Raw genomic sequence first — 72,089 nt, 5'->3', positions numbered from 1 at the left:
AATGGTATAGTCGTCAAGGAACAAGCGCGAGGCCAGTGTCAAAAAGATATCCCCAGCAAAAGGGAATTGACAAAAGATTGACAAGTGTCAAGAGGGATACCATTGCCTTTATCAAAAGTTATAAACCTCAAGGCCAAGGCCCATGAACAAAGCAAGGAAAGCAGTGAGCATGATTTGGGGAAATTCATGCTAGACTAAAAGGTCGGGGAAATGCCAGTTTCCGAGCTATGCCACAAAAGAAGAGGGATAGCCCCAGCAGAAAGGGATTATCCCCAGCAAATAATATCATCCCCAACAAGTTGTGGAGCACAGAGCAAGGAAGAGAGAAAGGGAAAGTCATCCCAGTAGGAGTATCACAACCAACCACCGCGTTTTAAACTAACAAAATTTTGTTTGATTTGAAGCAGGTAACGGAAATGGCATTGATGCCAGAACTGCATGCCACAAGGGATATTATCAAACTGGGGCAGAAAATTTTCCTTCCATTTAGAAAAATTTTCTGGAAGTCAGGTACCCCCAGCTGATAACATTTTACCCCCAACAGGTAAGTAAGTAATCCCCACCAAGTTTTCCAGGTAAGACATTTTCAAGTCTTAAGGATATTTTGGGTTCATCTGCCCTCGAATAGGATATTTTGGGTTCATCCGCCCTCGAATAGGATATTTTGGGTTCATCCGCCCTCGAATAGGATATTTTGGGTTCATCCGCCCTCGAATAGGATATTTTGGGTTCATCCGCCCTCGAATAGGATACTTTGGGTTCATCCGCCCTCGAATAGGATACTTTGGGTTCATCCGCCCTCGAATAGGATACTTTGGGTTCATCCGCCCTCGAATAGGATACTTTGGGTTCATCCGCCCTCGAATAGGATACTTTGGGTTCATCCGCCCTCGAATAGGATACTTTGGGTTCATCCGCCCTCGAATAGGATACTTTGGGTTCATCCGCCCTCGAATAGGATACTTTGGGTTCATCCGCCCTCGAATAGGATATTTTGGGTTCATTCGCCCTCGAATAGGATTCTATTTTCAAAGTTGTTGTTCTTGCCAGGCGCCCACCTGTATAACGAGAGGAATACATTTCAGTCTTTAAAGTTCTTGACAGGCGCCCACCTGAATAACGAGAGGAATACTTTTCTTGTCTGTCCATTGCATATTTTAGGCGCCCCACCTGTATAACAAGGGAATACATTCCACGCCTTCACCAATAGGAGACGCACTTCCTAAGTAAGTTTCACCAACAGGAGACGCACTTCCTAAGTAAGTTTCACCAACAGGAGACGCGCATTCTAAGTTAGTTTCACCAATAGGAGACGCACTTCCTAAGAATAATCTCACCAATAGGAGACGCACTTCCTAAGTTTATTTTACCCATAGGAGACGCATTTCCTCCTAAGTTTAGTTTTATCCATAGGAGACGTATTTCCTCCTAAGTTAGTTTTTACCCATAGGAGATGCATTTCCTCCTAAGTTAATTTTAGAGTTCTACCCATAGGAGATGCATTTCCTCCTAAGTTTGTTTTAGTTTTACCCATAGGAGAGACATTTCCTCCTAAGTTGTTGTTAAAATCAGGAGCCCGCCTGAAGAGAGGAATGGCGTTTATTTTCATCAAGAGTTGTTGAAATCAGGAGCCCGCCTGAAGAGAGGAGTGGCGTTTATTTTTAAAGTTGTTTAAATCTCGCCAACCTAAAGAAAGGAATGGCATTTTATTTTCAAAGTTGTTGAAATCAGGAGCCCGCCTGAAGAGAGGAGTGGCGTTTATTTTAAAAGTTGTTGTTGAAATCAGGAGCCCGCCTGAAGAGAGGAGTGGCGTTTATTTTAAAAGTTGTTGTTGAAATCAGGAGCCCGCCTGAAGAGAGGAGTGGCATTTATTTTAAAAGTTGTTGTTGAAATCAGGAGCCCGCCTGAAGAGAGGAGTGGCGTTTATTTTAAAAGTTGTTGAAATCAGGAGCCCGCCTGAAGAGAGGAGTAGCGTTTATTTTTAAAGTTGTTTAAATCTCGCCAACCTAAAGAAAGGAATGGCATTTTATTTTCAAAGTTGTTGAAATCAGGAGCCCGCCTGAAGAGAGGAGTGGCGTTTATTTTAAAAGTTGTTGTTGAAATCAGGAGCCCGCCTGAAGAGAGGAGTGACGTTTATTTTAAAAGTTGTTGTTGAAGTTGGGAGTCCGCCCATAATAACAGAGGCATACATTCAGTCTTTACTTTCAAGTGTTGAAATTGGGAGCCCGCCCATAATAACATAGGAATACATTCAGTCTTTACTTTCAAGCATTGAAGTTGGGAGCCCGCCCAGATAACAGAGGCATACATTCCAGTCTTTACTTTTCAAGCGTTGAAGTTGGGAGTCCGCCCATAATAACAGAGGAATACATTCAGTCTTTATATTTCAAGCGTTGAAGTTGGGAGCCCGCCCAGATAACAGAGGCATACATTCCAGTCTTTACTTTTCAAGTGTTGAAGTTGGGAGCCCGCCCAGATAACAGAGGCATACATTCCAGTCTTTACTTTTCAAGTGTTGAAGTTGGGAGCCCGCCCATAATAACAGAGGCATACATTTCAAGATCAAGTTAGAAGACAATAAAACAGAGGGTTACAACAAGAATCTCCAACAGGAAACAATAAAATCTCAGCACCGGAAACAGTAGTATCGGCGGGTTACGATTTTGTTAACGACTCACAAACCTTCCTAGTACAAACCGGGTTAGGAAATTTCATTTGTGTTGTTTGTTTTGGTTGTCAGGAGCCTGCCTGTAGAGCGGAGGTTGTTATATGTCAAAGATTGAAGAAGTTAGGGGTCCGTCTGTAGAATAGAGGAACATCGTTCAAGGTCAAGCCGTAACCCATTGGAGGCAGAAGGTTACAACAAAATCCCCAGCATTCAATCCAAGTTAGGAACAATAGGAAGCTCGCCTCAAAAATGCGAGTCAACAGTCTGAGATAGTCAACAAAAGCTAGTCACAAAAACAAAAAGAAAAAAAAAGAAGAGAAAAAAAAGAGAAAAAATGAATGAATCCGAAGCACGGATGTGGAGAACAGATGTGATCTGCTCAAGAACTAGCACCTACAACTAGCAAGTATCAAGGTTCAAATCCAAAGTCTGTATGAAGCACCATTCAAGACTCAAGATCAAGTTTCAGAAGACTTAAAGATAGGAATCCTTGTAACTAGTAGCTGATAGGTTTAGTTAGTCTTTTTCAGTTATCATTTTGATGTAGTGACAGGACCGCGGACCGGAACCTCAACGGAACGGCACCTCGATCGGCTCTTCACCTCGGTACACTCTACCATCTCTCTCTCATTTCCGAACTACACGTGGCCTGATTCCTGTAAAACCAAGGATATGTGGGCAGCTCAGATACCAGGGCTCGGTCACATTCCCTTCCTCTCCTTAGTGTAGTCCGTCCAAGTAATGGTCGGGTCAAAAACATGTCTAGTCGTTCTTTGTCGGAAAACTCTTCGTGTTTCCAGTCAAAGAGGGGCAGCTGTAGACACCTGATTTTTGACCCTCCCCGAGAATTTTCACATTTTTAGCGTGAAAATGTGAAATTGGGTCTAATATAGCCATTTTAACTATTTTTACTTTATTTCGTTGCAAAAAGAAAAATTACAAAAAATATATATATAAATTTTAGTTTATGTATTTCTCATAAACTTGAAAAAATACAAAAATTGCACTTTATTTTTGTACTTTGTATAATTTCGAAAATAACCAAAAATATAGTTCTAATTAATGTTTTGTAGTCATTTTAATTTTTGAAAAATACAAAAAATATTACTTTGTATTTTATCTTTATATAAAAAACGAAAATTACAAAAAATAGTTTTGTTAATATTTTGTAGCTATTTTAAATCTTGAAAAAAATATTAAAAAAAGATATAGTTTTGTTTTAAATATTAGTCTTATTTTTGTAGTTATTTTGCTTACATAGGATTAGTCGAACAAAGTCGTGTTCTTAATCGGGTCCGGGCAAAAGAATAATATTCGGGTTCAAATTACCCGCTTTTAGGCCTAATTTCGGACTTAGCCCATAATAATTCGAGTCCACCACACATGAGGGGACACGCGTGGGGAACACGGACGGAATCCCGTACACGGGGAACCCCACCACGCATGGGGGACACAAGTCTCGAACCCCACCACGTGTGGGGCTCATTTCCCTGGGCAAAACCATTACAAAGGCACGGTCAAAAACATTTTAAAAGGGGGATTTTGAAAAAATTAAAAAAGGGACGGGACTTTTGAAAAATTGAGAAACAGACAGGATTTTGAGGGATTGGTTTTTTTTTTCCACTGTTGATCATCTTCTTCCTCAAGATAGGAAGAACAAAAACCCTAGCAGAGAAAACCTACTGTAAAAAAAACGAACAAACCACCCAAGCACCAACTCCACCACCCGTCACCTTCCCCGGCACCCCTACAGTCGCAACCCCCCCCCCCCCGACGCCGGAACTCCAGCTCCCTCCGTCGTTCACCATCCTCGCACCCCCGTCACCAAAACCACCATCACCAGGCATCACCAAACGGACCACCTCCAAACGACCACCTCCCTCGTCTGCCCCACCAACAAAACCACCAGTTCCATCGCCCACCTCCATCCAGCTCCCTCCGTCGACCTCGTCCAAAAACTCACGTCCGAAACAGCCCAGCTACCCCATGAAACCACCTGCACCACGACCCATCCACCCCCGTTAATGACCCTGACGCCATCTCCCCCCATCGCCTACTTCCTCACCAAAAAAAACCTAGCAAAAAAACCTAGGAGCCCTCCCCGTCAACCACCAGAAAAACCAGCAGTTTGCATCGCTACCTGCTGCATCGTCACTGTCCCTCAGCTCCAGCTCCACCAAACAGTCCGTCAACCACCCCAAAGCCACCATCAACGACCAAAACCCAGTCGCACCCCTCGTCGCAACCAACTCCACCCATCCTGTCCAGCTTCTCCGTCGTTACTGTCCGTCGTCACCCCCACGTCCAAACAACTACTTGCAGAGTTCAGCCATGAACGACCCTTCCCCCTTGCCATGACTGACCAAGAAAACACACATACGCACAAGCTGAAACCTAACGAAAACGTTCAAAAAACAGCCCAGAAGTTCTGTCCGGGATGAGTTCCATCGAGGTCCGGTACGTCGAGGTTGTTGCTGTCCATTTTTGGCGAGTTCGAGATGTTGAAACTCGACGTTGCTGTTAAATGTGAGTATTCATGTTATTTTTGTTGCCTCGGTGTGTTCTTTGCTTCCATGTCTTGTCTCGGTAAATTTGAGTAGTAGTAATATATTCACCGTATTTTAAAGTTTATCTCGTCATGTTAGTTTATCACTGATTGTTAATGTTATGTTCTGTTATTAATTTTATATTTTTGTTTATCACTAATTGTTAGATGTTTGTCATTTATTGTTAGATTATCAGCTTATATTTCATTAAACAAGATTAAGAGGAAAAAGAATGATAGTTTATAAATAGCGTCAAATCAGTGATTTGTGGAAATATTGTTGTTTGTATTTAATTAGATTAAAGGAACCGGGGGTGCATCTCATGTGACCCGGCTCCAATTTGGAACATAGTTAAATAGAACTTGTCGTAAACCACTAGTGTGTTACGTACAACATGGCTTGCAATATATTTTAATAACTTTGAATTAACTCTTTAAATAGATAAAAATAAAAATGTAGTAACTTTAAGTTTACCCTTTTAAAAATAAAAAAAATAAAAAAAAAATATAATAATAATAAAAATGAGACGAGCCTCGCCAAATGAAAACGCACAGATTGCGGGGCCCTCCCAAAAATATACGTATTAAATACTTAGATTCCGGGACGGGCCGTTTAGCAAATTTCACGGCCCTACCCAAAATAGTAATGCGCTAGTTGTTTTAGGCGCGCCTGTAATAATATTATCTCCTTAAGCTCGGGTGCACATTTATGTGACCCAAATCCAAATCTCAACGGAATCGAAATGTGTCTCAAATCACGGGTATATTGATTATGGCGTGGCCCTAGATGCATTTCCATGACGTTGCAAATTCTTTAATAATAAATGAGACGAGCCTCGACAAACAAATGTACAAGTCGCGGGGCCCTCTGAATGTATATATATTAAAACACTTAGAATTCGGGACATGCCGTTTAGCGAATTTTACGGCCTTCCCCAAAATAACAATACGCTAGTTGCGTTAGGCACGTCTTTAATAATTTATCTTCCGTAATTCGGGTGCACATTTATGTGACCCAAATTCAAATCTCAACCGAGTCGAGATATGTCAATAACCACGGATGCATTGATGTAACGTGGTTCGAGATATATTTTCACGACGTTGCAATTCTCGTAAAAAATAATAATAAAAGCGGTCAAGAGTTTAAAATTTGCGCATAGGTCTAACATGTATAAAATCAGATAATCAAGCCAAATATAACAGTTGAGCGACCGTTCTAGAACCACGGAACTCGGGAATGCCTAACACCTTCTCCCGGGTTAACTGAATTCCTTATCCGGATTTTCTGGTACGCATACTGTAATATGGAGTCATTCTTTTCCTCGATTCGGGATTAAAATTGGTGACTTGGGACACCCTAAATCTCCCAAGTGGCGACTCTGAAATAAATAAACCAATCCCGTTTCGATTGTCCTTTAATTGGAAAAAACTCCCCTGCGCCCTCGCGGGTGCGGAAAAAGGAGGTGTGACAGGTGCCATACGATATGGACGAATAGAAATGGGCTGAGTGCCCGGCACCAGGTCAATACCAAAATCAATATCCCTGTTCGGTGGCATGCCCGGCAGGTCTGCAGAAAAAATATCGGGAAAATCCCTCACAACTAGGACAGAATCAATACTAGGAGTCTCAGCTCCAACATCCCTCACAAATGCTAGATATGAAAGGCAACCCTTCCCAACCATACACTGGGCCTTCAAGAAAGAGATCACTCTACTAGGGATATAATCAGTCACACCACGCCACTCGATCCGTGGTACACCCGGCATAGCCAAAGTTACTGCTTAGCATGGCAGTCTAGAATAGCACAACACGGAGATAGCTAATCCATGCCCAAAATGACATAAAAATCCACCATTCTCAATAGCAATAGATCCACTCAGGTCTCCAGACCCCCAATAGTCACCACATATGACCGGTACACACGGTCTACAACAACAGTATCGCCCACTGGGTAGATACATGAACAGGTAAAGCAAGAAACTCACGGGGCGTACCCAAATAACGAGCAAAGTATGATGACACAGAAGAAAAGGTGGAACCGGGATCAAATAATATAGAGGCATCTCTATGGCAGACTGAAACAATACCTGTAATGACAACATCTGAAGCAATAGCATCTGGCCTGCCAGAAAGTGCATAGAAACGGGCCTGACCGCCCCCTGATCGACCTCCCCCTCTGGGGTGACCCCTAGCTGCATGACCTCCACCCCTAGCTGGTTGGGCGGGTGGTGAGGTAACTAGAGTAGTAGTCGAGGGCTGACTCCTCTGCTGAGATGAACTAGCCATACGACGAGGACCTGCCTCCACACATGTCCAAACTCTCCACACTCATAACAACTCCCAGGTGCTGGAGAAGGGGACTGAAGGGAACCCCTCACACCGGAGTGACCAGCTGATGCACTCGGCATAAAAGAACCCTGAGCTGACGGGGCACAAGATGAACTCTGGACTGGAAGGGCACTGAGTGATGACTGGCCCCACTGAGATCCATGATGACCATGACCCAAAGATGCCCCGCGATACTCTGGGCGGGCTGACTGAGCATGCCTGAAAGAACGACCTCTACCATGCTAAAACTGGCCCCTCGAAGAAGCACCACTATAACTGCCAGATCTTCGAGGCTTCTTGGCCTCCCTCTCCTCTCGATCCTGACGGCGAACCGTCTGAATCTCACGAGCGATATCGACCACCTCCTCGAACGTAGCACCCAACACCCTCTCTCGGGTCATAAGAATACGGAGGTGATAGTTAAGGCCATCAACAAATCTCCTGATCCTCTCACGTTCTGTCGGAACCATCCAAATGGCATGACGAGCCAACTCAAAAAACCTCGACTCATACTGTGACACAGTCATATCCCCCTGTCGCAACCACTCAAACTATCTACGCAGCTCCTCTATGTGGGACTGTGGCACATACTTCTCCAAGAAGAGAGTAGAGAACTGCTGCCAAGTAAGGGGCGCTGCTCCAACCGGCCTATGCCTCTCATACGCCTCCCACCATGTGAAGGCAGCCCCAGTAAACTGAAAGGTGGTAAATGCCACACCACTAGTCTCAAGAATCCCTGCTGTACGGAGCATTCACTGACACTTATCAAGAAAACCCTAGGCATCCTCGCCCTCGGTACCACTAAATGATGGAGGCTGGAGTCTACCAAACCTCTCAAGATGACGCTGCTCATCATCCAGCATAACTGGCACAATAAACACCTGAGTTGGTGCAACCGGCTGAGCTGGAGGTGCCCCCGGTGTCTGTAGTCCCTGCACTACTTGCTCAGGTGTGCGAGCAGCAGGGGTCTAATTGCCTCCCCCGGCCTGTGAAGTAGCTGCTTCTATAGTAGCTGAAACTGCCTGAGCCAGGCTAGTACAAACTGATAAAATATGTGCCAAGGCCTCCTGAAGACCCGGAACCACGATAGGCACAACTAGTGCCTGAACTGGTGCTGCTGGAGCATCCATAGAGGGAGCTTGATCCGGAGTCGGGGCAGCCAGTGCATCAACAGGTGTTGCTCGCTGCTCTGCCTCTGCCACGTCCACGACCGCGTCCACGGCCTCTGGTGGCCTCAGTGGGTGGCACTGGTGGTCGTCCACCTCGTCCGGTAGCTCGCGTCCTCACCATCTGTGAGAGAATGGAATATTAGAAGTTTAGTACTCGAACCAACAAGTTCGCACGACAAGAGTTTCAAGAATATGAAATTTTTCCTAAAGGTTTTGCAGCCTCTCGAGGATAAATACAGACGTCTTTGTACCGATCCGCGAGACTCTACTAAACCTGCTCATGACTCGTGAGACCTAAGTAACCTAGGCTCTGATACCAACTTGTCACGACCCAATCCCCGAACCCAGTTATGATGGCGCCTCTCGCGGAGACAAGGCCAGCCAGACCAAAACACAACACATCTTTTAAACAGTTAATCATCATCAACAATAGTAACATATAATATAATATTCATAAATTGCAGAATTTAACGATAATAACAGCAGGAACCATCCCGACACAGCCCAAATCGGGGTGTCACAAGTCATGAGCTACTACCGAATCTGCTATAGGTCTACAAAGTACGGAATCCGATACAACAGTCTGAAGAAAACATAAATGATAGAGGATAAGAGAGACAAGGGGCTGCGGACGTCAACAGGTACCTCGTAACTCCAAATCACTACCTAGCCTGGAAGGAATCAGCGCTCAGGTGCGGACTCTGCTATACCTGAATCTACACACACGGTGCAGGGAGTGATGTGAGTACTCCGACTCAGTGAGTAATAATTACAAATAATGGATGAAAGTATGAAAACACGTAAAGGCACAAAGCAATTCCATATCAAGCAGTAAAATCAGTGAAGAAATCAAATGATATTCCTTTTTAAAACAAGTAAAACAGGTAATTTAACAAGTAATTAACAAGTAGAAATCCGCCCCTCGGGCACAGTATCAATCGCTCAGCATAGTATCAGCCCCTCGGGCTACCTCACAATCACTCAGCATAATGGTCAGCCATTGTTACCTGACCAAATTGCATCAGACAGTGTCATTGTTACCACTATTTCAAATCACATGGGTACCCGCGCTCACTGTGGGTGTGCAGACTCCGGAGGGGCCCCTTACGGCCCAAGCATTATATCAAGCAACCTCGTGGCATCATCACTCAGCATATCCTCACATCACTCAAGCCACCGCATGGCATAAATAGTATCTCAGGCCCTCGGCCTCATATCACTCAGCATATCCTCACATATGGCCCTTGGCCTCACTCAGTCCAGAAATCATCATAAGCCCCTTGGGCATTAGTAAAACAGTAGTTCTCAGCCCAAAACATGATGTAGAAATATCATTTAAGTTTCAAATCTGAGTAAAAGTGGTTGAGTTTGTAAAACAGTAGATATCAACAGGACTGAGTTCAAATAATAAGTCAAGTAGTAAGGAAACAGTGATAAAAATCCTCAGAGGGTTCAAATAGTTGGCACGAAGCCCAAATATGGCAATCAGCCCAAATCATGATGATAACAAATGAATTTCGGTCAAATATTCAGTAAAGTCATCAATCGAGATGGACCAAGTCATAATCCCCAGTAGTAAAAGACCCCATGATCATCATCCAGCGCGTATCTTGCCTCAATATAGCACTACGATGTGCAATCCGGGGTTTCAAACCCTCAGGACAGATGTCCAAATTGTGATATCTTCACTTTTTTGGATATTAGACACGAAGGGCTACAACATTCGTTTTTGAATCACCTCAAAATTCCTTGTAGATCAAAAGATATGAGCTTCCGAAATAGGACCAGCAGATCGTTCCCCACCGCGGCCGCACACCATTTTGTGCGGTCTGCACAGCACTCAACGCGGGCGCACCTATTTTTGTGCAGATCGCATGGGTGAGTTCTGGGGCCTGCAACCCCTGTAGACCTACTACAACTATGATTTTTGCACTAAAACATCCCGAAACCTACCCGGAACTCCCAGAACTTCAAACCAATTGTACCAACACATCTCATGACATCGTTCAAACTTGCTCAAAACTTCGTAACGCTCACCACAACATCAAATCACCAATTTAACATAGGATTCAGGCCTAAGAACTCCAAGAACTCTTAAATTATACTTTCGATCAAAAGGTATATCAAATCTCATCCGAATGACCTGAAATTTTGCACACACATCCCAAATGACACAATGAAGCTACTGCAACTCTCGGAATTCCATTCCGACCCCTATATCAAAATCTCGCCTATCAACTGGAATTGCCAAAATATCAATTTTGCCAATTCAAGCCTAAATCTTCTCTACAACTCCAAAACCCATTCCGATCGAACTTCTAAGTCACAAATCACCTCCCGAAGCTAACCGAACCATCGGAACTCACTTCCGAGCCTTCTAACACATAAGTCAACATCCGGTTTACTTTTTCCAACTTAAGCCTTCTTAAAAGAGACTAAGTGTCTCATTTCTTACCAAATCCTCTCCGAACTCGAACTAATAAACTCGATCACATAAAACACGGATAACAAAGCGTAAAGAAGCTGAAATGGGGAAAATGGAGCGGTAACTCATGAGACGACTGGCCGGGTTGTCACAAGAATATTATGCAAGCACGATGACGGGAAGAAGCAGTAAGGGTTCCCGACCAGGATGTTATTGATAAATAATTGTGAATGGGCATTTGATACATTAGGAGCCAATGCGAAAGGTAAGTTAAGGAAAAAGACATAACCCAAGAGAGGTCACGCAAAATATAAATATGAGAATGGACCAATGAATTGTTAGTAATTGATTTAGAAAGAGACTAATTATGGCTAGACAAGAGGATATAGATAAATCAGCGGATCATGCAAGATAAATATAGTGAACCCCAACATAGGGAATTCACTCTCGCAAATATGACATTGTAATCCTTGAAGAAATATTCAGATAGGAGTTGGGGTAGTTAAAGGTACCGTATAGGTGTTACAGAATAAAAGAGAATGCCACCGGGCAGACAATTAAAATTCCAGTTCATAAGCAACCCTACGAGCATAAGGGCGCGGAGGCAAGTAACTGAGGATAATTATAGGCGAGTAAGAACATCAGAAATTTTGTGGGGTATACAATGTAATAAACTCGCAGCTTTACAAGAGTCAGAGGGTCTTCCCTAAGCACTGCAACGAGAGACTAGCTGAGAAAATAAGGAACAAGGCTTCAAGCTAAGCATAGTGACCTGAAGAAGAAATGGTCTTGTAACAACAGTCTCACTACAACATTGTATACCCTCCATAAGAAAGTGGCATCTATTGTAGCTAATGAATGGGAAAAAAGTAATATTCGAGATCATATGAGTTGCACGAAATTCCAATAGGTGTGGGCACTAAGATAAGCCAAGTACTCATGCAACAAGTGGCAGAATGACTGGGAATGGAATTATTCAATAAATGACCCAAATTTAGTTACATTATGAACCCACTTAAGATTTCAAAGTATTATCCATGCAGTATATATGTTGACATTCCTACATCTATAAGAGACTTCGGTATAAGTTAAAAGAAATAATTGAGTCCACCTTACAGACAAAGAGTTGAATTGTTAGAAGATTATATTATGGATGTCTATAGTGTCCACCAAAGGCAAAAGTAATAACTAATACCCTGAGCCACATATTGGAAGATAGCTTAAGCTTACTTAAAGTCTGAGAGAGAAGAGGAAACTAAAGAGTTACATTAGCTAAGTGAATCAGGAGTCTTATTATTAGACCTAGATAAATATAGAAATCGTGATTCAAAACACTACAAAATCACTCTTAATATCAGAGGTACAAGAGAGATAGTACAATGGCCATATTCTATAACGACTCTACGATAAAGCTAGTTAGAAAAGTGCCAGCCTCATAAGGAGTAAGTATGAAGCTCCTACCGAATTGTATATGCACTAGAGGTGCAAGTATTATAGTAGAGCTTTAAGGTGTGGATGTAAATTTCACAAATATGGAAGGGAGGTTATGAAAGCCATAGAAGATACCAAGCAAGATTTAAAGGTAAGAAAGGTAAATGTAAAGGAGGTACGAGATACTCAAGTGTAGAAGGTTGTGAATAGTCAAGACTTCAGATAGAGGGCTAGAAGCGCCTTGATTCAGTATCCATAAATGATACTAGTGTTGTCAGTAGCATATCTTCCACCCAATGGTTTCTACGTACCGAGAGGTCTAGTTAAGAGAGTAAAGAAGAGTTAAAGACGATGTGATATCTCACTTGAGGTTCCAGAATAACATAAGGAAATATGTGGTGCTATCTAGTTAAAGGAAGGTTACGAGTAGTATAAATAGATATGTGTAGGTCGCAAGCTAAGGTATGGTAGAGAGACAAGGTTTTAGGTAGACGGGAGTAAGGATAAGAAAAGGTAAGTGAGAAGGTGATGAGAATAGGTAAGCCCTCGGGATTAAACATATCAAAGCAACAGAGCTGATCGCTTCCATAAGTTATAAAAAACTCAACCTTGAATGAACTCAGAGGAGTTTAATACTAGGAGCATTTAGAAAAGCGAGAATGCTGCCCTGGTAGTAGAATTAGGGTGTAATTGTGATAAATGTTAAGAGGATGACATTTAGGCTTTCGATTGATTAGTTATTCAAAGAGAAGGGATTTCATGAATTGCATGAGATTAGAATACCCCCATAAGATGAATCACACTGGGATGCGATGAAGTATGGTTATTGGAGTATATTTTTGTCCCTAGGTGGATCAGGAAAATAACTTCAGATTTTCCTCTATGAGACATGATCCCTAGTGATAATGTATTACGTAAGAGGTTTCAAGTTATCAGTGGTAGATTATTGATCAATATTAAGATGAATCAACAATAGGCGGATAAAAGTTTCAAAGTATGAGATGAGATTAGGATGTCATTCTTAAGATGAACAGTAATGAGAAAGGATTAAGGACTTAGATTTATGCACATAGGATAAGCAGCGAGAGAGTAACCTGGATTTGGGTAGCAAACCTCGGTAATAATAAACCGAAGTAAGTGTTATGGTATAGAATAACCTACCTAGATGTAGTAAATTTAATAACCGAGGCTGTTAAACAAGATATAGCAATAGTCGTAAGTTCGACAAAGTACCAAGCAAAGAACTTCAGTACACCTATAGATGCCTAGAGAGACAGCTGGCCATAGTTCTGTATATGTTCACAAAGTGAGGCCTAGAGATTAGATAATAGCTGGAGGAATAATGAGAGAAGAGTCTCATAGGCGCACATACATGGATAGAGTCGTACAGGCTACATGACAGAAGGTCGCAACAGTTACGAGATTGGAAGAATTCCGATAACAAGTCGTGGTGTGAGAAAGAGGCATAAAGGGGGGATGCCCTAGTCTTCGGATTTATTCACAGAATAGTTTTCTATAAGGCAAGGACAGTATTAAAATACTCATAACAGCTATGGTTTATGAGACTGATAAGTGCATCAGCCAACATTCGGGGACGAATGTTCCAAAGGGGAAATGATGTTAAACCCCATATTTTTGTATGTAAAAGTGCATCGTAAGTAAACTACTATAAGATAAAAAATGAGATTATCTTTGGAAGTGTATAAAGTAATTTATCATGTTACCTCGGATGTTACATATATTGAAGATCATGAACAACAAGTACAAAGAAGGTTGGAAGGTTTAGAAGCTAAGGAATTGAAGAAAATAATGTTTCATCGAAAGTCGGCAAGTTGGGAATGTTATAACATGTACTTTTGGGGTGAGACTAGTGTGCTTAACATGATAAGGAGGTTATGTTACGAGTTATGTTAGTCATATGATAGTCGTGTGTTATGTTTTGAAGTCAAGCGAGTTGTGGAACAAAAGTCGATGAAAGTCATCACAAGTTACGTTCATAGGTTTTACTGAAATTTGGGTCAAATGTAACTGCAATTTTCTCCCAATACACTTAGATTTACGGGGTTCCTCCCATAAAATTGAAGATATATGAGTCTATTTCTAACGCATTAAACCGTTTTTCAATAAGACACCAGAGTAGATAGATATATATATTTTTGCGAGACTGCGCAGACTGCTAGGTGACAAGTACGTGTGTCACCTACTTGCCTAAATGAGAGTCCAAAAAGTCAGTTAGGGTCATCCAAAGAGACCTTTTAAAGTCCTATTTCGTTCATATAATAAACTGATAAGAGGGAATAATAACCAGACCTAAACCCCTGTAAGCATCCTCCCAAACATTAAACACAAACCCTAACTGAATTTCTCTCCTTTCCAAGTTCGAGTTGGAGGAAAAACCTTGAGTTTGAAGAACCAAGATAGGAGCTGAGTTATTCAATAAATAAGGCAAGTTTACTGCTCTCTTTCATCTATTTTTTCAGTTGGATATGTGTGGAAAGTCATTCTATAATTGTAAGAACTCATGGGACGGTGATCGGAAGCCGTGAGTTCGAGATATTCACTTGTAGCGGACTGTTTTGTGTTGTTGTTGGATTGTGTGTTTTACTACTATTTTATGGAGTTTTGGAGGAGTAAGAGCATGGAGAAACACCACATAAATGCAGGGTGATGGGCTGATCGTTCGTCATAATATTTTCGGGTCGTTTGTGTATGAAGAGATTGGGTTGTGTTGGGTTGTTTTGTAGTATTTTATGGTGTGTATAAAGTTGGAAAATAAGAAAATGATGTATATATGTTGTTATTGTTCTGTTCTTGTATTGTTGGTGTTATCTTCAATTTGGAGGAAGTAAGGATTATAGGGGAGATGCTGCCCGTTTTAATACAAAATAAGCTTGTTGTTCGTTGTGCGATAGTTGTATCTTTCGTAACTTAATGATAGTATTATTATCGTTGTTGTAGATTAAGGTGAAAAGAGAAGTTCAACTTGGTGATTGGAAAGATTGTGATAAGGTATGTTAAGTCTAAACCTTTCTTGATTTTGGCATGTTCCCGTAACTACATGAGTTTGATAACAAGGCATAAAGAGAAGTTCGTATTCCTGAACTTATGCACATTATCCTAGTCTCATAAGTTACAGTATTCTCCCTTATTGGGACTTTCTATTCAGTTAAGTATTGTCTTCTTTCAGTTAAGAGAGTAGAGGGTCTATATATACAGTATTACATTATTTTTACCATTACCGAGCTATAATCGGTGGGCAGGCCTATATTGGGCAACCTTTAATAAAATGGTAAGTTATATACCAAGCTTACTATGACCGAGCGCCTATGAGCGAGCCCAGAATGGCTGAGATACAGAGCCTAGTATGGTCGAGCGCCTATGAGCGAGTCTACTATGGCAGAGGAGTTACACATACCGAGCCTTATAAGGTCGGACAACTATTTTACTTACTTTATTGAGAGAGTTGAGTCAGTATCAGCAAGTAAGCATATCTCCAGATTATTTTTGACTTCCAGTTACTTTTAGTTATTCAGTTGTTTTACATACTCGGTACATTATTTCGTACTGACATCCCTTTTGCTGGGGGTGCTGCATTTCATACCTACAGGTCCTCCTAGACAGCTGGATAGACCTTCCCAGTATATAGAGTCAAACATCAGCTTGGTTGGTAAGATCCACTTCCTCGGAGTTACCAGGTCTAGACCTTGGAGTCCATTTTATATATGCAGGTTTGATGGGTAGTTCGAGGCCCTGTCCTGACCATGATACAATTCAGTTATCACGCGTCCAATTCCTATCAAATCAACTCGGAATCACGCCAAATTATGCGTGCAAGTAATAAATCACCACATGAAATTATTCCCAGGCTTGGAATCCCAAACGTACCTCGTTAACACCATAGCCTACTCCAAGCCGAATTTAAGGAACTAGAAAGACCTTCAATGAACCAACTTCCCACATTGGGCAACGAAACACTCCCGGATTACCCGAAACCCGATCTGAACACACGCTTAGGTCCGAATTCATCATACAAACCTATTGAGACCCTCAAATCCCGGTTTCGAGATCGTTTACCTAAAATGTTGACTCAAGTTAAACTTGGTCACATTAGGCCACTATTTAGGAACTAAGTGTTCTGATTTCAACCTGAAACCTTCCAAAGCTAAATCAACTACCCCCGCAAGTCATAAAGTAGTAAAAGCACATATGAAGATTCTTAATTAGGAAAACAGGGATCTAGAAAATAAAATGACTGGTCATGTCATTACAATATAAGATACAAATATGTTATGTTGTTATAGGTGTTAGTGATATCTTATTATATAAGATACAAATATGTTATGTTGTTATACCTCACTTTTTTTTTCTTTACGAATCGGAGCGACAAAGGGCTGAATTTCAGTGGATTGTGGCAGCAAGGTCACTCTGTCACTTACAATACCCCGTCACATATTTAAGTCGTCTGCAAAGGTTATACCTCACTTAATATCTCTTTATTGACTCATATTATGTGTGGTTTAACATGTGTAATTTGTTCCATGCAACTTAGGTGTTCTTATAAGTTCATTAAAAGTTCATCAAAATAATAGTTTATATGTTAACGAGGCCTTTTCTTGTGTAATTTTTCTCCCTATTCATATTAGTTTAAGTCTAAATTTCCTTTTTGACACGTTCAAGAGTTCTAATGACGATTTTAAAATTTCTTTATTTCAAAGTTTTACATATATTAGTTTATCTAAAGTTTAAAATATTAATTGTATTACAATTTTATATAGTATTGTTGTAGCTTAATTTATTTTTCGAATTAATATTGCCATGTTAGTTGAAACTTCTAGAAATTTATACTTCAAATTAGATCAATGACTTTTAAAAGACAAAGAAAAATCAAATGTGCATTACTGATGTGTCGTGATTATTGGTAATATTTGGAGAGAAAGATACTACCCTCAAAGGCTAAGAATTAATATTTGGAGAGAAAGATACTATCATACACCTCAAAGGCTAAGAATAAAAAAATATTAACTGCCACGTATTAAACTCCAAAAGCACTTTGAAAGTTCATATAAAAGTTGGTCAAATAAGGTTTAAAAAATAATATAAAATAAAATTTTAGTTAAATTTAGGGTCCTAAATATTGGGCCTTATGCATAGTGAAAATAAGGAAGAGAAACTAATAAGCAAAATTTTTAATTAATGTTGAAGTTCTAAATATTGTGAAAATAATTGAATTACTAGTTTGTCTAGTGTGAAACCTATTTCTAAAGGTCAAAAAAGATAACAACATTTCGTTAAGGGCTTCATACTTTTAATATAGTGTAGATATAAATAAGTTTGTTATGATAAATATCATATTATGGTGGATGTCTACTCTTCCTTCATGATCTTCATGTCAAATGCTTAATGACATATTCAATGACATATTTTCTACGTTCAATGACATATTCCATGACATATTTTCTTCACTTTTCATGTCTATATAAAGGCCTTGTAATAGATAGGAAAATACACACAATTAAAGAAAAAAATCTCTTCCTTCTCTCTATCTCCATTTCTTGTTCATATTTTACTAAATTGATTTTATTTCCTTATTCCATATTGCTACTTTGAGTTATATTTCATAACGCGTTATCAGCACGAGTCTCTACCCAATTGTATATATATATATCTATAAAAAATTTCCTACATTCGGAAAGATTACAATTAGAAGCCATACATATCATCACATGGTTAAATGTAAAGAGAAACTACATATGGTAAGTAATGAAATGTAAGAAGGTACGATTATCTTATACTTGTCATTCCTTTAAAATCTCATATGCATACAACTTCATACTACATCTGTATTGCATAAGCATATATTAATATTACATCTTTTATATCACATGAATGGAATAAAATTTTCGAAGTTCTATATGTGAAAATCATAGTAGCAGTTAATTGTTGATATGATGCATGTCATGGTAACCAAGGATATTTTATATAAATTGTCTTATGCATATTTATGTGTTAACTATCTTCAATCTGTCCTGCCGCTTTAAACATTTTCTTTTACTTGGATGAATATTTTTTTTTCCTTTTGGATTTTTACACTTGCATATAGTACCAAAAAAAAAGGAATAAAAAATAAAATAAAATAAAATTGATCGTACTGATTAAAAGCATAAATCATCTTGAAGAAAATAAGAAATACTTTACGTCTTTATCTAGGTTAATTAATTACTTCTTTGAAATTTGGAAAACAAACAAACTATTGAAAAAGTATACTTCATAATTTATGGTCGTATCATTTGAAAGCCAACAATGATTAGTATGACTACTAGAAGAGGTATTTTTGAGTATCCATGACCTACTTGATGCTTGCTACTGACTTACCATTTTTAAGTATTTTATATGAATGATGCACAAGCTACAACTGGTAAGTTGTTACCTATAATGTCACTTTTCAGGTAATATAAATGCTGAATTTATGTATTAGTACTATATATGTGTTGTTACCTATATGGTGTACTTTTGATAAATTTATTCACTAATTGCTTGGTTGAATTGAGTGAAGGAAAGTCATGGCGTTAAATCAAATCCAATAGGTAGGGTATACCCCGAAAACAACAATATTTTTGAGAGAGACTCAATAAATATTATGACAATGATTTTATGATCCTTTTAAACTCTAATAGAATTTAGAAGAAATATTCTGACTACAAACGGTTGTATTTCATATAGATGTTACAAATAATTAATAAAGCTTTACGCTGATTTGAGATTTGTATACTTATTTAAGAAAGCAAATTTGATTTGCTAAGTTGCAAATTAGTTGTGTATAACTTTCTTGGCATGTGATTGAAATTAAGGCTTGAGAATGAATCTCAATATTGTTTAGCCTATTATGCCATTGATTGAGGGTAAGACATCGGGATCAAGTCCTGATGCTACATAATGATAAGAGTTGGGTTTGAGTCCCAATTTATTATGGCCTAACATGCCTTTATATTAATAAGACATTGGGTTTGAATCCCAATGTACCATATTGATGATATAATGATGACTAAAGAAAAATAATATATTTTTTATGAAAAGGCATGAAAATTGTCCCACTTGATTTGCTCCATTCTTGAAGTGAATGTGATAGCAGTGCATAATAAGTTTCAGTGAAGACAAGTGGTTGAACAATGAACATGGGCGATCCAAATATCAAAATAATAATAATCATCACTATGATTATAAAAGGAGAACAATAAGGGTTCTCAAAATAGTCCTTCAAAATGTGAAGGCAATGCTTACCATCAAATTGGTATGAAAATAATAAAGCACGTCGCTGATTATGATCCATTTCTTGAAGAGAATGTGACTTGTGATAAGCATTGAGAATGCAAACCCATTCCTAAAGTTGAATGTGGCAATATATGATAAAAGCAATGAATAAAGACATGCAATTCATGATTATATGAATACCACACAACTCACCTCTAAGGGAGGTTTGAGTAAAATAAAGAGAATAAATATTATTGTGTGGTTACATGAATATGTCATTGGTCGCGTACATGTGATACGCCAAATATTATTTTGTCATGCCTTATAAAAGTTATTAAAGGCAAAATTAAAGCAAGAAATGATTTTGCTTATGATGATTTTGACCATGACAATTTATTATGATATAATTTTATCCGTGAAGGAGACATTTACCATATGAATGGTATGATAAAAGATCTTGTAGTACAAAAGTTGTTAAGAACTCCGAAAAAACTAATTTGTTACTACCCGGATGAATAAACTTATTCATGACATTGATATTGTAAAGTCTCAAAAGAAACTTTTTGAGTTTCAAATATATAAGTCAAAGTGATTGGCATATTGAGACTATAAATGAAAGGAATATTGAATATCTTCATATTTCTATAATCATACCGGGTAAATATGAAAGGTTACCCGATCTTCTTTCTATTTGTACTACACAAATATAAGCATGATGTTGGAATCATATGCCACAAGTAAACTAGAGGTTTACTAAAATAAATATTAATTGGCATGACCGGTTGACCATCTCGGTTCAATTATGATGCGAAAAATTAATTAAGAATTACATTGACATATATTGAAGAATAGAAGATTCTTCAAGAATTCTCTTATGCTGCTTATTCTCATGATATACTAGTTAAAGGTTGGGATTGAGTCCCTTGATTTCTGGAAGGAATAAAAGGTTATATATATATGGGCCCAGTCACCTGCCAAGTGGACCGTTTACTATTATATGATTTTAATAGATGCATCTATTTTATGGTCACATGTGCATTTGTTATCAACTTGCAGTTTGGTTTTTGCAAGATTGCTTACTCAAATTATTAGAGCACAATTCCAGAATATAAATTATGATAATTTATCTTGATAATAGTGGTTTAAATCCAAGTTGGTTTAGCGGAAATTGTATGCCTCCAATTATAGCTAAATCATTGGTTATGAGAACAAAACTCCCAAAAATAAAATTTGGTATGAGATGTATTATTTAATATACACCAACACTTGTACGCATCTACCCAAGTTATGAAAATTTCTCCCTATCACAATCGGTTCAGGGTCAGGAACTAAATAATTTCTATATAGAAATATGAATGTGCTATATGATTTAATTATGCCACCACAATACCAAAGATGGGTTCCCAAAGAAGGTTGGGAAATGTGTTGGTGATCTCAACATTAGGGGGAGAAAATGGATAACTGAGAAAGTGATACGTGAAATGAATTATTATGAATACATATAGATCCCCGTACAAGAAAATATGAACTTGAAGTTCAAGTGATAATTAATTTATAAATTATTGCCAGACGCATTTGCTGACCCAAAGCTAAATGTCATATTCCAGTTGTTAATGCTCCAAATAGAATAAAATCCATAAGGGACAGAGTATATGGCACGCATGAAGCGTAACAGACCAATCGGTTCCAAATATAAAACTCCTTGAAGAAGGAGAGGGGCAAAATGGTCATAATAAGGAGGCAAGTGCTCTAGAAGAGAACCACGACATAACACTTCGTAAGACCTCATGTGAGAGGCTCAGGTACCTGAAAATAATGAGATAAAGAGATATCAATAAATTATGTCTTTATTGTGTAATAATTGAACTGATATAAAATGATCGTCGACGATATTGTTAACATAGTGTAGCGCTCAATATTATTAATATTGACGAGGATCTTGAGCTCAAATCTGTCATAAAATTTGGACAAATAAATGATTGGCCAAATGAAAAATACGCAATGTAAATTGACTTCACTTGAAAAAATGTGAAGTTGGCCGGATAGTCCCAACACCTGAAAATATAAAGCCAATGGAGGTATAAATGTGTTCTTGTGCAAAAAGTTCATGTCGATAGACATAAAGACGACTTGTGACACAAGAAAATTAGTAAATATCCTCACATTGATTATATGGAGACATGTTCTCTTATGGTGGATATAATTATTTCAAGTTTTAATCTAGCAATACATGAAAACTTGATATGCATATAATGGAAATCATTGAAGGATTAAAATTGTTCTGAAGCATATTAATGTTTCCAAGAAATCTATTAAATAAAACTTCAAAAATCCTTATACGGATTGAAACAATCAAGGCGCATGTGGTATAATCGCCTGTGTGAGTACCTATTGAAAGAAGAGTACAAGAATGATTCAATTTGTCCTTGTATCTTTATAAAAAGATCTGGATTTGAATTTGTTATAATCTTTGTGTATGTTGATTCAAATATCATTACAACTCCCAGGCAACTTCCTAAAGCAGTAAACTGTTTAAAGAAAGAATTTGAAATGAAAGATCTTGGAAAGACAAAATTTGTCTTGGTCTACAAATTGAGTATATGAAAGATGAAATTTTTATCAATCAATCAGCATACACTGAAAAGATTTTAAAGCGATTTTATATGGATAAAGCACATCCATTTAGTACCCCGATGGTTGTGAGATCACTCGATATAAATAAAGATCCATTCCGACCTCATGAAAATAATGAAGAACTTGTTGGTCCTGAAGTACCATATCTTAGTGCAATTGATGCACTAATGTATCTTGCTAACACTAAAAGGCGTGACATAACATTTTCAGTTAATGTCTTAACAAGATATAGCTCTGCTCCTACAAGGAGACATTGGAGTGAAATCAAACACATATTGTGTTATCTAAAAGGGACTACCAATATGGGCTTATTTTATGGCAATGACTGCAATCCCGATCTTGTTGGTTATACCTATGTAGAGTATTTATCTGACACACAAGGCTTGATCTCAAACATGCTATGTGTTTACATGTGGAGGCATTGTCATATCTTGGCGATCGACTAAGCAACCAATCGTGGCTACTTCTTCTAATCATGCTGAGATAATTTCTATTCATGAAGCAAATCGAGAATGTATTTGGTTGAGGTCTATAATATATCTTATCCAAGACAAATGTGGTTTGAAGTGTGACAAACTACCCATAATTTTGTATGAAGACAATGCAGCATGCATAGCCCAATTGAAGGGATGATTCATAAAAGGAGATAAGACAAAGCATATTATACCAAAGTTATTTTTCACACATGATCTTCAAAATAATGGTGATATCAATGTGCAACAGATTCGTTCAAGTGATAATATGGTTGATTCGTTCACCAAATTTCTACTGACGTCAACCTTCAAGAAACCGGTGTACAAGATTGGGATGCGAAGGCTGAAGGATGTGAACTGATGCTCTCATCAGGGGGAGTTAATACGCGGTGTACTCTTTTTTCCTTACAAGGTTTTGTCCCACCGAGTTTTCCTTGCAAGGTTTTTAACGAGACAACTAAAAGGCGTATTTCTAAATATGTGTACTCTTTTTCCTTCATTAGGATTTTTTTCCTATAGGGTTTTTTCCTAATAAGGTTTTAATGAGCCACATTATTTATGGACATCCAAGGGGGAGTGTTATGATAAATATCATATTATGGTGGATGTCTACTCTTCCTCCATGATCTTCATGTCAAATGCTTAATGACATATTCAATGACATATTTTCTATGTTCAATGACATATTCCATGACATATTTTCTATGTTCAATGACATATTCCATGACATATTTTCTTCACTTTTCATGTCTATATAAAGGCCTTGTAATATATAGAAAAATACACACAATTAAAGAAAAAAATCTCTTTCTTCTCTCTATCTCCATTTCTTGTTCATGTTTTACTAAATTGATTTTATTTCCTTGTTCCATATTGCTACTTTGAGTTATATTTCATAACAAAGTTAACTATATTTAAATGTTGAAGAAATACTAATTTTTAAATATTTAGTATTTTGATTTATATATAATATTTCTATATTCAGGTGTATATATTCAGATTCACACGTTTTATTAATAAAGCAAACAAGGCCTTAGATGACGAAGGAATTTGGTTGTTGACAACTCCATTTTGCTCGAGTAAATTAACAATACCAAAGCCATTTTCTCTCGACCCAATCAAAATTATTGGATCAACAATAAGTGGCTCTATATGTATAATTTATTATTTTTTTTAGCTTTATCTAGGTCTATTTTTACCTACATTACTTAGTTTAATCGGAAAAGGGTCATATTTATCCCTGTACTCTTTAAAAATGGTTATATTTGTCCTTCGTTATACTTTTTTGATATATTTATCCTTACCGTTATACTTTAGGATCATATTTGTCCCTGTACTCTTCAAAGAGGGTTACATTTGTCCTTCGTCATACTTTTTTGACATATTTATCCTTACACTTATACTTTAGGATCATATTTGCCCCCATCCATTAAATCTCCATGTCCCACCTTTCTTTTCCTACATGGTGCATATGTGGATTTCTTTTTCCTCCAATTTAAATATGCTCAACTATTTAAGATAATTTAATTTAACCATAAACCATAAACCATAATTTGGTTGTCTGCACTTATTTGTGTCTTTGGGCAGCCAATATATAAAATATAGTGGTTTCATTCTGATAATTCACATTACTCTAATATTATTCGTCATTGTAGGTTTATGTTAAACCCGGTCGAAGATAAGGGGTGAAGCTAGAGTATTAGGTATGGTTTGAATGAACTCTATAGCTTTTGTTTAGATTTGTGTTCTATTAGGAAATACATTAAATATGTATAAATATTTAATTACGAACTTAATAACTAAAATGAGCTATGAGCAAGATCAGAAACCATAAACTTTAAATCATGACTCTGCCATCCAAAAAGTTGAATTATTTAGATATACTTTTTTAAATATGTAATTTTATTTTATTTTTGAAAAACATGAAAATTATATACCCAAATCACAAAAAAAAAACTAGATGTTTTGACCCTTGTAATCGAATTCTTTCATATAAAATGAGAGGAGGGAGCAATATTTTCTTTTCGAGAAAAAATATGTTTGAGGAAACTAGACAATATTAGGCTTCTGACAATGCTCTATTTTAAGCACGGACATTTGTCATTAATTCCATTGTTGTGCAACTTCTCGTAATTTAATTTGGTTACTGCAATAATTGTAAGTTGCATCAGATTAGTGATTTTGAGTTCAAAGTTCTTGTTTGCCAATATGTTGTCGCTGCTATTCGAAAAATATGGAGCTGAAAAAGAACATTATCTTAAATAGGTGACCATATTTAAATTGGGTGGGCGGATTAAATTATCTTAAATAGTTGACCATATTTAAATTGGAGGAAAAAGAAATCCACATAGGCACCATGTAGGAAAACAAAGGTGGGACATGGGGATTTAATGGATGAGCGACAAATATGATCCTAAAGTATAAGTGTAAGGATAAATATGTCAAAAAGTACGACGAAGGACAAATGTAACCCTCTTTGAAGAGTACAGGGATAAATATGATCATAAAGTATAATGATAAGGATAAATATATCAAAAAAGTATAACGAAGGACAAATATAACCATTTTTAAAGAGTATAGCGATAAATATGACCCTTTTTCCGTAGTTTAATTTGTATCTAGTTTCTATTTTGTCATAGGTCCAATGTCATCGTTTTTCATACCTTATTTCCTTCTTTTTGTAAATAGTATAAAAAATTAAAAAGGCACTTATACTAACATTCACATTTCCCTGCATTTACAACTCAGCCAGACTCCAACACCCAACTCCGTCTTCCCCCGTCTCCGATCACACTTTTCCCCATTCCCCACTCCATTGCCTGAATCTGTTGCATTTCTCCTCTCAGAATCTGCAAATCTGACAAAAAATGTCACAAGGAGACACAATACCTCTTAACTCGACGTCCCAATCGGACATTGATGAAATCGAAAACCTCATCTATTCCCATCCTTCTACTGTCCTTCCAGCTCGCCCTCCTTCTCCTCCTCGTGCTGCCATCCCTGTTTCTTCTTCTCCTTTCATGCCTTCCAATCTCCGCCCTCCACCCCCCCCTACTACCAAAACCGACAATCAGAAGCCGACCGTTCCCGCTCCGCCTCCGCTTCCTTCATCAGCAGGACAGTCCAATATAGCCGCTACGGGATTCGGATCTCCGCCCAATACGCTTACCGAGCCCGTTTGGGACACCGTCAAAAGAGATCTCTCCAGAATTGTTAGCAATTTGAAGTTGGTGGTTTTCCCTAACCCCTATAGAGAAGATCCGGGGAAAGCGCTTCGGGATTGGGATCTCTGGGGTCCTTTCTTCTTCATTGTCTTCCTTGGTCTCACTTTGTCCTGGTCTGCTTCTGTTAAAAAGGTAACTGAACTGCATTCTCAATTCTCTTATATATAAATACGGTTTAGGGTTAAATTCCGTGTTAACTCCAACTTACATGTGTGTTGTGCTAGAGAGTATTGAATTGTGTAAATGTCGTAAATAGAATCAATAAATTTTGATCAACAACTACATTCTCAATCGCAAGCTAGTTGGGTCGGTTATGTAATTCTTTGGTTCCATTTTGACTCGTTTCTATCATTTTGCTTCTCTAACTCTGGAAGCAGTTGCAAAATGTCTATTAGTATAACACTCCGACTAATGTAAGCTTGCCAACATGACTATGCCCCAAATATGACTATGCCAATCCCAATTAGTTGGTATCGCCTATACGGATCTTTTTCTTCCACAATGTCTACTTGTCATTAAAAGTCTGCATGGATTACAAGATATCATTAAATTTCTATAAGAGATGGAAAAGTTAGGCTAACAACACTACCTCCTTTCGAGTGCTTGATTATTAAGAATATGATGTTTGATTAGATATTATTTTTAATTGGGAGAAGGACCAAAAGCTCCCCTGAACTATGCGAAAGGTGCAAATTTTCCCTTTATTTAAAAAAAAAAATTATGACTTAATTGTGGGACACGAGGCATCATGAGGTGCTACGCTTCCTCCATTTGAAAGTAAGGGCAAACATAGCCCATTTTGTTAGCGGGAAGGGTACATTTGACCCCAACTATTAACGGGGGCAAATCTGTTCTATTTCGCATAGTTGGAAATTTTGACCCTTTGCCCATTGTAGTAAAGAGAGTATTACTTTATGTTATAGCATGTTTAGCCATGCTTCTAAAATCAGCTAAATTTAAAAAGTGCTTTTCAAAAAAAGTATTTTTGGTGAGAAGCAGTTTTCGTTTCGCTAATCAATCTGAAAAACACTTTTGAGCAACAATTAGTGTTTGGCCAAGCTTTTAGAAAATGCTTCTAAGTATATTTTTTTTTTTGAGAAGTGCTTTTCAAAAAGTACTTTCGGGGAGAAACTACTTTTTTTTGTTTCTCAAAAACTGTTTCTACTTCTACTCAAAGCATTTTTTTTTTCTTCTAAAAGCTTGGTCAAACTTTGAAAAAAAATTCTTTCAGCTAAAAAAAAACACTTTTGGCCAAAGAAAAGAGTTTGGCCAAATAGGCTATTTGTCTGCACTAAGATTTAAATTTTTATTTCTTCACATTTCAAACTATTATTGGACACACTATTCCACAAAATTCAAAAGGGAGGAGGGTCAACTTTGGCCCTAATCTATGCGAAAGATTCAAATTTGTCCTTCGTTTAAAACAATTCTGACTTAATGTGAGACATGTGGCATCACGATGTCCTAAGCTTCCGCTGTTTGAAATCAAGGCAAATCTAGCCCATTTTGAAACAGCGTAGGCACATTTGACTCTAACTATTAATGGAGGGAAGATTTGTTCTATTTCGCATAGTTCGAGGGCAAATTTGACCCTTCTCCCTAATTTATATGACCGTGATTGAGTAGACTCAGAGTGTATGATGTTATTAACTCTATGTATAACATTAGCGATAAAAAATATTAATATTATGGTTGAAAACTTATTTTTTTGGTGAAACTTACATCAAAGTTCTACATTTTGCATAGTCAAATGAATTTTAAACTCTTTTAAAGCTGTAAAAATAATGTTACCATTGGAATGGTTACTAGATTTAGAAAAGTCCAAAAGTAGAAACAGTGACATAAATTAGAACTAAAGGAGTATTAAAATTTATTAGATTGATGTATAGGTTTTTCGTCTTTATTTACTTGCGTTACAGTTGTCTTGGTGAGCATTTCTGGGGAAACCTTCCATAGAGATGTTAAAAGTTAAATGGAAACCTACCAACAGACATGTAGGTAAAATATATTTGTTTCCGCATTATGGATGATCTATCTAGACGCCTGAACTTTTATTTTTCCTTTGTGAAAGTAAAGTAGAGGGGGATCACTGGAAGATGTTTGTGCTATTTTGCAATATTGCTATTTTCCATTCTCAATAATCAATGTTTTGTACTTCCTTTTGGTTCTTCTTTCTTTCGTCTTCCTATTGTTGTTTTTACTTTGGTGTCTGTTAAGTATGTGTTGTATAGTCTAGAAGCAAACGTAAGTGCTATGGATTTCCTTACGAACTTTTATGCAAGTAAAAGCATGATATCTGGATTTGGCATGTTTGTTGGACGTGTTTTAGATGGATTTCTTTTTGTGACCATGCACGTGCATTCTTATATTTCTGATGTATAATATGTGCAATTCTCATTTACTCTGGCACCAACGAAGTACCTTTAGACTCAACCAATCATGTCTGAAGTACAAAATAATGCTTTGAAGATTACAAGTGCTGGAGGAACAAAAGGAAAAGTGTCATCCATTTGCAAACAGCTCGAAAGACTTGTTAGGCAAAATGGTCCATCAAAAACTTCCATACCACCAAACAAAAGGGTTGTGCATGTCTGAAGTAACTAAATTTCTCTAGCGCCATCCATATGTCATGCTGAATATCTGAAGTCTGCCGCCACAACTAAAAATTCACATCAATGGAAGTTCTTTAGCGCTCTGTGCATCACCTTGACAAGAACCCCACTCACATTGAATAAATGAGTATCAACTATCTCTTCATTTTCTTGTGGAAGACCTAGCCTGAGAAAAGTGAGGCCTATGTGTTGCCCTCTCTCACATAGAAGTCTCATAAGATGATCTTAGCCAAAAATAGTTGTTGTTTGAGGTATTACAGACTAGTGTATTATTATTCGAAGCCTAATTCCTTTTTAATAAGTTGACGAAATGCTCTGGCGGATTCGTTTTTTCAATCACGAACTGCCCACATGAGCACAGTCCCCACTACCAACCTCAAACGAATATTTGAAATGTTTGTCTATCAACGTTCGAAATTGTTAACCACAAATTATAATGATGCAACATAACATCCTTGTATCATTTCTCCTGCCAGATGCGTCCATCACCAACTTGATAAAAAATTTATTAGTAAAGACATAGTTCCTATAGCTGTAAATCTCCTTGATTCCTTTTTGAATTTGTGAAATTTTTGATTCCACGATCCAAAATAAAAATGGGAACATATAAATTTATAGTGTTGGTGTGCTTGGATCTATAGTTCGGACTTCGGATAGTAACCAATCATGTAGAGTTTGTTGTAGCTTTCTTTCATCTAAGGTCTAGAGGTTTTTTCGCTTTCTATTTTTCAATAAAGAGTTTTTTGGATGTAACACAAAAGTTAAACATAGCTAAATAAGATATGCTGGGATGAAGCTGATCCGTCCACCTTTCATCAACAATTTCAAAAACTTTTCCGTATTTCCTCTGGTCATGATCAAATGCCTTCTCAATAGCTTCTTTAGCCCTTCCATGGCTTCATAAATGTATCCCATTGGTGGTTTTCTCTCCCCATCCACCAAACGAAGTACAGTAACCAAAGGATTACCAACTTTAAGTGCTTGAACAGTGTCACTCCAAAAATATGGACCAACGATATATCTCGCAACTTCTTTCCCAAGAGCTTCCTTTGCATAGATACTCTCACTCCATTAGGTTGACATGAACACGGTTCGCAAATTTTTCGTTTGCAAGTAAAAACTATGAAAAGTCATAATAGCTGTTGCAAATCTTGTCTTAGCCAGTTTCACCAAATTTCTTTGGTTTGTGTATCTCCTCATCATGTTCAACAACAACGGCCTCCGACTATGTAAGAATGTATCTTGACTGCCTTAGCAAAAACTGTAGGAAATCAAATTTCATAATAAGTATAAACAATTAACATGAAGGTTAAAATAGAAAATTAAAACCACTTGTTCACTTGCAGAATGTGGGGCTAACTTGAAATGTCACCAAACATTAAGTTGATACAATGTGCAGCACAAGGAGTCCAAAAAATATTGGGGAAAACTCCTTTCAACATATCACCCGCTTTTTTATTCTCACTTGCGTTATCAGCAACAACTTGAACAACATTTTCCTTTCCAACTTTCAATATTGTCTTCTCAAACAAGTTGTACATTTTATTGGAATCGGTTGAAGAGTCACTAGCATCATAAGATTCAAGAAACACACTACCTTTCGGAGAATTCACCAAAACATTAATGATCATTCTTTCATTTTTTGCTGTCCATTTATCCATTATAATGGAACATCCATAAGTTTTTCATTGCACCTTATGCTCCTCGGCAATCTTGTTTTTCTTCTCCGCCTCCTTTTTTAGATAAGGAACTCTTACTTCGTGATAGGTAGAGGGCTTCATTCCTAGGCCATATTGGCCTACGGCCTCAATGAATTCACCAAAAATATAGGAGTAATTTACACAATTAAAAGGGAGCCCCGCATCATACATCTACCTAGCAAAAGCATCTACAACGTGCTCCTTTAAACTCTTCCTACAAGAATTTAAGTCAACAACTTCACCTTTTCTCTTTTCATTTGGTTTTTGCGAGAAATTAAGATTAAGAGGACCTTTCACATTGCTACCGGTGGATGATCCACTTCCACTTGTTGATTTCTTTCTTTGAGATTTTGAGGGAGGTGGCCTCATTGATATATCATTGACTTCAAGGTCATCCTCATCCATTTGACTATCTTCATCAAGAAGATTAATCGATGCTCCATGGTTCATTGGATTTTTTAACTCATTTTTTTCGCAGCATACTCTCTAATCTCTTCCTTAACAGAATCCGGAACACTTGAACATTCTTTGACATCTCTAAAACCATCAATTAGATGTCTCTTGTGATGATGTATTCCACCGTTATATATATTTTGACAAAAGATACATTGCACTCTTGTGCTACTGCCAATTGCAACTCCATACGCCCAAGCTGGATCTTTTTTTTGGCTGCATGCCATTGAATAATAAGATTGAATTTACTACAATCAACAACGAAAAAAAAAAACGAACTGTTAAACAGTGAACAGTGGGCTGATCAGAGAACAGAGGAAAATAGCAGAAATTTTAAAAAAATAGAGCACAAGCATAAATTAGAAAACAGGGCTAAACAGAGAAATGTGTTCTAAAAAAAATAGAAAAGAAGAAGAGAACAGAGGAGAGGAGTCGAATAGTGAACAGTGAGCAGCAGAAATAAAAAAATAGAACACGAGCATAAAATAGGGCAGAACAGAGAAATAAAAACGAAAAAATTAGAAAAGAAGAAGAGAAAAAGGAGTCGAACAGTGAACAAGCAGAGAAAATCAGAAGAGGAAGAGAAGAGAAGAAAGAACTGAAGGAAAAGAAGAGAAGAAGAGAAACTTACTCGAAGAGCAGAAGAGAAGTCGTCGAAGGTGTAGCCGTCGCTTGCATCAGAGAAGCAGATGTGTGGAAGTAGTGTGCGTAAGTGTATTTGCAATTTTCTTTTTTAAAAACCCTAGGCTGCCGCTGGACCTCGCTTAAGCGAGCTTTTCTGCGGGTTTTTTTATTGCCTCGCTTCTCGCTTTTTAGGGTGAAGCATACGCTTATTTAGTAGCATCGCGCTTTAGGGCAGAAAAGCGCAGGTCCCTCGACTTGCCTCGCTTCTGCGCTTTAAGCGAGAAGTGTGTGCTTTTAATAACACTGCGATGCGCTAAACTCCCGTTATGTGGGGGGTTAGGGAAAGGGCCTGTCCACATTGGGTCTCATGTACACTGCCTTAGTTATTCCGCATGTCAATGTTGATAGTTCTTAGTCATGTCTAAGTGAACCTTCAGTTGTTTTTGCCTTTCATTTTTTCTGCTGTTACTAGTCGTCTGTTATATGACATGGTGAGAAGTTACCTATCTAGCTTGACAACAATGCTTCTGTGGGCCCAAGGATAAACCATTAAGAGGTTGTCAAGTGTCAAGAGGAAAGACTTTTTGTCTATATACTTTAGTTATCTTATACACATTTAATTGAATGTATAATCTGAGATCATTTTGTGTAACTGTTAATAATTGGGTCAGTCTGAATCTTGCCCAAACATGACACAGCTGTCTTGTTCTGGGCGCGCCTTCTATTTTTCTAGTTCTTTTATACTTCATGTAGGTGCATGTAGTTATGTAGCTGACTGGAAATAGCTTGCATTATTATATAACTGAACCAAGTTAGCTTGGACAGAGGCTTGTATGATTGATGAATTGATATTTAGTTGCCCATTGTTTTGAGTGATTTACAGACTCGCTATGATTGACAGGTGGAGTCCTGACTAACAGATTCATTTTTCCTTAAATTTTCTTCCAGTCTGAAGTTTTTGCTGTTGCATTCGCTCTGCTGGCCGCTGGTGCTGTCGTTCTGACATTGAATGTCCTGTTGCTGGTAATGACTCTTTCTCAACCCATCCATCTATAAGAATAAGGGCAAAAAGAGAATAACAAAAGAAAATGAAACACCCTAAAGTTGGGTATGTTTAATGATTTTTAGGCAGTTAGTAGACATGATAACGATGCAAAGAGATATGACATATTTAATGGATAGGGGAAAGGATAGCTAATTAGTCCCAAGGAACACAAGTCCGTAGGCACCTGTCAGAAAAGGAAAACCATTCTATAGGCACTTGTGAGAAAAGGAACCCAGTTCGTAGTCTTATACAACAAGTAGCAGTTTTTTTTTTTAAAACAATTCTAAAGGATATGGAGTTATGGAAATAATGTAAATGATGTTTCTTTACTTCAGATGGATTAACGATTTTGATCTGCAGGGCGGTCATATAATCTTTTTCCAAAGTCTCAGTCTGCTGGGTTACTGTCTATTCCCACTTGATGTTGGTGCCCTTATTTGCATGCTAAAGGACAATGTGATCTTGAAGGTGGTTGTGGTATGTGTTGCACTAGCTTGGAGCTCTTGGGCTGCATACCCCTTCATGAGTACAGCTGTGAACCCTAGGAGGAAAGCTCTTGCCCTGTATCCTGTAGTTCTCATGTATGTATCTGTTGGATTTCTCATTATTGCCATTGATTGATGTCAGTCATACCTATTATATTAAAGTTGTATCCAGCTTAATAGAAGTACATTGAAGTGGGGATATAATGTGTTGGATATTTTGATTACCTCAAGAAATTTTGTTGATATTTTTGGGACTGCCTCTGATATTTCACACTTTGTACTGCTGTCCGAGAAATGTCATATACATCTTGCTATGTCTGGTGTTATCTTGTAAGCATGAAATACAGTCTTCACTGTAAAAGAGAGATGTTATCGGTATGCCTTGACAAAGAGATGTATTAATGGTCTCTGTATTTCATGGATGTTAATGCCTTTGAGCACTATGGTTATGTACTAGTGTCGTTAGTGCAATGTGTCAACTTCTTTTTTCCCTAGTTGATTATCTCCAGGCAGTCATGATTAAAGAGGTAAAGGGAAGCATTTTCTACTTTTTTCATTGAATAATAGAAGGGTATCAAAGTCTATATAGAATCATAAACCAGTATTTATAGTTGCAACACTTCAACGAATACAAGCGTGCAGCATAATTTCTCGATATTTCTATCTCTTTTGTTTCTAATTTCATTTTTTGCTTCTCCAATGATTTTTGTTCGGATCATGATTTTTATTTAGAGTTTTCGTGTGCTTGCAAATTTGAACTGGGTTTGGATCTAGTTGCTCACTCATCGTCGTTGTCGTTGTCGTTGTCGTGAGCAAGCTTCTCTTTTGAACAAAAATAAAGCTACTTGCTTGTGAAAAGAAGTTGGTGCTCGATGGATTTACAACGCCCGGTACTTATTCTTTCTACATTCCACTTACTTGAACACGCTGATAACTGCGAGGAATTCCACCTGCCATCCTGAAAACCATAGATATTGCTTTAACAGTAAATATTGAGTTTTTCTCCATCGCTATGCTTTTTTTAGACAACGAAGAAACCCGTTTCTTGCCCTAGTTATAAAACTCAATGGATGATAAGCATGTTCCTCTAGGGTTCACAGGTAAAGATTCAAACTCACAACTTATGCCTACCACACACCTAGCTATACTAAATTATTAATTTATTTACCCCTAGATGTTACTACTTAATTATATTCTCATGTAAAAATAATAAATTATATACAAATTAGTGAGAATCTGCTTTCTTCCCCACTAGAATCTTAATATATATTGTATCAAACTCGCAAACCAGTACCAGTCTCCTTATTCAGCCTCCTTATGGACCTCAAAACAATGTTGTAAAGGATAGAGGGGTTCTGGGAGCCATGTATAGAAGGAACATTAGATTGCGAAGAGACTAGCTGTACAGGAAACGAAGAGGTTGTGCTTCTCATAGGAAAAATCTGGTCTCGGATTTTCTGCAGGACGCTAGTTCTACTGCCAAAAACTTTCCTTTAACTTCCAAAGCAAAAGCGATCAAATTGAATTAGAAACCCTGTTAACTCATTAAAAATTTCACTGACAGCCACTAAAAAATTCGAAGCTTTGAATTTGAAAATCAAATTTTGCGAAATTATTATTTGTTTGGATTGAGTGTTGTTGCCAATGCTTGAAAATATCCTTTGGAGTTTATAACTCAATTTTGAGAGAATTTGGTGAATATTCGAGTAGGTTTTGGTTGGAATTTCAAATTGAAACTCGAAAAAGAACATACATAAAGGGATAAATTTACCCTCACAACCTAAAATATTTACCCGCTTCTACCTATTTCAAACCATTTAACGAACCTTACTCATCCCCAATTCCACTTAACTTAAACACTTCTTTGCAAAAAGAATGTTCAGCATTACTATCAAAAAGACGAATCAAGCTTTACATGGCCAATGACTCTTCGAAATCGCAACCTAATTGTTGAGAGGCTCGACAATTATCTATTTGATCAAGGTTATTAATTTTTTAAATTTTGTGGAACCACCAAGCCACTTCAAAACAATTCCAAATGAACTTAAACTTCAATATTAATCCTTACAAGCATTTTTAACAAGCTTAAATAATACTCATCCAAATTCAAAATCCAAATAATTATATTAAGCTTTTAATTCTCAAATCAAAGCTTCTTCATTGGTGGACAATTTTAATTTTTTTTAATTATCAGCAATAAAATACGTACTATCACTGTGATTTTAGCTTTCCACAATAGTATCCAGGTGATTTAATAAATAGCAGCCGAAGTATACTATTGTAGTATATTGTATAATATTCCAGTATATTTTTACAGTATATTGCATATTATTATGGTATACCAGTACAGTATATTATATATTAGTACGATATACTGTTGCAGTATAACTGTATACTCTTATAGTATATTGTATACTGTAATAGTATACTATTGGGTAACTATATTCTTCTTCAAATTTAAGCTGAAAAATTCGTTCTGAAGTACCTCAATCTAGCTCCAAATGCGACCAAATTTTATTATGAACTTCCTGAAGGTATTATAAGTAATATTTTACAGCACTCACTTCGAATTAAACATCAAATCTTCAAAATAAAATTTTAAATTTAGGAGCTTCAAACTCAACAATGGTGGGTCTTCAAATACACACAAAAAATTTGATTCTGGAGCTTAATATATAACCATAACAATACATGGGTTCAGAAATATAAATAAATTCACAAAAAAGAAAGCTTTCGAAAAATATAGTACTGATATGAAAAGAGAAATTTAAGATATACTAATATAGAAAAATGGTTTTTGAGTGAAACTCATGTAAAATAATATGAAAACTTGTCTTTTAAAATTTATATAGAAAATTCTAAAAAAAATTGGAAAAATACATGGGTTTGTACTGGATTTTCATCATCCACTAAAAAGACTAAACTATGAGTGTTTTTCAAAGAGGAAGAGAACATTTGAGTGTGGGACTATGCTTGTTTAGAAAAATTAAAAAGGAAAAGAAAATTGGGTAGGCCGGATAAATAGTCTGTACCGCATAGGCAGGTAAAGTAAATTCTTTGGGGTTGAGTATAAAAGGGTAAAAACTTTGAGGTTAATGAGCATAAAGTGATAATTCCTCTCTAACTTTGGCCTTTCATGTTGCTAGAGCTTGTTTAATTTTAGAATTTTTACCTCGTATAGCAAAGGTAAACACCTTATTTATTTTAAATAAATACCATTTAAAAAAATTATATTCTATAGATACCTTTTAAGGTTTATAACAAAATATTTAATTTTGGTTACCTCCTAGCCTAAGCCACTAAATACGCTAATCAGTTACACTTTTTTTTTCTCTCTCTACTTTGATAAATCTCATTCTCTTTCCCATCCCATTAAAATTTCTGATCTCATCCTCCTTCCATCGAATTTGTGCAAATCCCACTTCAGAGCAGGTTCACTCTCTGCTTCAGCCGGTTTAAAATCTATGGAATATTTAATCCGATTGGTTTGTAACCAATAGCAGCCGCCGCCGAGGTTTTACCCCAATGGCAAGAAATAAAAATAACGTCAAAGGAGAAACCTACTTCCTGTTTTCAATGCGGTCCATGTCCTATGTACTGTATAATCTATGGCTGATGCTTTCCTGGTCACCACAGCAAACAATCAGTCAATCAGTGTATTAGATTTATGCAGATGTGTAACCAATAGCAGCCAGCCGCCGACATATGTATCTCAATTGATGGAATTTCAGCCGGAACTCTAATTGATGAACAACCGCTGGCTATTTTTACTATCAATAAGGTTTTGATGCCTAAGGAGTTGTTTAAGAATGCACCTGCGGACATATTAATTCTTTCAAAATCCCGATGGTCCTATTTTGATTCTTTCAAAATCATTAGCTCTTTTAATCCGGTTGGTTTCTCACTACCGGCTTTCGGTGAATGGCGGATTCGCTGGGAATTAGGGTTTGTTCTTGAACCAAGACGATAGAGTTTGGGGCTGAGCAACTTGATTTTCTGTTAATATATTTTAATGTATTTTCATGTATTTCATTGTATTCATTGTCTTTTTTTTTCATTGTAATTCAATGTATCTCGATGTATTCCATGTATTTCATTGTATTCACTGTCTTTTTTTCTTATTGTATTTTAATGTATCCCATTGTATTCTATGTATTTCATTGTATTCACTGTCTCGCTAGATGTCATGAATGTATTCATAAGTTTTTTTTAATTAATACTATAATTTATGTATTCAGATATATTATATAATTTCTCTGAAGATTACTATATTTTTGGGGTATTTTTCGGTTGAGAACCGTTTCTATAACTGAAAATACAAAATTTGTGTATTACAATTGAGTTTGTTCATTATATTAGGAGTTTATTATGTTAATTGATTCACTTTCCGTTTTAAAAATAGTGTAATCTCCTATTTCACGCCGTGAATACAGTCGAATATAGTCGAATACAATAATCTATCCAGCTGTAATCCCATGTTTTACTCCATGAATACAATTGAATACACTCGAATACAACAACTGATTAGCTGGACTTCCCTGATTCACGTCTATTTTTGCTATTGTATTCATAAATACAATAGCTTAAATACATCAAATACATCTTATAACCACATAAAAGGTATCTATAATCCGTAATATAGCAAATGGTATATATAGATGGTTAATTACTTTTAAAAGATAATACTTTATGAAAATTTCTCTTTAATGTTTGGAGATTAATTCAGAAGAAAACTATTACAAAAGTGGTCTTTTTGTGTGTGCGTGTATGTGCGCGCTATTTATTCTTTAGTTTCCTTCTCTTTGTAAACTTGCAAAATCCAAATTTATGTGCATTCTAATTACGTGTGATCACACTAAGAACATGTCTAGCTATAAGGAAATATTAAGTAAGATATGTTTCATAACATGTTTGTATCTTATATGATTAAAAAACAAGTAAAATAAGTTACATGTGTCTAATCAAACTTTGATAATTCATATTCGCATGTTCAAATTAGTAACCATTATATCCCAGATTAAATCTTTTGGTTTTCCCCTTTTTACGGGGCTTTTGTATTTACACCCAGTTTTGGGATCACAATTGAACATATACCCATTTTACAAAATTTTTGCAAATCTATTCATTTTACGATCAACTTCAGACTTCTCGGATCTAAAGTTAAAAAAAAAGTTAGTCTGAAGTAAAAAAAATGTACTTCAGATACACTTAAGGTCAATTAGGTCTGAAGTACAACCAACGATTTCATGCACTTAAGGCCAATAAGTTTAAAGTAAAAAATTACACTTAAGGCCAAAAGGTCTGAAGTGCAACAAACGTTTTCCTACACTTAAGACCAATAAGTCTAAGCGAAAAATTGCAATAAATGGCAGAACTCGAGAATAATAGGATCAATAGCAGGTTTGAATCCCAAAGTGAAAGGGTACTTATAGACAAATGAAAATCCGGTTAAGTAGGAGGTAATTCTTTGATTAGAATTGAGAATAATGATAGGAAAGTCATGATCCCAATGGTAGTCTCTACGAACTAAAAGGCCAAAAAGTCTGAAATACAACCAATGTTTTCATGCACTTAAGGCTAAATAAGTTTGAAGTGCAAATTGCCCAGAAATAGAAATTTATTCTTCGAATTTTAACAATCCAATATACAATTTAATACCTAAATCTACTTCAAATGAGCTCAAATTTGAAACATAACTTTCAAATATCATCAAGAACAAACCCCAATCATCAATTTGTCACAACAACAATAAATCTAACGAACCCCTTTTGCAATTAAGAAAATGAAGAAATCATAAGAAATAGTAAAAAATAAAGGGCCACAACAGTTTAGCACTGTAAAATATCATAAACTACCTTAAAATATATTCACAAATACCATATAAAATTACTGTTACCTGAAAAAGAAGAAGAAGAATAAAGAGGAGAAAAATGCCTAAAGTTATTTAAATACCGGGTACAAGTTAAAAAAATAAAAAGTATATATAAATTAAATAATTATAGGGACGACCAAATAGGACGACCATGCAATTTTAACTTTCCTTACGTAAACTAATTACTAGCCCATTATCGTAAATATATTTAATTTCGTCCTCCGAATCTGGACCCGTTGGACCCACATAAGTACCCCACCACCCTCTCTTTATCAACTACTGCTTCGGGTACCGAAAAGCCCACGTTGAAAGATCCCTTTCTCTTCATGGATTCCTCGCTTGTGACCCCTTTTTTTCTACTATTTCTATTCTATTCTCCCAATCTCTTTCTTTAACGTGGGTGATTGTGTGATCTTTCACACCACATGAAACTGGTGAGCGAGCGATACATATCTCTCTTTTTGGGTCAAAGTTATAATCTGATTGAAAATCCCATCCCTTTTGTGGGTCTCAGGTGCTAAGGCTACAAAGGGTGGTTGTTTTTTTACCAGCTGCCATGGACAATTCTTCCTTTGAGGGTAATTTTCTTTTCTTTTTAGTTTTATTCTGCCAAAAACAATGGCTAGTAAAGTAAGAATTTCACAAGAATATCACTCAAACGAATTGGGACAGAGGAAGTAGCTGTGAAATTTCTGATCTGTTAGTTTATAATCCTGCTAATGTTTTACTGATATATTGAATGGTGTTAATTTTATCCATTCTTTCTTTTCTTTATACATACTGTTAATTTTATTTTATCTCTTGCATACTATAGTATGAAATTTAATTACTGTTTTATATGTATAAAATAATTACTTCTATAATTTTTTTTAATTTTTTGGTTTACTGAAATGGGTGGTAGAATTGGTGGTTAGTTACCTACATACCTACTCTTCTGGGGTGAGTATAATTATTATATTTGGAACATATCAGCAATGTGATAACTATGCCATTTTCTTTGCCTACAGTGTTGTGGTCACATTTTACAATTTGAAAAGGGTTTACCAATGCGAACCGAGGAATATGGACATGATTCCTATTTTACAATGACACGACCATATTATATGGTCAGTTTGGAAATATTCAAGGAAATGGAGAGCTATGACAATGTCAAGTCGAAGGAGAAATAGCTACATTCTCTACCTTTATCTTTCTGAAACTTTACCTAAATATTATGTACAAGAGGTAGTGTGGATGTTTAGAAGAAGGAAAAGGTAGTTCGAACAAGTTGCAATTGTATAAAGGAAGAAGACTACCATAGTCACATATGCCCTGACGTCAAATGATCACAATTCCCAATTTATAATGAATTTAGTAATGAATTAGATGGCCAATTAAAGCCCCTTAAAGTCTAATTTCCAACGCTTCAAACCTTTCATCATTTGGACATTCTGACAAAAAATTAGGAGCATTTTACTAAAGGCTATCCTGTTAGAGAAACCATGTGCAGGGGCAGAGCAAAGCATGCGCCCAAAATCAGAATGCTGGGATTTCATGCGTGCGGGCAGTTCCAAGCCCGAAAAGCGCGCATGACTACATGCCTAGGGCATATAATAGCCATGGCTACTCCCACTCCAAGAATTCTAGTGAATATAAAAGTAGCCATGGTAGGTGAGGTAAAAATCTGAGAGAACATAAAAATTTCAATGAAAAGAAAAAGGAAGGGTGTCCTTTTATTTTTGATGAAGTAAGATGCTATATTGCTGGCATCAAGAAGATGCAATAAGTACAAAAGTATATAACTCCATTACAACATGTTCTAAACTAAGATCAGGGAGCTAACCAAAAATATAGAGCACCGAAAAAGTAGGTTGTCAAGTCAGGGTAAGAGAGGTAATAAAGTCAAGAAAAAGGACAACATTATTTACAGGAGTAAAATTACTCCAACTAAAAAAGATTCAGTAGACATCTAGCTTTCAAGGTGTCGTTTGGAGTTGAAATGCCATCAAAATATCTTTGTTTCCTTTTTGACCAAATACACCAAATAATTGCATGTTGGGATCATCTGCCAAATTTTCTTGATGGCCTTATTGACTTTCCAAATGTTCTAACCTTCAACTGTTTCCTTGATGCTCTGAGGTAATGTCCAACTGATGCTAAAAACTGAGAAGAACATATGCCAGATATCAGCAACCACTGGATATTGTAGGAATAGGTGATTGATAGATTGTGAGCTTAGCTGGCACGTGTAAAATCTATTAACAAGCAGAATGCTAAAAGGAAGGGGGTTCGTTTGTGAGTATGTTTACGTTCCAAGGTTATTGAGTGCGCCGAAGGGATTTATTGCTTGGATAAAACTCCGGATATGGGGACGAGAGGTTTGCATATAGAGAGAGGAGATTGAAGGAGAGGAGGCCAAGGAGATGTGAAAGTGTCATTAACAAAATTCATAATGGGATGTGCTATTTTAATTTAATTTTTATGTTTGAATGGGAGATTCTGATTCAGCTAAGATTTTTGAGATGTTAACTGTTGAGCATATCAGCATCCAATGAATTTTTTTACCGAAACAAAAAACTTATTGTTCCTGTCTCTGTGTATGAAATTAGTGATTTTCTGCGCAAAGCCGCAAACGTCAAAAGACAATGAAAATTTGTAGCAAAAGAAAAGAAATACCCTCAACATTATATCTACCAAGCATAAAATAAAATCGTTCTTTGTCATCGTTGTAATGTCTACATATCTATGCTCTTTTACTCTTTCCAAAAAAAGAAACGACAACCTTACACTAGAGATCTGCTTTGAGAGGGTGTTTGGATTGACTTATTTTAAGTGCTTATTGGCTTTTAAGCACTTTTTTAATTTGTGTGGTGTTTGGCAATGATAAAAATTGCTTAAAAGCACATACTTTTAGGCATAAAAAGTACAAAAATAAGCCAAAAGCCAAAAGTTGGGTATTACCAACTTATAGCTTTTGGCTTTTAGCTTAAAAGCTACTTTTTATATGCCAATCCAAACACCCTCTGAGTCTATAGTATTTTAGCTTATTTATAGATTAGTTAACCTTGTGTATACAAGATGTTGTTCTATGTGCATACATTTGCCAGTAATGTTGTGTTTATCAAGTAAATTGGCAAGTGATTCAGTCAAAAGTTGGAATTTTCGATAATTACTCAAAAAGGAAGAGTTTTAGATAAGCAGAAGTAAAACAAAATATATGCACTAGTAAGTATAATAGTGATGTTGAGATGGGATTAGACTAGACTTTGACCTTTAAATGCAGACAACTCAAATATCTAGGTTTAGTCTGCAAGAGAAACAACAACTACCCAGTAAAATCCCACAAAGTGGGGTCTGGGAGGGTAATGTGTACCCAGACCTTACCCCTACCTCGATAGGGCAGAGAAGTTGTTACCGATAGACCCTCGGCTCAGAAAGACGGAAATAAAAAACAAGAAAAGACAATTCATTAGTAACTCCAGTAGAAACCGTAATAGTAACAGAAGCATAACAACCAAAAGATGAATGACATGCAATAACAGTAACCAGAATCTATGGCCCGGGGCTAAGATAAATAACAAGGATAGTGTGGATTCAACATAAACTGCAAGCCATCTAAGATCAAACCCTAATCCAACCCCGCCTCACCCCCGGTATGAAGTAAGGAAAGCTGTACTACCCCCTAACCTACAACCCTAATGCTTGACCTCCAGACCTTCCTACCAAGGATAGTCTGCAAGAGAATGGAATGATAAATGAATATGTCACATATTAAACTAAAGCAGGGTGGTTGAATTGGAGAAATGGTACGAGAGTGCTATGTGAATAGGAAGATATCTAACAAATTGAACGACAAGTTCTATAGACTGTTATATAGGAATCAAAGTTGTGCCTTTAAGGCCCCAACATATCCACAAAAAGAGCATCATAGAAATGTAAGATATAAGATTGATGTTTGGTCATATAGATATCATATTAGATGATATTAGAAGTGATCACGTGTAATAGAGGGTGCAAGTAGCACAGATAGATGATAAAATAGGAGGTTGTTTGAGGTGGTTTGTATCATGTCTGCTTAGAACTCAAAATGCACCGATCCAACAAAATTAGAAATATCACAGTGACAAAGGTACAAGTATCACTCATAGAGGATAAAATGAGAGGTTATCTGACATGGTTTGATCATGTCCTATAGATCGCCAAATGCATTAACTCCATTGATGCAGTACTATGATAACTGAAAGTGTTAACACTTAAAAGAGTATAAAGTACACTCTTTAATATAAAGTATCACATGAGGGTATGTTGTTTCAAGAGACCTACAATCCCTTGAAATTAATAAGGGCTCAGCTTAGAAAAGAACAGAAAACCTACAATTTTTTAGAATCAAACAGGGATTTAACTAGGAACAGAATACACATAGAAGCAAATGACTCATATAGGTGATACCAACTAGTTTGGATTAGTGTTTATTGTAGTTATATTTACATTATGACTATAAGTTGGAGACTTTTATGTATCAGTTTCACGATAAGTGAAAGATTTAGAGAATCTCTAATCTTAAAGATCACCAAATTTTCTTTATAAGATAAAATATTTAGTTGTGGAATTTGTACCCAAATAGAGCAGATTGAATATGAGGATTATAGCCGACTTTACTAGTTTTGGATTAGTGGCATAGTTGATCGATTGAGTGATCTCCCTCTCTGTTTGTCCTATTACTTGCATTTGCCATTTGATTGCAAATGATGGCTTTTCTTCGTGTTTTTTGGTAATCTGGTTGCAGTTGAAATATATTCCATTACTGAGGGAAGCCACAAGCAGTAAGAAAATTGAACTTAATAACCTTTTAATATAAAAAATTGAACAAGATTAGCTTGAAAACCCTTCAAAAATGAACTGAAGCTACACAAATAATTTAAAATTTTAAGAATTAAAAGAAAGAGAAGAACAGCAACATCTCAGTTTGTCAAATGTACTTTGCTAACCTTATTGGTTTTTATTGGATAGGAATTTACAAACTTGTTTGTTTGAAGTTACTTTTCCTGCTTTCTTGTTCTAGGTTTTGCATTTGATCCATCTAAGTGCAGTAAATTGAGTATGGAGGAAAAGAGGGAATTAGTTTATGAATTATCAAAGCGGTCACATGGTGCCCCTGAAATGCTGCAATCTTGGAGCCGTCAGGAGATTTTGCAGATATTATGTGCAGAGATGGGAAAAGAAAGGAAGTATACTGGACTGACAAAATTAAAAATAATAGAAAACCTTCTGAAAATTGTATCTGAGAAGAATTCATTGGAGCATGGAAGTACATCTAATCTTGAAATGCAGCCTTCATCAGAGAATGGACAGAGGAGTTCCAAGAGGCAGAGGAAAGCTGAGCATCCAAGTCGTTTTCCTATTGAGGCTAATAATTCTTCAACAACAAATGTTAATGTTAGTTTAGACAATGTTGTGTACTGCAAAAATTTGGCTTGCAGAGCTAAATTAAGTTGTGAAGATGCATTTTGCAAAAGGTGTTCATGTTGTATTTGCCGTAACTATGATGACAACAAGGACCCTAGTCTATGGTTGATTTGCAGCTCAGAGCCTCCTTTTCAAGGGGATTCATGTGGGATGTCATGCCACCTTGAGTGTGCCATTAAGCATGGAAAATCTGGTATTGCAACTGATAAATTAGATGGGGGCAATAATGGAACCTTTTATTGTGTATCCTGTGGAAAAGCTAATGATCTACTCAGGTAACTCTTTATATTACCTCCTGTCAGCGTGATCTGATGTTGTGATTTTATGAATCCACAATAAGACAGAAAATTTTTCTTTCAAGTGGCATCTGTATTTGTCCACATTCCAAGTTTTCTTACCTTTCTCTTTTTCAGTAATTATGTGTATTGTAGCTCTTCTGATAAAAGTACTTTTATTAACGTCTTGAACTTTCGTCTTGGGATTGGTATCTTGTTTTTTTTTTTTGCAATGAGTATTTAGATAGATATAAGATTTATGTTTGAACTGTGGACTATTTATCGCAACAAATAACCAACAAGAGCTTCAGAAAAGGCCTAATTGTAGAGAGATAACATGGAGTTTGCTCCACTTTTTTCATTATTTTTTCTCAATTCTCTGCCTTTGCATGTGGTTGCTTCACTTTTCCAATGGCTGTTAGACTGTACTCCTCGTGTGCGCATTTTTGGTAGCCTGAATGGAGTGTCCTTTGATTTATTGTGTTAATCAGAGTTGTAGTTCCTATGATTAGCCAATACCCGGGGGGGGGTTGCCTTGAGGGTGCAAATTGGGAAGGAGAAGGTAACGATTTCTGGTATATGAAGAATCATACCAAGTGTCATCTCTAATTTAAGTAGTTGGGCATGTTTTTGCTTAAATTATGAAATAAAATTGATCCTAGACTTATTTCTTCAACCCAACTTCCTTTTGTTTTATTCCAAGAACTCTTTCATAGTTTAATAGCAATACCTGGTATTGAAATATGATCAAAACTTTCTATTGATCCGGCGTATTGATCATTCTGTTTTAGGGTCCCTCGAGTTATTCCAAACTTTACATGGACTATGGACTAATCTGTTAGTTCATCCATATATGTTAGACTAGCACGACCCCAAAACGGAGTACAACAACAACAACCCAGTATAATCCCACATATGAGGTTTGGGGAGGGTAGTATGTACGCAGACCTTACCCCTACCCTATGGGGTAAAGCTGTTTCCGAAAGACCCTCGGCACAAAGAGATGAAAAAGAGGCAAAGGAACAGTAACAACAGCATGCGTCGGGAAGATAGTACTAGTGACCGAAAAATCAGAAAAATAAATAGAAAAGGTAATATCAATAATCAGAACCATGTAAAGGTACTAGGAAACCGGAGCAGAAAAATAGTACGAACACAACAAGTACCACTATTAAACTAAAGCAAGACACTAACAAACTAGCTTAACACCCACAACAGAGTAGAAAAACGCTCAACTACCTATTAACCTACGACCCTAATACTTGCCCTCCAAACCTTCCTATTAAGGGTGATGTCCTCGGTGGACTGGAGTCGCGCCATGTCTTGACTGATTACCTCTTCCCAATATTTCTTAGGCCGTCCTCTACCTCTTCTCATACTGGTCAAGGTCAACCGCTCGCCCCTCCTAACCGGGGCATCAAGGCTTCTCTACACGTGCTCGAACTATCTAAACCTCATTTCCTGCATTTTGTCTTCAATGAGCGCAACCCCACCTTTGCCCGAATGTCGTCATTCCTAATTGTGAGAATGCACGGGAGAAAATATATTATTGATTAATTATGACAATGATACAATGAGCCCTATTTATATATAATACATGTCCTACTCCTAATACATATGGGATTAGGGTTATTTACTACTATTTAACTATCAAACTAACACTCCCCCTCAAGCTGATGCATATAAATCATATGTACCGAGCTTGTTACATATATAACTAATACGAGGACCAGTGAGGGACTTGGTGAAAATATCAGCAAGCTGATCATTCGACTTCACAAATTTTGTAGCAATATCTCCCGAGAGTATCTTTTCTCTAACAAAGTGACATTCAATCTCGATGTGTTTAGTTCTCTCATGGAACACTGGATTTGACGCAATATGAAGAGCAACTTGATTATCACGCACAAGTCCTATCTGACTAATCTCACCAAATTTCAACTCCTTGAGCAACTGTTTGATCCAAATTAGCTCACATGTCGCCATAGCCATTGCTCGATATTCTGCTTCTGCACTAGACCGAGCAACCACATTCTGTTTCTTGCTCGTCCAAGACACCAAATTTCCTCCTACTAAGACACAATATCCAGACGTAGACCGTCTATCAGAAGGTGATCCTGCCCAATCAACATCTGAGTATCCAACGATCTGCTCATGACCTCGATCCTCAAACAATAAGCCTTTGCCTGGAGCTGATTTTATATACCGAAGAATTAGGACAACTGCATCCCAATAACTATCACAGGGAGAATCCATAAACTGACTCACAACACTCACAGGAAAAGAAATGTCAGGTCTAGTCACTGTGAGGTAATTTAATTTACCAACCAACCGCCTATATCTTGCAGAATCGCTAAGAGGCTCCCCCTGTCCTGGCAGAAGTTTAGAATTCGGATCCATCAGAGTGTCAATAGGTCTACAACCTGTCATTCTTGTCTCCTCAAGAATATCTAAGGCATACTTCCGTTGTGAGATCACAATACCCGAGTTAGACTGAGCGACCTCAATACCCAGAAAATACTTTAATCTGCCCAGATCCTTAGTCTGAAAGTGCTGAAAAAGATGTTGCTTCAACTTACTAATACCATCCTGATCATTGCTGGTAATAACAATATCGTCAACATAAACGACCAGATAAATACTGAGATTTGAAGCAGAATGTCGATAAAATACAGAGTGATCAGCTTCACTACGAGTCATGTCAAACTCCTGAATAACTGTGCTGAACTTACCAAACCAGGTTCGAGGAGACTGCTTTAGACCATAGAGGGACTGGCGCAACCGACATACAAGGCCACTAGACTCCCCCTGAGCAACAAACCCAGGTGGTTGCTCCATATAAACCTCATCCTCAAGGTCACCGTGAAGAAAAATATTCTTAATGTCCAACTGATAGAGAGGCCAATGACTAATAGCAGCCATGGATAGAAAAAGGCGGACTGATGCAATTTTAGCCACGGGAGAGAAAGTATCACTGTAATCGAGTCCAAATATCTGAGTATATCCTTTGGCAACAAGACGAGCCTTAAGTCGATCAACCTGACCATCTGGACCAACTTTGACTGCATACACCTAACGACAACCAACAGTCGATTTACCTGAAGGAAGAGGAACAAGCTCCCAAGTACCACTCGTATGTAAAGCAGACATCTCGTCAATCATAACTTGTCGCCATCCGGGATGAGACAGTGCTTCACCTGTAGACTTATGGATGGAAACAGAGGACAAAGATGACACAAATGCATAATGGGATGATGAGAGACGATAGTAACTTAAACCGACATTATGGGATTAGGATTAAGTGTGGACCGTATACCTTTTCGTAGTGCAATCGGTTGATTAAGAGGAGACAAGTCCGCAGTATTAGCAGGGTCAGGTGCAGGACGTGAATCAGCTGGGCCTAATGCTAGGGGCGGACGACGATGATAAGTCAGGGTGGAGCTGTAGAAGGTTGAACTGGACTAGGTGGTGGCACTGAAGCTATAGTTGGTGGAACTGGACTAGGTGGTGGCACTGGAGCTATAGTTGGTGGAACTGGACTAGGTGGTGGCACTAGACTCGATGGTGACACTGGAGCTATAGGTGGTGGAGCTGCAACTGGAACTGTAGGCGGTGGAGCTATGGAGGAAGATGAATGGGAGATGGGGACTGAATCTCCAAAAGAAGGAACGGGTAGCACCTCAAAAATATCTAAGTGATTATCTGGACCTGTGAAGTATGATTGAGTTTCAAAGAAGGTAACATCAGCAGACATAAGAAATTGCTGAAGGTCAGGAGAATAACATCGATATCCTTTTTGCGTTCTTGAGTAACCCAGAAATATGCACTTAAAGAGCACGAGGAGCTAACTTATCTTTTCCTGGAGTAATGTCATGAACAAAACACGTACTCCCAAAGACACAGTGTGGAAGAGAGAACAAAGGTCTGTGGGGAATCCCAAAGACACAGTGTGGAAGAGAGAACAAAGGTCTGTGGGGAAACAGGACAGAGAATGGAACTTGATTTTGGATAGCTGAAGATGGCATACGATTAATAAGATAACAAGATGTAAGAACTGCATCCCCTTAAAAACGCAGCGGAACATGAAATTGTATGAGTAAAGTACGAGCAGTTTCAATAAGATGTCTATTCTTTCTTTCAGCTACCCCATTTTGTTGGGATGTGTACGAACAAGATGTTTGATGAATAATCCCATTGGAGTTCATAAATTGCTAAAATGAGGAAGACAAATACTCTAGGCATTATCACTACGAAATGTGTGGATAGAAACCCCAAATTGTTTCTGAATTTCAGCATGGAAGGTCTGAAAAATAGAAAATAACTCGGATCGATTTTTCATCAAAAATATCCAAGTGCACCTGGAATAATCATCAATGAAACTGACAAAGTAGCGGAATCCCAAGGTAGAACTGACCCGACTAGGACCCCAAACATCTGAATGGACTAAAGTAAAAGGTGACTCTGCTCGATTATAGAGACGCCGCGAGAAATGGGAGCGGGTATACTTACCGAGCTGACATGACTCACACTCTAGAGTGGACAAGTGAGATAAGCCAGGTATCATTTTCTGAAGTTTTGACAAACTGGGATGTCCTAACCGTTTATGTAATAAATCTGGTGAATCAGTAACGGAAGAAGTTATTGGAGGAAGACAAGATGCGAGTCCATGTGATTTTGCAAGGATAAGGTAATAAAGTCCATTTGATTCACGTCCGGTACCTATGATCTGCCCTGTACTGCGTTCCTGTATAAAAACAAGGTCATCAAGAAATAAAATAGCAGATTTAAGGGATTTGGCTAAGTGACTAACGGCTATGAGATTAAAAGGACTACCAGGAACATAAAGAACGGAGTCTAAAGGTAAGGAAGGAAGTGGACTTGCTTGACCTATTGCTGTTGCCATGGCTTGAGACCCATTGGCCATTGTGACTGTTGGAAGAGATTGAGAATATGAAATACTAGTGAAAAGAGATTTGTTACGAGAAATATGATCAGATGCACTTGAATCAATAACCCAAGACTCAGAAGGTGAAGATTGGGAGACACAAGTCATGCCACTATTTGTTGGAACACCGGAGGCTAATCCTGAAGATGTCTGTTTACGTGCTTTGTACTGAAGGAACTCAATATAATCCGGTAAAGAAACCATCTGGATGAGATTCAATGCATTGGATCCAACGAATTGTGAGTTAAAGGCTTCCGATACGAATGCCATTATAATATCGTGCCGGAAAAAGCAGAAATTTTCTGGGGATCACTGTTCACGCCTGAAAAATCACTGTAGCTGCCGGAAAAATCAGTGTAGTCGCCGGAAAAACTCAAAGTGGTCGGAATCAAACGAAAACAGGATGGGTAGGGTCGGAATTAGTAGCCGACCCAACTGTTCTAAGAACCGTCGTAAAAAAATGGCCGGAAGTGGTCGTACTCGCCGGCGCGTGGGTTTACGCGCTCATCGGAAAATTTCTGTTGCCGGCGCGTGGCAGCTTTTCTGCCGGAGAAATTTTAATGGGTTTGTCGCCGAGGAGTGATCTACCTCGTGGTCGTATTGGTTTTTGCACAACACCGACAGAAAGTGACTTGATTGCGGGCAGCCTTCTAAGTCGCCGGGAAATTGCACGGCGACGAGGTTTTTCTTCCCGGGAGTCGCTGAAATGAGCGCAACCCCACCTTTGCCCGAATGTCGTCATTCCTAATTGTGAGAATGCACGGGAGAAAATATATTATTGATTAATTATGACAATGATACAATGAGCCCTATTTATATATAATACATGTCCTACTCCTAATACATATGGGATTGGGGTTATTTACTACTATTTAACTATCAAACTAACACTAATCTTATCCAACCTAGTATGCCCGCTCATCTACCTCAACATCCTCATTTCTGTTACTTTCATCTTTTGGATATGAGAATTCTTGACTGGCCAAAGCGGAGTACTCTACCGTGAAAAAAATATTTGAAAGATTGTATATATCAAATTCGAACAGAACGAAAGTTGAGGGCTGTTAAGTGCTTCTTTTGCTAGAGCTAGACTAATGCAGTTAGAAAAGCTTCTTATAAAGGGTTTGGTAACAGGTTAGAAACTATTGTTGTTGGGGTCTTAACTCCAACTTACACTCTTAAGCCAAATGCTTTATTAGATTGTTTAGTTGGCATTTTCATTCCCCTATAAACAATATTGATAATTTTTTGGATTTTGTTAGCTCCCTGATTCTAGCATAGACATTGTTTTGGAGCTAACTTTTTTGCTACCTTTGTATTCTGCATCTCAAATCCTTTTGATTAAGATCAAATGTGGAGCTATAGCTGTTTCACTAAAAAGAGAAATAGCGAAAGAAACAAAATACTTTTCTAGCTGCAGCGAACAACGTTGTTGGATGTGTCAGAAGCTTTCTTCCTTGTTGAAGTTATGTTAGAAAGGAGATTAATGTGCAATTTTGAACAAAAGTAAAGTTACTGAGCTGCTTGAACTTTGGCAAAATTAAGATAAGATAAATAAGTATTAAAAGTTGCTCTCCGAGTCCGTAGGCATTATCTCCAAGTTCAAAAGCGAAATTCACATTCATGGATAATATATAGAAATTTGTTCTTGTCAGAACTTTTCTTGATTAATCGTAATATAATGGTACTATTGGATGTTCAATATCTTTTATCCAAAATAAGTGGTTTGGGAACAAGGGCATTCTTAAGCAAACATTCTTGAGAGCAATTGTCAACTGAAAAAGAAGCTAAACTTATTCTTTCCAGTAATTTTCTAGATGCTTTGAGGGAATGAAAGATCCGGTGCACAAATTAAGGCTTGTTTATTGTGAGCAGATTGTTTTATATATTGTTTTTTTTATTTGTTAGTTTTCTTGTTCTTTATTATGAGTTAAAAAGATTAGAAGGAAGGGTGCCGATGGAGTGAGGTTGATTGACAGATGATGAGCTTGAGTGATTTGAGACACATGAAGTGGTGGACCAGGGCCTCCTATTACCTGAAACCAGTTAATGAAAGATAATCAGGATCAAATTAACCTCCGGGGTTAACCTGGTGTCTAGTTCAGAGGTTGCATTTTTTGGAAAAAATGTCAAGGAGGTTAAGGAGAGTAATTTGTAAATTAAGGCCTCAAACCTTGATTGCAACTTCAATTTTGTTTTAAAGGGCTCGGTTGTTCGCCGATCCAAGTGGTACGTGAGTTGGGTTTAGAACATCGTGAGGCAGTTCGGTTCCTATCTAACCATTGTTGTTAAAGGGAGAATTGCGAGGAGCCAACTCTAGTACGAGAATCTGGAGGAGAGTTTTGTCCTTGTGCATGGCATCAAGCTTAACTGTTTAATAATAGTTGTACCGTGTCCTCCGCTATTTGATCATTACATCTTTCGGTACTTGGAACATTGCATAATTTTACTACCCTAAGCTTGTATAGATTGTTGAGCTCGTGGGAGCCGTGGGTTATGACCTTCCCTGGTCTTAACCAGCTTGTTTTGGAGCTCCGAGCTCATCATATTTGTTATATATTAATAATTTTGTAATTTGATGTCTCACATGTTCTAAAAGATTAATTATATAAAGAATTTCAAATCACACTTTTTTTCTTTTTCTTTTTGATAAAGGAACTTAAAAGCCCTTTATATGCAATGCGTTTGAGATCAACAAAGACATTGTGCAACAACCAAAGCTTTTGATTCCTACTTTGCTCCTAGCCTTTAGGTCCCATGACTGCAATTTTCGTGTTATATATTTTCTGACTTTTTCCTTCTATTATTTTGCCAGATTTGTTTTTCATTTTCTAAAGCTTCGATCCTAGTCCTAGAGTTTAAAAGCTATTTGTTACCCATGTCTTTGGATTCACCATCTTTTCTTACCCCTCGAAAGCGCATTTTGTCCCAACTGGTTATATTGGTTTCATCTGTAATTGCTTATCTAATCCACCTACATCACAAGATTTGAGTGTGTGAGGCAATTGTTGTGTTGTCGCCAAAATGATTCGACTACTGGATAGGCTAGCTGTGGGTGATGGACTAAGGGTTAGATTTGCAACTAACTATGATGCCTTGCATTTTAACCTTTACTGTGTCAAAGGGGACCCTTAAGACTACTGAGAAAGACTATACTAGAGCAGATATCAGTGCCAGCATGTTGGTTGTGCTGCCAAGGCTGTTTACCATTCATGAAAGTATGTATAGTTTATGAATCTACTGGTGTAGCCTCTGCAAGGTGACTGTACTTCAGAAGAATATCAAGTTTTACCTCCTAAGGAGAATATAAGTTGGGTTTGATTACCTGGATTTCTTTTTGCCGCTGTGTGATATGTACTTCCCGGTTGTGATTGGGTTGCATCAGGGATCAACTCTTAGCCCGTTATTATTTTCCTTGGCGATAGATGCACTGGCGCGCAACATTCAAGGAGAGGTGCCATGGTGTATGTTATTTGCAGATGACAGTTCTGACTGACGAGACGCAACATGGTGTTAACTGGAGACTGGAGGTTTCGAGACAGACCCTAGAATCTAAAGGTTTCAAGTTGAGCAGGACCAAGACAGAATACTTGAAGTGCAAGTTCAGCGACAGGACCTAGGAAGCGGACATGCATGCCACAAGTCATCCCCAAGAGAAGAAGTTTCAAGTACCTTGGGTCAGTAATCCAAGGAAATGGGGAGATTGACGAGGATGTTACACATTGTATTAGAGCAGAGTGGATGAAATGGAAGCTCACATCCGATGTCTTGTGTGACAAGAATATGCCACTAAAACTTAAAAGGTAAGTTCTATAAAGTGGTGGTTAGACTGATTATGTTGTATGGGGTAGAGTGTTGGTCAGTCAAGAACTCTCATGCCTAGAAGATGAAAATAGTTGAACTGAAGATGTTGAGATGGATGTGCGTTCATTCTAGGTTAGATAAGATTAGGAATGAAGATATCCGGGAAAAGGTGGGAGTGACCCCCGTGGAGGATCAGATGCGGAGGCGAGGCTAAGATAGTTGAAGCCTATGAAGAGAAGAACAAATGCCCCATTAAGGAGGTGTGAGAGGTTGTCCTTGGTGGGCATGAGGCAGTGTTGTGAAAAGCGCTCGCTTCAGCGCTTAAAGCGTGAAGCGAAGCGGGAACTTGGTCGCTTCTATGTTGTGAAGCGTAGCAGGTGTTATAAAGAGTTCGCTTCTGCCAAAAAAGCGAGAAGTGTGAGAAGCGACAGTAGCGACTGAAGCGAGAGCTTCGATATATTAAGGCTGCCAAAGATTAAAAATTAAAAAAGCTCTCTTTTCAAAACATATCGAGCAAGAGAAAAAAACAGGCGACTAGGGTTCCCATTTTCTGCACTTTTCAAGTTCAAGTTCATCAAGTTCAAGCGCAGGTATGTGATTTCTTCTTCTTCTTCCTTCTTCTTCTTCTTTTTTCTTTTTCTTTCACTGTTTCAGTCTCAAAATAGCATCGAAATGCTGCTAAATTTTTCCCCTCCGGTTCTTTTTTTTTTCTCATTCTCTTCTTCTTCTTCTTCTTCTTCTTCTTCTTCTTTCATTGTTTCAGTCTCGAAATGCTACCCAATTTTTTTCCGTTTCAGTTGCTGCCATTTTTTTGCTTACAGTTACATATGTTGTCTATGCAATATTTATTTTGATATTTTTTTAAAATTCCGCTTCACTTCAAAAAAGCGAGTGCTTCGCTTCTCGCTTTAAGCGAAAAGGGGCTTGTCGCTTTTCCTCGCTTCACGCTCTTCACAATACTGGTATGAGGATAGGTAGAGGTAGGCCTAAAAAGTATTGAGAAGACGTGATTAGGCAGAACATGACGCATTTTAGCTTATCGAGGACATGACCCATGATAGGATGGTGTGGAGCTTGATGATTAGGGTAGAAGAAGAGTAGGTAGTCGAGCGTTTTCCATTTTCTTTCCCATACCAGTAATATTAGTGTTATTCTTGTATCTTTGTTATTCTTAGATTGCTATTAGTACTTGTTGTGGAGGTTGATGATTAGGATAGAAGAAGAGTAGGTAGTCGAGCGTTTTCCTTTTTCTTTCCCATACCAGTAATATTAGTGCTATTATTGTATCTTTGTTATTCTTAGATTGCTATTAGTCTTGCTGTTTGATTGCTATCTTTCACTTTAGGTTTCTTAATATCTCGTTGTTGTTATTGCTTGTTGCCATGCTTCTTTTCATCTTTTTTTTAACCAAGTGTCCATCGGAGACATCCTCTCTGCACTCTCATGGTAGGGGTAAGGTCTGTGTAAACACTACCCTCCTCAGACCTCACTTGTGAGAATTCATTAGATTTTTTTTTTTTTTTTTTGTTGTTGTTGTTGTTGTTGTTGTTGTTGCTGCGGTGATATGCACTAACTGAAATTTCCATGACCTGGATATTAAATAATTGACTAGGGCATCTGATGGAATAAATAAGTAAACAAATAAAAAACAATGAAACATAGGATCAAATCTGTGAAATATGGAACAGGTTTATAGATCTACGTCTCTGTATGAGATTGGGAAATAGTGTTTCAGAGATTTTTTTGCACCTTCATCTCAAAAGGAATGACACTTCCTATTTAGGAAGTTTAACAGATTTTTCTGACTGCCTTTTTTTCATTGTCCAAACATCTTTTTAGATGCTTTATTATAGAATATTTTAATTTATGTATGTTTATGTAGTTTTAGTTTATGTATATTTAAAAAGAAATTAACAAAATCATACAAAAGATTGATCCGCGGACCTTCTTACTTGCAACCCTGCATTATCTTGGGATGGAGGGTGTATTATTTCTCTGTGCATTTGAACGAGAATCTGCGTATCCAACAGAATCTAATGTTAACATTATGTTGTCCAAACATTACAGTTACTATACTTTGCTTATTTTCCAGTTTCTTTTTATGTTACATGCATATTTCTTATTCAGTGTAACCATTCATTGAGTCTTATGCTGGTTCAAAAATTGGGAAGCATAGATATAAGCTGTGGGTCTTCGTCCCTCACTTCCTTTTGTGGACTCTTTGGAAGGATAGATTTTGACATTTTGTAGATATTATATCTGGTTGAGCCGATTTCTGAAACAACTCGTATTTTGATGCAAAAAAATCTTTGCAGATGGGATTGAAGACCTTGTACAGTTCATGAACACTAAATTCCTAACTGGTTTTATTGTATCCTCTTTTGTCCATTCTGTATATTCTTATTGTTTTTTGTATATCAGTGTCTTCCTGTTCCCCGAAGAAGTTCAATTTTGTGCATTATCTTAATTGGCAATTGACCTAATTATCATATCTATTTCCCTTCAAGTCTACAATAAGATGTTAAAATTTTGCTGTTGTGAAATTGATCTTCTATTGCATGATGGATACAGTGAACTATTTCCATGTAGAATCCATAAAGGACTACTGACATGTATATAAGCTTTAAAGTATTGCAAAATGCAAACTTGTATGATTAGAATTCAAGCTATGGTTAGTATGTAGAAATAAAGATGTTTTCTTCACTTCTTGCAGTTCTTTGAAAAAACAACTTATTACGGCAAGAGATACCAGGCGCGTAGACATATTATGTTATAGGCTTTCGTTGAGCCAAAAAATTTCAGTTGGCACCAAAAATTGCCAAAAGCTGTGTGAAGTTCTTGATGAAGCTGTAAAGAAGCTTGAAGCGGATGTAGGCCCTCTGACTGGTTTGCCTGTGAAGATGGCTAGAGGTATTGTGAACAGGCTCTCATTTGGCCCAGCTGTTCAGCAACTTTGTGGCTTGGCTATTGAGTACATAGATGCCCTGCTCTCTGAGAGAGTGTCCCAAATGCCGTCTAATGCTAAGATCCAAGGTAATACTCATTCTAATTTGAGGTTTGTTATTGGAGACATAGACACTGTCCTTATCTATTTATTGATTCTGTAGAATTCCTTTCTTTTCATGTGTTACTGTGATGCCTTCATTATTTTCTTTGTCTAAGTTTGGTGCTCATTTAAGTCAAGTGAAGTAATACATTTACATGGGGCTATATTTTGTAGATTGCAAAGTGACGGCATCAAAACTTGTCAGATTTGAAGATGTCTTTGCCTCATCTGTGACTGTTGTTTTGAGTTCTGAAGGGGCTTCTATGGAGAATGTTGTTGGTTACACTTTGTGGCATCGGAAAGCTGATGAAACGGAATATCCAGTAGAACCAACTCGGACATTGTTTTCCCCTAGCACTAGGTTTGTGCTCTCAGATCTGACTCCAGCTACAGCTTACGTTCTCAAGATTGTGTCCCTTGATAGCAAAAGAGAGCTGGGAATGTTTGAAGTTAAATTCTGCACTAGTAAAGCTGGAAATGAATTGTCTAATCTGAACTTGAAAAGCTTGGAAGTTGAGAGAAGTCAAAGTCCACCAACGAATTGCAGCAACCTTTCTAATCCTTCTTCAGTGGAGGATGAAACTAATAACATTATTCTCTGCAGCAGTGACGATGAGAACAGAAGGGATAATTGTCTTTCTTGTCGTGACAACACTGATAAAACAATTTCTGCGGACATGTGTTGCACCACAGTCGCCTTTACTGGTAAAAGTCAAACAGGAAATGCAGGAGAAATGGTATCCTTCGGCGATGAGGAAGATAGCATGGTGAAAGTAAGCTCCTTGCCAAATACTGATGCTATAAACCTTGAGAACAAGCAGTGTTCAGATGTTCAAACAACAGATGAGACAAGCACCGATAATGGGTCAAATGCACCTCCGCAGACTGCCTTGGAATTTACACCAATTGTCAGTAGTGTGGAAGCTGGCTTGCCTATTACACCCTGCAAATTGGAGAATGTGAAGGGCAGCCTTGGCCGGAAAGGGAAATCGGAACATTGCAGCAAAAATCTTGATAATGGATCAGGGAAGGAGGATGGACCACAAGTTGGCAGCTCTTCGAAGAAGAGAGTTGGAGAATGGCAAGAAGATTGTACTGGAACTGGAGATAAAGATTTCGAGTATTACGTCAAAGTAGTTAGATGGTTAGAATGTGGTGAACATATTGATAAGACATTCAGGCAGAAGTTCTTAACCTGGTATAGCTTAAGAGCTACACCACAAGATGTTAGGATTGTAAAGGCATTCGTTGATAACCTTATCGAAGATCCAGCATCACTTGCTGGGCAGCTGGTGGATACTTTCTCTGATGTTATTTCAAGCAAGAGATCCTCTGTAGTTCCTGGAGGCTTTTGCCTGAAGCTTTGGCATTAACGGATTCGGAATGGATCCTCTTCTCCCTGCTACATGATTTATAATTGCAAATCCATGGGGTTTGTTTAGCTTAACATAATTCTTTTATTCCCAAATTGTCCTATCTCATCATTATAATTCTATGTTGTAAACATTTAGACCATCTTTTATTTTTCTCACAGATTGCTTCTGCCCAATTGATCCACATTTCTCTCTGGTATGAAGTTGGAGTTGGAATGAAAGGGATCTGCTGTAAGATTATTTGAAATAAATATCTATTGGATATTTGATTCTTTTGAGCTAGAAATATTACTTGATATTTTAAGCATGAAGATTTTGATGTTCATTAGAAGTAGTGCCTTTAGTTTGGATGTCAAGAACAGAAGATGAATTTTTATGAACTGGACTGTTTGGAAGAGAAACGTATCAAAACCTTCAGTATGTGGTGCATTGCAACTTCAAAATGTAGAAGCAATTTTCTGAAGAGAGGAACCAAGGTCTTCATAATATTAGAAAATATTCGAATTCAGCGCAATTTATTCATTACTTTCAAGCTTAAAACTTGACTTAATTTTTCCTCGCTGGGGTTGTGCTTTAACACATCACTTGTGCTTCCTTTAATACAGTTGGTTTGGATGAAGTAAACTATAACATACCCAGTGTAATTCCACAAGCAGGGTCTTGAGAGGGTAAGGTTTGAGGTGTATGCAAATCTTACCCCCAACCTTTTTGTGTGGTAGAAAGGTTGTTTCCGATAGATCCTTGGCTCAAGAAAAGTATTTTCAGAATAGGTTTGAGAAATACAACAATAATGAAAATACTGAAGAAAAAAAAGTATTGATAGCAAAATAGTAAAGATAACCAAAATAAAAGAAATAACAAGAGTAACGAAATTATATAATAACAATAGTAGTAGTAGCAGTAGTAATAATAAGATACAAGGAGAACATGGAGTATATAAGGTGATCTAAACTAGATACATGCTCTCCCACAAAATGCAAGGAATCGCTGATTACCTACTAATCTTCTAGCCTAATCCTCGGCATCCATGCTCTCCTATCTAGAGTCATGTCTTCGATGAGCCGAAGATGTGTCATGTTATGCCTAATCACTTCTCCCCAATTCTTCTTTGGTTTACCTCAGTCTCTCCTTAGACCTATCACTGCTAACTTCTCGCACCTCCTCACTGGGGCATATGTGATCTTCCTCTTCACATGCCTGAACTATCTCAGCCTCGCTTTCCATATCTTGTCCATCATGAAGGCCACAACAATCTTGCCCCGTATATATTCGTTCCTAATCTTATCTCTCCCAGTATGCCCACATATTCATATAAGCATCTCCACCCGCTACTGACATCTTCTGAAGGTGTGAGTTCTTGACTGGCCAATATTTTGCCCCATACAATAAAGTTGGTCTAACAACTACTCTATAAAACTAAACCTTTAAGTCTTAGTGATACATTTTTATCATGTAATACATCAGATACATGCCTTTATTTCATCCACCTTGCTCCAATACGATATGCGACATCAGTGTCGGCCTCCCCATTTTCTTGGATTATTGATCCAAAATACTTGAATCATCCTCTCTTCCGAACCACTTGTGTACTAATCCTCACTTTCATATCCGCCTCATGTGATACGTTACTAAACTTGCAGTATATGTATTTTATTTTACTCATGCTCAACTGAAAACCTTTAGATTCTAGTGTCTGTCTTCAAACCTCCAGTTTATCGTTAACTCCATCACGTGTCTCGTCAATCAACACTATGTCTTCTGCAAATAACATATATCATAGTACCTCGCCTTAAATATGTCGTGTCAATTCATTTATTACCAATGTAAACAAAAATGTTGTAACGATCCGGTTGGTCGTTTTGAAAGTTGTAGCCCCGTTCTCCCATTTACTGCTCATTTTATGCTTAATAGTTGCTATATGACTTGACGGGGTAGTTAGTTCGGTTTTAGGGAGGTTTTGAAATGATGTTGAGACACTTAGGCTCATTTGGACATAAGAGATTTTTACTTTTTTCGAAAATTCTTCATTTTTTTTCGAAATCAGCGTTTAGTCATAAAATTTCTAATTTCACTTGAAGATGCATTTTGGAATTTTTTGATAATTTGAAAAACTCCAAAAGCTATTTTTTAAAATTTTTACTCAGATCACTCACAAAACTTCAAAAACAACCCAAAATTATATTCATGTCCAAACACAACTCTAATTTTTAAGTACCATATTCACTTGAAAATTTGTTTCACTTTTTTTTTTGGAATTTTACATATCTTATGTCCAAACACCCACTTAGTCTCCAGGTTGGAAGATTAAGTTTGAAAAGGTTGATCGAATATTGACTAATGTGTAAACGGCTCCGGAATGGAGTTTTGACGGGTTTGTTAGCTCCGTTAGATGATTTTGTACTAAGGAGTGTGTCCGGATAGTAATTTGGATGTCTGTAGTTGAATTAGGCTTGAAATGACAAAGTTGAAAATTTAGAAGTTTGACCGATAGTTGACTTTGTGGTTACTGGGCTCGTATTGGGGTTCTGGGAGTTGCAGTAGGTCCGTTGTGTCATTTGTTACTTATGTTCAAAATTTTAGGTCAATTGAATGTGATTTGATAGGTTTCGACATCGAATGTAGAAGTTAGAAGTTCATTAGGCTTGAATCGATGCGCGATTCGTGGTTTTAGTATTGTGTGATGTGGTTTGAAGGCTCAGCTAAGTTCATCTCATGTTTTAGGACTTTTTGGAATGTTTGGTTGAGGTCTCGGGGGCTTCAGATGGTTTAACGGATTAAAATTTGGCTTAAGTGTTATGCCGGTGCTTCAGGTCTAGTGTCATCGCACCTGCGGTGGGATTGGCTGCGGGCGCGGAGCCACAGAAACGGCTAAGCTTGCGCAGCTGTGAAGAGGAGTAAGGTCTATGGAGGAGGTTCCGCAGATGTGGATGCGCATCTGTGCGTGGTCGACCGCGGAAGCGGATTTGGATAGGAAGTAGGGGCGTCGCAGAATTGAAGGGAGGTTTGCAGATGCGGTCCCGCAGGTGCGAGGTTGGGATCGCAGGTGCGAGAGGTCGCATGTTAAGTGGGTTTCGCAGAAGCGCGAATTTCTCCGAAAAAATAGATGCGCAGGTGCGAGCCCAGGCTCCGCAGGTGCGGAAATGCATGGGCAGAGTTTAAAACTCAAAGGTTTCGTGATTTTAATCATTTTGGACATTTCAAGCTCGGGCTAAGGCAATTTTGAGAGGATTTTCGAGGTGTTTCTTGAGGTAAGTCGCTTATGGTAATTGTTATTCAATAATTTCCTCTCCCCATTGAATTTCTCACCTATTTTATTTTTAAAATTTTTGAGGTGTAATTTTGGGAGTTTGAGGCTAGGGATTTGGAGAGTTTAATTTAAGGATTTGAGTGACGATGTGGTGTCGAATTTTGTTAAATTTGGTATGATTGAACTCGTGGTTGAATGTGCTTCCGAATTTTGTAACTTTTATTGGATTTCGAGACATGGGTCGGGGGTCGACTTTTAGTTGACTTTTGACTAAGAACTTAGTATTTTCTTATTGAATTGATTCTTTTAGCTCGTGTTGATTGTATCGAATTGTTTGTAGCTAGATTCGAAGCATTTGGAGGCCGATTCACGAGACAAGGGCGTGTTGGAGTAGAGATTTGCACAGTTGAGGTAAGTAACACTTCTAAACTTGGTTCTGAGGGTATGAAACCTCGAATTACGTATTATGTGATTGGTGGTGAGGTGACACACACGCTAGTTGATGGGCGTGTGGGTGTTCACCATAAGAATTGTGATTTGGTCGATTCCGTGGAACTGTATAGTTGATTAATCTTGCCGTTATCCGTATTTTCACCATGTGTTAGAGGAATTTAGCTGCCAGTCATGTTAGAAATCCTACTTGGACTACATGTTGGTATTGTTGGGACTTAAATTATTTGCTTAATTTGTCATTGTGTACTCAGTCACAGCTATTAATTGCATATTATATCTCCGTCTCTATTGTCCTTTATTGATATATTATATCATCATTGTTTGGGCTAATTATCATGATTTTTGTGAGTCCAATAGACTAGAGAGATTGATGACCGAGTGAGGCCGATGGCCTGATTGTGAGGATACTTATGGGATCGGGCTGTATGCCGCAACATGTTTATTTGATTCATGCCATGATTGGCTTATTATAGAGCTTGGGCTGGAATCGCCCCTCCAAAGTCTGTACATCCACAATGAGCGCAGGTACCTACTGAGTGCGAGTGAGAGTGACAAGTGATTGGGAAGATTGATTGGTTGTAAGGAATGAGTGGCTGTGAGGATGGAATGAATGGGAGGATTGAGTGACTGATACATTGAGAGTATGCATATGATTTCATTACTATTTTGTACTTCAGTTGGCATTTATAATCATGTAGATACCAAGATGCACCATATCTTGTTGCAATTGAACTTGTCGTGATTTACCTATTTTGGGCTTTAACTGTTAAACTTGAAAGCATGCTTACATTTGCGTACTGAAATTCTGAAATTAAACTGTATCTGCAAAGCTCGTCACTACTTTTAGCCTAATAGTTAGACTTGTTACTTACTGAGTTGGTTGTACTCACGCGACACACCATACACTTTGTGTGCAGATCCAGGTGTTTCCGGACACGGTGGGTGTTGACTATCAGAGTAGCTTAGTCATTCAGAGATTTCAAGGTAGCTGCCCTAGCATCCGCAGACCTTGACTCTCCTCCCCTATCCTTCAGCTTTATTTATTCAGTTTCAGTTTTTCTTAGACAATATTTTAGACTTGTGTTGTATAGATGCTCATGTACTCAGTGACACACTGGTTTTGGGAATTTCTGTATTGAGTTATGACTTTTATCCAGCTTTATGAGAGTTTTATTTATTAAAACCTATTTTAGCATACTTTAAATTTGAAAGTGTTGGTAAATTATGAGATGTCGGCTTGCGTAGTACCATGATAGAGCCATCATGACAGGTTGTGTTTTGGATCGTTACAAGTTGGTATCAGAGCCTAGCTTACATAGATCTCACGAGTCATGAGCAGGTTTAGCAGAGTCTTGTAGATTGGTACAGAGACGTCTGTACTTATCTTCGAGAGGCTGTCGAACCTTTAGGAAACTTCACATTCTTGTATTCTTGTCATGCGAATTTGTTGATTCCGGGAGCTAAAATTTTGTTATTCTATTCTCTCACAGATGGTAAGGACACGTGCTACCGGATAGGGCGGACAATCACCAGTACCACCGCCTACGGCCGCGAGAGGCCGGGGTCGCGATAAGGGTAGAGGTGCAGCTCGTACAACAGCTAGGGCAGCACCTGCAGATCCACCGGTTGCTCTAGCTCAAGAGCAGGTTCCAAATGTGGTAGAGCCAGTGGGACCAACTCAAGCACCAGCGATGCCCATTGTGATTACAGGCCTTTTTTAGGCTTTGGCTCAGATTTTGACTGTGTGCACTAGCCTTACTCAAGCGGTTTCTGTTCAGAGCGCGCCAGCCACTTCTCAGGCCCGGGGAGGTACTCAGACTCCCGCCACCCCTACTCCAAAGTAAGTGATGCAGGGACTTCAGACACTGAGGGTACTACCAGCCCAGCCAGTTGCAGTTGCTCAAGCCTAGGTGGGTCTCGTTATGACTGATGACGAGCAGAGGATACTCGAGATATTTGGGAGGCTCCAGCCTCCATCATTCAGTGGGGCTGAGTCAGAGAATGCCCAGGACTTCTTGGATAGGTGTCAGCGGATTCTTCGCACGATGAGTATTTTGGAGACAGTGGTGTCTCTTTCACTATTTTTCAGTTTACAGGGGTTGCCTTCAGATGATGGGAGGCCCATGAGAGGTGCAGACCAGTCGGTGCAGCACCACTTACGTGGCATAAGTTCTCCGTACTCTTCTTAGAGAAGTTTGTGCCACAGGCACGCTGGGAGGAGCTGTACAGACAGTTTGAGCAGCTATGTCAGGATGGCATGTCTATGACCCAGTACGAGGTGAGGTTTTCAGATTTGGCTCGTCAAGTAGTTTGGGTCGTTCCCACTAAGAGGGAGAGGATTAAGAGGATTAGTATGTTCATTGATGGCCTCTCCTGTCAGTGCCATTTTGTTATGACTCGGGAGAGTGTATCAGGTGCTACATTCGATGAGGTGGTTGATATTGCTCGGTGGCTAGAGATGGTTCGTAGCCAGGAGCGTGAGGAGAGGGAGGCCAAGAGGCCTCATGGTTCGGGTAGTTTCAGTGGTGTTCCTTTTGGAGGCAGTCCTACCACAGCAGGGGTCGTCCTTATAGGCCCGCTCAGATGGCTCGTCTAGTTCATCGTGGTGCATCATCTAGCCATGGTTCAGTGCCCGTCCGGATGTCATGCCCTGACCTCGGGGAGCGTGACCGGCGCTCAACCAAGATAACCCGGCCGAGCAAGCCTGCTAGATTGACTTCTACCCAACTCACCCATAAATAAAGAAAAGATAAATTTCATCAATTTAACACCAAGAGGATTCACGAACAACACTAATTTCATTACCATTAGTTACTTCATTTTAACGTCTCAAAATAAATACACTTTCATAGATTGAAGTGGAACATATGGTACAATACAACATTACTAGTTTGACTTTCCCAACACGGAGCCTCTAATAGATACAAAAGGCCTCGGCTATACCTCAAAACATAATACATAAGAAACAAAAGATACACGACCCCAAAATGAAGTGGGGCTCACCAAGTCAGCTGGGAAGAGGGTGTACTGCTATCAATGATTAGAGCTGCCTTCTATGGAACCACCTACATCCATTAAATATGCAGCTCCCCCGACAAAAGGGACGTTAGTACATATGAAATGATACTAGTATGAATGACTAAACACCCTCTCAATAGAACGAGTAATAACACAAGGAAGAACAATCATAAAATCAATGGGAGCCTCAAACAATACCAAAACATCAAGTTTGGAACAAGACAAGTTTTCAAGTAAATTTCCATATTTTAGGTTGGGAGATCTTTAGCACCGATATACCATTGTTATTTTAGCACTGAGTCCAATCATGGACCGATCAGCTAGGCTGTCTCACCCAAAGACATCAACCACACTCACAATCACTATCAAAACCTCAATCATTATCTCAATCACAATTTCAAGCACAATCACCACCATGTGTGCGGCATGGCGTCCGATCATGACCCGACCGGCTAGACTGTCTCACCACAATGCTGTATGGATCTACATCACCCTTTTCTAGAAATCATCTCAGTCCAATAAAGGGGAATATTCTCATCACATCAATCTCATCCCAAATAAGATGAATAATCACAATTCACTCCTACACCAGCACGTGTAGTTTTGAAGTTAGGTTATTTCATCCTACCCTTCCTAGGTGACTAACGATACTCCCAAAGTGTTTATTATTTAAGGAATTTACAACTCATTTAAATATCTTTTACACGTCTCTTAGTTTCATTGGCACCAATGGCCCCGAATGTAATATTATTCTTGGCATGTTGGCCGTATTTCATATTTCATGCTCACCTCTTTCACTTCCAAACATCGTCACGGATCATCAACAACAAAGCATTTTCGCTCAAGACTTTAAGTACACATGTGAGCAAATAAGAATCTTAAGCACATTGAGATTTCTTACACATTTAGGCATAATAGCTTTCATTTGAAACATGGCATGATGTTATAACATTTGGATATGTAGCCCGTACTTTGAACACATTCTCAAATGGTAACATAACATAACAAGAACATTTGGAATATATATTGAATATATATCTTTTGACACAAGGCTTATTCGGAGTAGTCAATTCATAATGAACAATGCGGGACTTACAAGGATATCGTGGGGTTCAATTCTAAGAGAGGGTTTAGCCAACATACCTCGCTTTGAGCTTTCCTTAAATCACTATATAGTTTCAGAAATCCTAGCAACTTTGATCTATTTAGAGATGTGATAAAAATTGAACCACAATTAGGAAGATATTCATAGGTTCATCTCACTTAAGCATTTGATCAAACATTAGGTGTGCATTAAAGTTTCAAGGTCATCCTATGGTGGATTCCTTCATCCCACAAACCAATATCTACCCTTTTTAGCTCAACAACCTTCCCACAACTTTGTTGGTACATGCATGCATAGATAACACCCCCATACCTAAGAATCACACTCCTCATTATCCATCTTCTACCCCAAACTCAAAATTGAAGACTAGAGTATGAAACCTTACCTCTTGGATGAAAATCTTGTGACTCTTTCTTGTGAATTCTTCAAGGCTTAAGAAAATATTAGTAAACAATTAGCTTAGGAATCCCCCTCTCACTCTAGACCACTTCCTTTTCTCTAAAATACCAGTTAGGACCAGCCAAAATAAACTCCAAGTTCTTTTTTAATAAAATGGGGTCGGGTAAAATTTTCCAAACTTAAACTCTACTAAGCCGGGTCTGCGGTCGCATACCGGACCACAAAACAGGTATGTGGCCTGCAAAGGGGACCGCAGAAAAGGGTCCCAAAACTGAGCAGGGCTGGACAGGTCTGCGATGGATCTGCAGTCGCATAATGGACCGTAGAACCTCTTTCCGCAGATTCTCATACTGGATCTATAATAGAATTTGCAGCCTTCAAAATGATTATGCACCGCATAATGGACCGCAAAACAACCTCCCAAAATTGGGCATTTCTCTGCTTCACTCTGCAACAGTTCTACGGTCCGCAGAGTGATTCTGCGGTCGCATAGTGGATCGCAGAAATGCCCTACTCTGCCATAAATTTTCTTCAATTCCCCAACGCATTGATCAACCCAAAAAGTCCATACACCCTCAATAACATTACTCTACCTCGATGCCACGAACCCCGAGTTTTAGGTAAAATTTTACGGGGCCTTACATACTCACCCGCTTTAGATCATTCATCCTTGAATAAGGGTCAAGGTCAAACATTAGCATCTAATGTGATTCAGCTATTTCTTCACACATCAACGGTTCTATTTTTTTTTACTAACTCTCTAAATTTTCAAAATTTTTGCCAGAGTTTCCCCTATAACTAGGCCTATCCACCTGTCAGAGAATCCCAGAAACCAATCCTAACAACATATACATAATCCAATGATGCAACATAACATGAAATCAACACCAATCGTGGCCTTATATGTAATATATTACCAAAAGGCAACACCCTTAAGATCAATTGTACAAGTGAAACATAATTTACAGAAGGTAAACTCTTAGTATTTTCATAGAACACAAAATAGCATTTTCATAGAACACAACTTCACAAATACATAGCTATTCAAACAAATGAGGGTACTTCTTCTTCATTTCTTCCTCGGCCTCTTAGGTGGCCTCTTCGGCCTGTTGGTTTCGCCATAGCACTTCACGGAGGTAATTTCTTTATTTCTTAGCTTACAGACTTGCCTATCAAGAATGACAACTGGAGTCTCTTCATAAGTCAGTTGTTCATTAACCTCAATAGTCTTAGCCGGAACAATGAGAAATGGATCTACAAACACCTTCTTCAACATGGATACGTGAAACATCGGGTGCACTAAAGACATCTCTGGAGATAGTTCAAGTTTGTAAGCCACACAACCAATCCTCTAAATGATTCTGTATGGTCCGACATACCTCGGACTCAACTTCCCTTTCTTACCAAACCGCATTATACCATTCATGGGAGAAACCTTCAAAAATACCCAATCATTTTTTTTGAACTCCAAATCCCTACGACGTACATCTGATAGGACTTCTGATGACTATGGGTAGTTTTCAACAGTTCTAAAATGATCCTAACCTTCTCCATAGCTCGATGCACGAGGTTTGGTATGAGGTCTGGCCCTTAGAGATGCACAAATAATCTATTAAGAAGAAAGGTATCGGAGAATTGCTCAAAATCAACCCTTGGCTGCAGACCAATTCGAAAATATACCTCTCAGGCCAGGGAGATCACTTGGCGATTATGCTAGACCTGTGTACAACCAAGGATTATCAAGTGTGAGACTATCTCCAATTGCAGCTAACAATTTCGAATTGAAGCAAGGGTTGCTTCAAACCCTTCAAAGCTGTTGTGTCTTCAGAGGGAAGATGAACGAAGATCCAAATACACATCTAATAGAATTCGAGGAGATTATGAACACCTTTCAATATAATGGGGTGTCACAAGATGCAGTATACTTAAGGGCATTCCCCTTCACACTCAAAGCTGATGCAAAGTATTGTATTCGAAGCTTGCCTATGGGATCAATTAGAACATAGGATGATATGGCTAGAAAATTTCTTGATAAATATTTCTCATCAACTAAGATGGGAAAGTTTAGAAGAGAAATCCACAATTTCTGCCAGAAAGAGACTGAAACTGTTTTTGAAGCTTGGGAGAGGTTTAAGGAGATTGTTCAAAAGTGTCAACATAGTGGAATTGAACTCTAGATGTAACTCCAGGACTTTGGGATGGATTGACACTGGCCTCACGTAGAACATTGAGCAATGCAACTGGAGACCCATTGATGAAGAAGACTTTAGAGGAGATAGTTACAATTCTCGATGAGTTGTCTGAAGATGAAAATCAGTGGCCCTCTAAGAGTGCTAAAAGAAGAAAGTCAACTGGTGTTCACCAAGTTGATGCTAATGCATCTGTGCAGGTACAAGTTGATGCTATGGCTAAAAAAATAAGGAAGCCGACCTTGGCTATAATACAAAGCGAGCCTCATGTAGAGTGTGATATATGTGGAAGAGGACACCCTACTCATGAGTGTCAAGCCTTAATTGAGGAAGTAAATGCTGTGGGAAATTACAACTTTAATGCAATGGGTCAGAAGCAACCTGTTTTTTCATGGAGTTCACCCGGGGGGTACCGCAAATGCATGGCAACAAAACAACCCCAGATTTAAGGGACAAGGAGCTCCGGGTTTTATGAATCAACCAAGGCCACAACATCAGCCTCAACAACCCAATCAGCCTGGTCTAGAAGATCTAATAAAGGCTTTCATTGTCAAAATAGATGAGAGGTTGGACACCCATGGAGCATCTATCAAAGAACTTAGCACATATTTTCAAAACTTGGAGAGACATGTGGGGCAACTAGCAATGGTATTCTCTAAGAGTGTTCCAGAACTCCCCTACTGATACCGAGAGAAATCCTAAAGAAACAGTAAAAGTTGTGACCTTGAGAAGTGGACAAGTATTGAAAGATCCCACTCCAATCCAAAACGATGTGATACCTGAAAAAGAAAGTGGGGAGCAGCTGAAAAATAAAGTTTATAAGAAGAAGAAGGGCCAGACAAAAGCTGAGAAAAAGAAGAAGGGAGAAACTTCGAGAAGGGAGGAACATGATGTGAGCAAGCATATGCCTGCATTACCCTTCCCTTAAAACCTCTATAGAGAAAAGATGGACAAGCAGTTTGAGAGATTTCTAGATGTGCTGAAACATGTTCATGTAAATTTACCATTCACAAAAGTGCTCTCACAAATGTCGGCTTATGCCAAATTCTTGAAAGAGATCCTGACAAAGAATAGGAAGATAAAAGATACCTCAGTGGTCAAGCTCATGGAGCATCTGAGCAATATTGCAAAATAAACTCCCACAAAAGTGTGGAGATCTAGGGAGTTTTAGTATACCTTGATCTTTAGGCTCTATTAATTTTGATAAGTCTTTATATGATTCTAGTGCCTCAATTAATCTAATGCCTCTATCTATTTACAGGAAACTGGAGAAGGAGATCGGAGAGATAAGGTCTACACCAATATCGTTGCAGCTGAGACCAAACGACTCTAATACCCGAAGGGATAGTGGAAGATGTCTTAGTTCGGGTGGATAAGTTCGTATTTCCTGTGGATTTTATAGTGTTGAAGATGGAAGAGAACAAGGAGGTCCCCCCTCATCCTAGGAAGACCATTCTTAGCAACGGGAAGAGCTATATTAGATATACAAAAAAGAAAACTCATGCTTAGAGTGGGTGAGGAGATTGTGACTTTCAAGATGAATGTAGAAAAGGGGGCACAAAATGAAAACCAGCTGCAAGTGTTGATTGGAAGGTGAAGGGCTAAAAAAAGGCTGTAGCAAGCGAGAGAGATAAGTGTGGGATGTACCCCAAGAAGGCTAAGAAGAAGCTATTGGCATAGATGTGTTCACTAGTTGGGGCGCGAGGAATGGAGCCTGACTTCGACTCAAACCCCGACTAGATGTTCAGGGAAGTTTCCTTTACCTTATGCTTTTTAATTGTGTGTCATGGGGACATGCCACAACTTAAAGTGTAGGGTGATGGGATATATTTGTATGTTTGTATGTATATTAGTTTTAGTTTTGCTTTTTAGTAGTTAGAGATAGAAATTATTTTTTTTTAAAAAAACATAAAAGTTTTAAAATTTTCTATTTTTCCCGACGATGGATATCATTGACATGTTTCTTAAGGGATTAAAGTCGAAGGATAAAACACAAAAGGATTTTCTTTTGTTTGGTAGTGTAACACTTTCCCCTTGGTTTTTCTTTGGATTGCCGTTCTTTTCCAAGGGTTTGTTTGAACCGGGTGTAGTTAGTTTTTATTTTTATTAGGAGTAGGAAACCTTGTGTTATGATTTGAAATGGAAGCAACTTCTCTTGACTTTAATATACCTTGAGAATAGTAGGTTCTTTAGTTGTGATGTTTAGGCTCAATGTTTGACTCTTGTATAAGTACCTTAAATTGTATGATCTTAACTTTGCTTAACGGCTTTGACTAGAGTGTCTTGATGAGTCCAATCCTGAGTGATTTATGTGCCATGTGTGTGTGAGGTTTTGTGTTATTCTGTGCATTGCATTTGATGTCTAGATTTTTTCCCGTGTATTTGAAAAGCAAAATAGTAGTTTTATTTAGTCTTGGAAGTGATATAAGCGTTTCTTTGTTGAGCCAGTTATATGTTATTATCCATCTAATTGTTATGTATCTTAGTTAACCCCTTTGAGCCTGTAATCCTCTTTCTTTGGAAACCACATTACAAGCCTTACCCATATGTTTGAATTGACCATCTATTTGAACCTTTTCACATCTCACGAGCACTTGAAATTGTTATGAACTTTCTAAAAGTTGAAGTGTGGGGTGGTCGGTTTGGCTTTTGAGTGGAATTACTGAATTAAGGAGAAAGGTGCACTATTGTGAAAAAGTAAGAGCCACTTGAATTGAATAAGAAAAAAGAAATATAGTTGTAATGTTTTGAAAAATATTCCTTAATAGTGGTTGCTCTTGATGTATTAAAGTGCTTAAATAAGTGGGAGTTGATGTATAATAATGTGAAGGTGGAGCTATGGTTTGATATAAGTGTGGGGGTTTTGAAAGGTAAATTGTATGTATTAAAGTACTTAAGGAGGTGTAGTCACTCTTATATCTAGATGTATCCAACCCATCCCGCAGCCTGCATTATAACCAATTAAAGTCTTACTTGATCTTTGACTTAATGAGATCGATTAGTAGAGTAGTACACTACGGGCAATCCTATGGTAGGTCTTTTGTCGCATATGAATGTTGTTTCCAAGAGTGAGTGAATTCTTTCTATCTTGAGTTTCTAATTGTTCTTAAAATTTTATTGTGTGTGGAACTACTCTCTATAGTTGTGTGAGGGCACTTGATTCATGAAGAAAAGGTGATGTCATTGACCTCTGTGTTAGAGTAAGTGAGAGGGCTACGAAAAATGCATGGTATTTGTGAGTCAAATCTTGAGGCGAGGATGTTACGTTATTGTGCTTAATCTATTTTAATTGTTCTTGGTGTAATGAGTTAGGAGAGTTATTTAAAAAGGTCGTGTTATATAAAGTGTAGTTTGATTGCTTGAGGACGAGCAATAGTTTAGTGTGGGGTGTTGATGGTAGGCTATAATCTCGTATTTTAGTTACTTATTACACTCTATTTCACTGCACTTTTATTATGCTTGAGCTTTAATTTCTAGTGTTTTATACTTATTGTGTATTTTATGCCTTGTATGAGTGATTCCGAGTGATGTAGATGTTATGGATCTAATTCGAGCTATTTGAAGCTTTGAAGTCTGAGTAAAAGCCCAAAAGATGAAGCTGGGATCGCGTTTGGGGGTCGAGGACCACATCTGGACGTAAAAAATAGAGATTTAAGTTGTACTTTGAGAAAAGTCCACAACCGCAACGTGTGGGGCGCCGCGGCTATGCAAAATCCTATTGCCTATCAGAAGTTAGCTCTCTGAATTTCCCCACTAATGCCCCGCATGGCGCATCGCCCCATGCGGCACGCATGTGCAATTTTTACAGAGCCAATATCCTATTTCGGCTAGGAGAAGGTGATTTCGTCTAGGC

The 72,089-nt window shown here is 37.9% G+C and overlaps 2 protein-coding genes and 1 non-coding gene across 6 annotated transcripts; 2 read left to right on the top strand and 1 right to left on the bottom strand.

Annotated features, from left to right (window-relative positions):
• Positions 1–25,657: 25,657 nt before the first annotated feature.
• On the top strand, positions 25,658–33,310 carry LOC107783774 (protein YIP4b-like). Its single transcript, XM_075236849.1, has 3 exons — positions 25,658–26,278; positions 32,484–32,558; positions 32,941–33,310. The coding sequence occupies exons 1-3, from the start codon at positions 25,790–25,792 to the stop codon at positions 33,199–33,201; spliced, it is 825 nt and encodes a 274-aa protein (XP_075092950.1). The 5' UTR covers positions 25,658–25,789; the 3' UTR covers positions 33,202–33,310.
• A 5,928-nt stretch (positions 33,311–39,238) lies between these two features.
• On the top strand, positions 39,239–58,106 carry LOC107783766 (VIN3-like protein 2). Of its 4 annotated transcripts, none has more exons than XM_016604789.2 (5): positions 39,239–39,371; positions 39,452–39,515; positions 43,979–44,657; positions 56,120–56,439; positions 56,627–58,106. In XM_016604789.2, exons 1-5 carry the CDS (start codon positions 39,363–39,365, stop codon positions 57,823–57,825), a joined length of 2,271 nt encoding a protein of 756 aa, XP_016460275.2. In that variant the 5' UTR covers positions 39,239–39,362; the 3' UTR covers positions 57,826–58,106. The 4 variants fall into 4 exon arrangements, with proteins under 4 accessions (XP_016460275.2, XP_075092948.1, XP_075092947.1 ...); XM_075236847.1 differs by lacking the exon at positions 39,239–39,371 and adding an exon at positions 39,945–40,190 and having other exon boundaries at positions 39,375–39,515; XM_075236846.1 differs by lacking the exons at positions 39,239–39,371; positions 39,452–39,515 and adding an exon at positions 39,950–40,105.
• Positions 58,107–68,107: 10,001 nt separating this feature from the next.
• LOC142173107 (small nucleolar RNA R71) lies at positions 68,108–68,214 on the bottom strand. The gene has a single exon (XR_012702537.1). It is a non-coding gene; the product is annotated as a small nucleolar RNA R71 (small nucleolar RNA).
• Between the last annotated feature and the right edge of the window lie 3,875 nt (positions 68,215–72,089).

Source organism: Nicotiana tabacum, chromosome 18 (assembly GCF_000715075.1).
Source record: "Nicotiana tabacum cultivar K326 chromosome 18, ASM71507v2, whole genome shotgun sequence".
Classification (NCBI taxonomy): domain Eukaryota; kingdom Viridiplantae; phylum Streptophyta; class Magnoliopsida; order Solanales; family Solanaceae; genus Nicotiana; species Nicotiana tabacum.
This window is presented reverse-complemented; position numbering and strand designations above follow the sequence as displayed.

Bases quoted from the DNA above. Each gene is read 5' to 3' on its own strand.
- LOC107783774 (XM_075236849.1), top strand. From the start codon at position 25,790: ATGTCACAAGGAGACACAATACCTCTTAACTCGACGTCCCAATCGGAC. The intron at 26,279-32,483 runs GTAACTGAACTG...ATTTTCTTCCAG, and splicing joins GGTCTGCTTCTGTTAAAAAG to TCTGAAGTTTTTGCTGTTGC. The intron at 32,559-32,940 runs GTAATGACTCTT...TTTGATCTGCAG, and splicing joins CATTGAATGTCCTGTTGCTG to GGCGGTCATATAATCTTTTT.
- LOC107783766 (XM_016604789.2), top strand. The intron at 39,516-43,978 runs GTAATTTTCTTT...TTCTTGTTCTAG, and splicing joins GGACAATTCTTCCTTTGAGG to GTTTTGCATTTGATCCATCT. The intron at 56,440-56,626 runs GTAATACTCATT...TATATTTTGTAG, and splicing joins GTCTAATGCTAAGATCCAAG to ATTGCAAAGTGACGGCATCA.